At 47.0% G+C, this 72,089-nt stretch overlaps 3 non-coding genes and 1 pseudogene across 3 annotated transcripts; 3 read left to right on the top strand and 1 right to left on the bottom strand.

The window, feature by feature from the left end:
- Positions 1-2,349, top strand: part of LOC147085811 (uncharacterized) — a 3,162-nt pseudogene extending 813 nt beyond the window's left edge.
- A 37,015-nt stretch (positions 2,350-39,364) lies between these two features.
- Positions 39,365-39,448, top strand: trnap-ugg (transfer RNA proline (anticodon UGG)). The gene has a single exon. It is a non-coding gene; the product is annotated as a tRNA-Pro (tRNA).
- An 8,877-nt stretch (positions 39,449-48,325) lies between these two features.
- trnas-uga (transfer RNA serine (anticodon UGA)) lies at positions 48,326-48,407 on the bottom strand. Its single transcript has one exon. It is a non-coding gene; the product is annotated as a tRNA-Ser (tRNA).
- Positions 48,408-51,285: 2,878 nt separating this feature from the next.
- Positions 51,286-51,378, top strand: trnar-ucu (transfer RNA arginine (anticodon UCU)). The gene is made up of 2 exons: positions 51,286-51,322; positions 51,343-51,378. It is a non-coding gene; the product is annotated as a tRNA-Arg (tRNA).
- The last annotated feature ends 20,711 nt before the right edge of the window (positions 51,379-72,089 follow it).

Here is a 72,089-nt window from a genome sequence, read left to right as displayed (position 1 = left end):
AAATCTGCAAACCTGGATCTACAGAATGTTCAATACTCTGGGTTAAGGCTGCACAACCAGAGTCAGCTGTCCAACCTGTGCCACTATCTGGGTCTCAGGACTATGAAGAGCCTGGTCCTGCAGAACAATCAGATCTTATTCCTCCCTGCCCATTCCCTATCCCAGTGCCCACCCATCACCAGCTGGGATTTATCACACAATCTCCTCACATCTGTGGAGTGCTTTGAATTTGCATCGAAAAGAAAGCAAGTTGTTTCTTTCATTATCGAGCACAACAGAATCATTAAGTTACCTTCCTGTTACAAGGATGTGAAGGCAGTCGCGGTGTTTCCCAAGCTGTCGCTCCTAACCTTTCGCTACAACAGGATTTTCACCATTTATAGTCACGCCTTCTCTTATGCTCCCCATCTCCGGACCCTAAAGCAGAACATTAACAACATTGCTGTCATCAACAAGGCTGCCTTTTCTAACCTCACCAACTTGGAGGAGCTCCGACTCGACAACAACCTCATAACTGACATCTATGAACACACCTTCAGCAACGTTGGGAGTCTCAGGAATCTCAATCTCAGAAACAACAGGATCTCAATTGTTTTCAGCAAGGTGTTTGCAAATCTCAATAACCTGAACACATTGGACCTGGGAGGGAACAAAATTCGAACCCTCACCATCCACTCTTTCTGTGGATTACACAACCTGACCAAGCTTTATCTCGAGAGGAACTGTATAACCCGTATCAGCAGGGAGATCTTCGACATCCTCCCATCATTAGGAGTGTTGGACTTGGACAGTAACCGGATCAGATACAACACTGGCCTGATTGCAGCATCTCCTTTTGTTAACCTCACAAAGCTCTACATTCTCAAACTACAAGCCCAGCAACCCTACGGCATCAACATTATTCCTCCAAAGTTTTTCAATGGCCTCATCTCTTTAAGAGACCTGTATATAGGAGAGAATAAAATGTCACTGTCCAAAGATGGAATTGAAGACCTGATCAATTTGAGAATCCTCTCCATGCCCGATGCTTGCAATGGGATCCACAGCCTGAATCCAAGGATCTTCAAGAATCTCCAGAGTCTAGAGAGACTCAACCTTGAAAATGTCGGCCTCCAATCCATGTCTCTTGACGTCTTTGGAAACCTTTCCAACCTCAGGACATTGTTCTTGGGGAAAAACGCCATTGAGATCATCAATAGCACGGTTGTGGAACACCTGCCCTCCCTGACCTACCTGGATCTACGGAAGAACCCGTTCCCCTAGCACGGTGGCATAGTGATTAGCACTGTTGCCTCACAGCACCAAGGACCCGGGTTCAAATCCGGCCTCGGGTGACTGTGTGGAGTTTGCACATTCTCCCTGTGTTTGCGTGGGTTTCCTCCGGGTGCTCCGGATTCCTCCCACAGTCCAAAGATGTGCGGGTTAGGTTGATTGGCTATGATAAATTGACCCTTAGTGTTAGGGGGATTAAATACGTGGGGTTACGGGGATTGGGTGGGATATGTGTCGGTGCAGGCTCGATGGGCCGAAATGGCCTCTATCTGCACTGTGGGGTTTCTGTGATTCTGTGTGACCTGTGACATCAGTTGGTTCCAAAACTGGTCCCTGTCCAACCCCAGGGTGCAGGTTATCTATTTTTACAACCAAACATGTGCAGATCCGCCAACTGAATACTTGTATAAGTTTGATGCTCGCGTTTGTTACTTGGACATTGGGCAGATCATGTTCCATATAACTGTGCCGGTCTTGATCTTGTTCATGTTCATCCCTATATTCTACAGCAAAGGGTACTGGCACATCAAGTATGGGTTTTATATTTTCCGATCATGGTTGAATGACCACAGAGGGAGGTGAGAGAGTCAGCAGTCCTACAGGTATGATGCATTAATCTCCTATAATTCTCAGGACGAAGACTGGGTTCTGCAAGTGTTGGTGCCAAACCTGGAAACGAGAGGACCTCAAAGCTTCAAACTCTGCCTCCACCACAGAGATTTTGAGCTGGGCAAATATATCATCGACAACATCGTGGACAGCATCTACCGGAGCAGGAAGACCATCTGTGTGATGAGCCGCAACTACCTGTACAGCGAGTGGTGCTCCATGGAACTGCAGCTAGCGAGCTACAGGCTCTTCCACGAGATGAAAGATATCATCATCCTGATCTTCTTGGAGAGGATTCCAGATGCTGAACTCTCAACCTACCACAAGATGAGAAAGGTCATGAAAAAGAAGACCTACATCCAGTGGCCATCAGACATCGAAGCTCAAAAATTGTTTTTGGTCAAAGTGAGAGAAGCGATTAAAGGCTCCAACTGGGCCAAGGAGGGGAATCCCGCTGCTGAAAGTTAAGCTTCAAGGCCTAGAAATCCGCAGTCTTACCGCAGGCCCTTAAGGCCTGAGTCGGGGAAACATGGCAGCTGCCGCACTTCCCACGTGTTTTGGAGTTCGCCGCTCAACTTACCGCCCTGTGTTAATTGCGAACAATTCCCCCAGTGGCTGCATAATGGCCCGTGGAAGGCTGCTGACTTTCAGTGGGGGAGACTGCAAATGGCCTTGCAGGACGACCTCGAACAGCTCTAGCCCTAGAATGCCTGGCTGTAGACTGCACCACCTCGGCATGGGCGGCAGCAGCCTAGGCTGGCTGGCAGGCAGCGGCAAGGGCAATAGGTGGAGTGGCAGAGGTGGGAATAGGAGTGCTGTCATCCTGAGAGAGGGCAGCAGGTTCCTGCTCCCCAGATCCACTGCCACTCTCCCCAGGGTGGTGCCTCAACATTCCTAGCAATCTGTTGGTGGCCAGATGGCTGGGCGGCTGTGACACCCTGCAAGCCCCGTTCAACACTGGTAAACCCAGCCATGGTGGCAGCAGTCTGAGCTTGGGTGGCAGCAAACTGAGGCTGCAGGAGAGCTCTCTGATACAGCGTGATCTTACAAGTGGCGCTCCAAATGGAATGACAATGAGGTGCTGCTGCATCAAAGAACCTTCCCTTTAAGTAGTGGAGAAAGCCGAGGCCTAACATGACTTGCAGTCGGACTGCACCCGATATTGGCCCATCTGTTGAGCGGTAAAGCAATGAGCAGCGGGTTTAGTGCTCAGATCAGCACTATAATCATGTAAAAGAGCACTCAGCATGAATTTTGCGTGCTACTTAGACCACTTTGTCCAGACGCAGCTAAGTAACGCTGGGTCATGACTCTGCCCGTTTTCAGGCCATATCCGATTTCTTGGCCCGTGTTCCTCAAAGCCCCTTTGGTTCGAGTGGCAGGGCACCCACTCATCTCGGAACCCGCTGCCACACGCTTCCATCCACCTCAGACACAGTCCCTCCTTATTGTTAATCCTGTCATTGCTGCTATTGACCCAGGATAAGGCAAATGTACAGACACACAATGTAAGCACAGAATAAAGCCTTAACCATCTGGCCCCCTCATGTCGGCTCACTGTCATCTTTTCATCCAACATCTGCTTGAATCTGGGCCAGACTGATGGAGTGAACGACTCCTCGGTCCGTGGTAATCTGACACTGGTGGACATCAATCCACAGCACAAGACTGTCCAAACTGGAGCCCAACAGGAGATCTCACTCACACTCCCAGTGGCCTGAGAATTGGCCGGTGTGAGAAATCCAGCTAACAAACCTTTCATATTATCCACTAATTTTGATAGAATACTGGCTCCCATGACAGGATAGCCCTGGTGCTACCCATTGCAGGTAATTCCAGGATATACCTGCAGTGACGGTTATTACAGGTAATGTCCAGATACCCCTGGTGGGACAGTGATTACAGGAAATGCCCAGATACCCCTGTTGGGACAGTGATTACAGGTAATGCCAAGATACCCCTGGTGGGACAGTGTTTACAAGAAATGCCCAGATACCCCTGGTGGGACAGTAGTTAGAGGCAATGCCCAGATACTCCTGGTAGGATGGTAATTACAGGTAATGCCTGAATATCCCTCATGTGAAGGTGATTACAGGTAATGCCCAGATACCCCTGGTGGGACAGTGAATACATGTAATGCCCAGATACCCCTGGTGGGACAGTGATTACAGGTAATGCCAAAATACCCCTGGTGGGACAGTGATTACAGGAAATGCCCAGATACCTCTGTTGGGACAGTGATTCCCGGTAATGCCCAGATACCCCTGGTGGGACGGAGATTACAGGTAATGTCCGGATACAATTGGTGCGACAGTGATTACAGGAGAAGCCCAGATACCCCTGGTGGGACAGTGATTATAGATAATGCCCAGATACCCCTGGTGTGACGGTGATTACCGGTAATGCCCAGATACCCCTGTTGGGACAGTGATTACAGGTAATGCCCGATACCACTGGTGTGAAGGTGATTACAGGTAATGCCCAGATATCCCCGGTGGGACGGTGATTAGGGGTAATGCCCAGATACCCCTGGTGGGACGGTGATTACAGGTAATGCTCAGATACCCCTGGTGGGATAGTGATTACTGGTAATGCCCGGATACCCCTGGTTTGAAGGAGATTACAGGCAATGCCTGGATACCCCTGGTGGAATAGTGATTACAGGTAATGCCTTGATATTCCTGGAGAGACGGTGATTACAGCTAATGCCCGGATATCGCTGGTGGGATGGTGATTACCGGTAATGTCTGGATACCTCTGCTGGGAGAGTGATTGCAGGTAATGCCCAGGTACCCCTGGTTGGACAGTGATTGCTGGCAATGCCCAGATACCCCTGGTGGGACAGTGATTACAGGTAATGCCCAGATACCCCTGGAGGGACGGTGATTACAGGTAATGCCTAGAAATCCCTGAAGGCACAGTGATTACAGGTAATGCCCAGATACCCCTGGAGGGACGGTGATTATGGGTAATGTACAAATACCACTGGTGGGACGGTGATCACAGGAAATGCCCATATACCATGGTGGGACAGTGATTACAGGTAATGCCAGGATACCCCTGGTGGGACAGTGATTACAGGAAATGCCCAGATACCCCTGGTGGGACGGTGATTAAAGGTAATGCCCGAATACCCCTGGTGGGACGTTGATTACAGGTAATGCCCAGATACCCCTGGTGGGACCGTGATTACAAGTAATGCCCAGATAACCCTGGAGGGACGGTGATTACAGGTAATGCTGGGACATTCATGGTGCGACGGTGATTACAGGTAATGTCTAGATGCCCCTGGTGGGACCGTGATTACAGGTAATGCCCAGATAACCCTGGAGGGACGGTGATTACAGGTAATGCCGGGATACTCATGGTGGGACGGTGATTTCAGGTAATGCCCGGATACCCCTGGTGGGACGGTGATTACAGGTAATGCCCGGATACCCCTGGTGGGACGGTGATTACAGATAATGCCCAGATACCCCTGGTGGGACAGTGATTATAGGTAATGACCAGATACCCCTGGTGGGACGGTGATTACAGGTAATGCCCGGATACCCCGGTTGGGACGGTGATTACAGGTAATGCCCATATACCCCTGGTGGGACCGTGATTATATGTAATACCCAGATAACCCTGGAGGGACGGTGATTTCAGGTAATGCCCGGATACCCCTGGTGGGCCGGTGATTACAGTTAATGCCCAGATAAACCTGGAGGGACGGTGATTACAGGTAATGCCGGGATACTCATGGTGGGACGGTGATTACAGGTAATGTCCAGATACCCCTGGTTGGATGGTGATTACAGTTAATGCCCAGATAACCCTGGAGGGACGGTGATTACAGGTAATGCCGTGATACTCATGGTGGGACGCTGATTACAGGTAATGTCCAGATACCACTGGTGGGACTGTGATTACAGGTAATGCCCAGATAACCCTGGAGGGACGGTGATTACAGGTAATGTCCCGATACCACTGGTGGGAAGTTGATTACAGGTAAGGCCCAGATACATCTGGTGGGACGTTGATTACAGGTAAGGCCCGATACCCCCGGCTCTCTGTGCAATGAAGCACGCTGTCAGCCACAGGGCTTTCCTCAGACGGTTGTGTGCTGTCTTGGGTACAGTCCTGGGCACTCCCTGTTACTAGGGTACGCTCCCTGGGCACTCCCTGTTACTGGGGTAGAGTCCTGGGAACTCTTTGTTGGGGTGTACAGGTGAGGGTTGGGCTGGGGCATACAGGTGAGGGTTGGGCTGGGGTGTACAGGTGAGGGTTGGGCTGGGGTGTACAGGTGAGGGGTGGGCTGGGGTGTACAGGTGATGGGCGGGCTGGGGTGTGCAGGTGAGGGGCGGGCTGGTGTGTACAGGTGAGGGTTGGGCTGCGGGTGTACAGGTGAGTGGTGGGCTGGGTGTACAGGTGAGGGGTGGGCTGTGGCATACAGGTAATGCTTGGGCTGGGGTGTACAGTTGAGGGTTGGGCTGGCGTGCACAGGTGAGGGTTGGGCTGCGGGTGTGCAGCTGAGTGGGGGGCTGGGTTGTACAGGTGAGGGGTGGGCTGGGGTAAACAGGTGAGTGCTGGGCTGGGGTGTACAGGTGAGGGTTGGGCTGGTGTGTACAGGTGAGGGTTGGGCTGCGGGTGTACAGGTGAGTGGTGGGCTGGTGTGTACAGGTGAGGGGTGGGCTGGGGTGTACACGTGAGGCTTGGTCTGGATGTATACTGGTGGGGGTTGGGCTGGGGTGTACAGGTGAGGGTTGGGCTGGGGGTTTACAGGTGAGGGGTGGGCTGGGATGTACAGGTGAGTGTTGGGCTGAGGTGTACAGGTGAGGGGTGGGCTGGGGTGTACAGGTGAGTGTTGGGCTGGGGTGTACAGGTGAGTTGTGGGCTGGGGTGTACAGGTGAGTGTTCGGCTGTGGGTGTACAGTTGAGGGTTGGGCTGGTGTGTACAGGTGAGAGGTGGGCTTGGGTGTACAGGTGAGGGTTGGACTGGGGGTGTGCAGCTGATCGTTGGGCTCGGATGTACAGATGATGGTTGGGCTGGGGGTACAGTTGAGGGGTGGGCTGGGGTTTACAGATGAGGGGTGGGCTGGGGTGTACAGGTGAGTGGTGAGCTGGGGTCTACAGGTGAGGGGTGGGCTGGGGTATACAGGTGAGGGGTGGGATGGGGTTTACAGGTGAGAGGTGGGCTCTGGTATACAGTTGAGGTGTGGGCTGTGGTGTACAGGTGAGGAGTGGGCTGGGGGTGTACTGGTGAGCGTTGGGCTGGGGGTGTACAGGTGAGAGTTGGGCTGGGGTGTACATGTGAGGGTTGGGCTGGGGTATAGAGGTGAGGGTTGGTTTGGGGTGTACAGGTGAGGGTTGTGCTGGGGTGTACAGGTGAGGGGCGGGCTGGGGTGTACAGGTGAGGGACAGGCTGGGGTGTACAGGTGAGTGTTGGGCTGCGGGTGTGCAGTTGAGTGATGGGTTGGGGTGTAAAGGTGAGGGGTGGGCTGGGGTATACAGGTGAGGGTTGTGCTGGGGTGTACAGTTGAGGGTTGGGCTGGGGTGTACATGTAAGAGTTGGGCTGCGGTTGTGCAACTGAGTGGGGGGCTGGGGTGTACAAGTGAGGGGTGGGCTGGGGTATACAGGTGAGGGTTGGGCTGGGGTGTACAGGTCAGGGTTGGTCTGGATATGTACTGGTGGGGGTTGGGCTGGGGTGTACATGTGAGGGTTGGGCTTGGGGTGTAGAGGTGAGGGGTGGGCTGGGGTGTACAGGTGAGGGTTGTGCTGTGGGTGTACAGTTGAGGGGTGGGCTGCTGTGTACAGGTGAGCGTTGGGCTGGAGTGTACAGGTGAGCGGTGGGCTGGGGTGTACAGGTGAGTGTTGGGCTAGGGTGTACAGGTGAGGGGTGGGCTGGGGTGTACAGGTGAGTGTTGGGCTGGGGTTTATTGGTGAGGTGTGGGCTGAGGTGTGCAAGTGAGGTGTGGGCTGGGGTGTAGAGGTGAGGGTTGGGCTGGGGATATACAGGTGATTGTTGGGCTGGGGTTTACAGTTGAGGGTTGGGCTGTGGGTGTACAGGTGAGGGTTGGGCTGGGGTGTACAGGTGAGGGGTGTGCTGGGGTGTACAGGTGAGTGTTGTGCTGATGTGTACAGGTGATCGTTGGGCTGGGGTGTACAGGTGAGAGTTGGGCTGGGGTACAGGTGAGGTGTGGGCTGGAGTGTACAGGTGAGGGGTGGGCTGGGGTGTACAGGTGAGGGGTGGGCTGTGGTATACAGGTGAGGTGTGGGATGGGGTTTTACAGGTGAGGGGTGGGCTGGGGGTGTACAGGTGAGGGTTGGGCTGTGGGTGTACAAGTGAATGTTGGGCTGGGGTGTACAGGTGAGGTTTGGGCTGGGGATGTACAGGTGAGGGTTGGGCTGGGGGTTTACAGGTGAGGGCTGGACTGGGGTGTACATGTGCGTGGTGGGCTGGGGGTGTGCAGGTGAGGGTTGGGCTGCGGGTGTACAGTTGAGGGGCGTACCTAGAATGGATTTTAAAGCTGTTGGGCTGGGGAAGGTCTGGGCGTGGAAACGAATGTTAGCTCACTCCCGCACTCCCCCGCTGGCTCCAGCTCTCACCCGTACTGTTGTCTTGGGCTCAGTCCTCTGGCGTGGACCCTCCTGACTCAAGAGGCGAGGGAGTGAGACCCACTGAGCCACGAATGAACTGAGAGGCTCTGAGTTGCTGCATTATTGGAGGAGTTTGTGAAAGAAGCTGATCACTAGAATCGTCGCATTCTGACAGAGGGAAGGTCATTGAGGAAGAAGCTAAAACTGATGGGCTGAGGTCTTGAACATGTTGTCGCCTTCCATATCCATGCCCATCTTTCCCGCAACTCCTTGTTTGAATCTCTCCAATCAGGTTTCCACTCCTCCGACAGCACTAAAACGGCCCCACAAAGTCACAAATGGCATCCTCTGTGAGTGGGACCGTCGTGCACTGTCCCTCCTTGTCCATCTCAATCGGTCTGCAGCCTTTGACACGGTTGACCACACTAACCTCCTCCAACGTCTCTCCACTGCCTTCCAGCGGGGTGGGACTGCCCTCTCCTGGGTCCAACCTTACCAATCCAAACGTAGCCAGAGAATCTCCTGTAATGGCTTCTCTTCCTGCTCCTGCACCGTCACCTCTGGTGTCCCCCAAGGGTCGATTCTTGGCCCCCTGCTATTTCTCATCTACATGCTGCCCCTCGGAAACATCATCCAAAAACACAGTGTCAGGTTCCACATGTGCGCTGACATCACCACTACCTCTCCCGACCTCTGCACTGCCTATGATTTGTCAAGTTGACATCCAGTTCTGGATGAGCAGAAATTTCAGCCGATTAAATATTGGGAAGGCCGAAGCCACTGTCTTAGGTCCCCATCACAAACTCTGTTCACTAGCTACGGACTCCAGCCCTCCTCCTGGCCACTGTCTGAGGCTGATCCAGACTGTTTGCAACCTCGGCGTCCTAGTCAATTCGAAGGAGAACTTCCAACCCCACCTCTAACATCACCCGACTCCGCCCCTGCCACAGCTTATCTGCTGCTAAAACCCTCATCCATGACTTTGTTACTTCTATACTCGCCTATTCAAATGCTCTCCTGGCCGGCCTCCCATCTTCCTTACCTAAGGAAGGGTTTACTTGCCATAGAGGGAGTACAATGAAGGTTCACGAGATTGATTCCAGGGATGGGAGGACTGTTGTATGAGGGGATGAGGGGATGGGCATATGAGGAGAGGTTGAGTAGATTGGGACTCTACTCATTGGAGTTCAGAAGAATGAGAGGCGATCTTATTGAAACATATAAGATTGTGAAAGGGTTGGATTGGGTGGATGCGTGGAGGATGTTCCCGATGATGGGTGAAACTAGAACTAGTGGGCAAAGTCTTAGAATAAGGGGCTGCTCTTTCAAAACTGAGATGAGGAGGAACTACTTCACTCAGAGGGTGGTAGGTCCATGGAATATGCTGCCGCAAAAAGCTGTAGAAGCTACATCATGACATAAATTTAAAATGGAAATAGACAGTTTCCTAGAAGTAAAGGGAATTAAGGGTTACGGGGAGCAGGCAGGAATTTGGACATGAGTCTAGGATCGGATCGGACATGGCCCTGTGAGTAGTGGAGCGGGCCCAGGGGCCGTGTAGCCTGATCCTTCTCCTATTTTGTGTGTCTAATTCTGTTAGATTCAGGAGATGGTTCTGTGATAGTAGATTGGCGGTTAGGATCAGATCAGCCATGATCTTATTAAATGGCGGAGCTGTCTTGAGGGGCCGATTGGCCTACTCCTGCTCCTATTTCTTATGTTCTTATCTTCCTATGTTCTTATTAAGAGATTGAGTAACCTAGGCCTGTATTCTCTTGAATTCAGAAGAATGAGAGGGGGTCTCATTGAAGCATACCTCATTATTACAGGGCTTGATAGGGTGGATGCTGGGAGAATGTTTCCCTTGGCTGGGGAGCCTAGAACCAGGGCCACAGCCTCAGGATAAAGCATAGGCCATTCAGGACTGAGATGAGAAGAAATTTCTTCACACAGAGGGTGGTGAATCTTTGGAATTCTCTACCCCAGAGGGCTGTAGAGGCTCAGTCATTGGGAATATTCAAAACAGAAGTTGATAGATTTCTGACCAATAAAGGCATCAAGGGATATGGTGATAGGGCCTGTCAATGGAGTTGAGGCAGAAGATCAGCCATGATCTCATTGAATGGCGGAGCAGGCTCAAAGGGCCGAATTGCTGAATCCTGCTCCGATGTCTTATGTTCTTATGTTCCACCCTCTGTAAACCTGAGCTCTACCAACGTTGTCCGCATCCTGACTCACACCAAGTCCCGCTTTTAATGATCAATAACATGTCATTCTATAGTGGACACGAGGTGGATCCGTAGAGCTGTGTAGAGCTGTAAATAGCTGTATGTATAAGACTACACTACCCAGCTGTATGTATATTAAGACTTCATTACCCATGAGGCACTAGGCTACCCACAAGGCAGCAGTCAAGATGGAAGCCTCTACAGATATTGTACCTAGTCCACATGTGCTCAATAAAAGCGTCTAGCAAAAGCTAGCTGTGTTCATAATAAGAATGTCTATTTATTAATGAACATAAGATGGTACCAGGATGGTGAAGATCTGCTGAAAATTGTGAAAACCGACATGGAGAATTTGAAGCCATCAGAGCGTTTGAATCTCACAGGAAACATCGACTACAATTGGCAGACACTTAAACAACAATTCGAACTCTACATTGCAGCCATCGGATTCGGTACGAAGCTAGACGCAAGGAAGGTAGCATTGCTGCTTATGGTTGCAGGCCCACAGGCGATAGAGGTATTTAATACATTTGTATTTAATCCAGAGGAAAACAGAGAAAAATTAGAAGATGTGCTAAAAATATTTGATGCACATTGATCTCCCAAAAAGAATGAGACCTATGAAAGATAAATCTTCTGTTCTCGGACACAGCAGCAAAATGAGACTTTTGATAGCATTATAACTGATCTGAAACTGAAAGCACAGACATGTAATTTCTCTGAGCTCAAAACATCCATGATTCGTAACCAGATTGTGTATGGTATTCATGATAAAAAAAGTCAGGGAATGTCTGTTGAGAGAAACCGAACTAAATTTGGAAAATGCGGTGAAAATATGCCAAGCCAGCGAGCTAGCTCGAAAGCACATGAAGACTTTCAGTGAAATCAATAATGATGCGATTGTAACGAGTGATAATGCTGCTGTCGGTGCTGTGTCCTACAAGGGGAAGAAACGTGGGCAGAACAGAAATGAAAAGCAATCGGAGGATGAAATTTTTAATTGAAAACGCTGTGGTTACAAACACCAGTTAAGACAATGCCCAGCATTTGGAAAAATGTGCACAAAGTGTAATGGAAAGAATCACTTTACCAAACAATGCTTTTCAAAAGTAAAAACTAAGAAAGGGCAACGAGTTAATGTAATTCAGGACACTGATTTAAATGAGACATTTTTTGTACGAATGGTGTCATGTGACAATATCAAAAAGGATACAGAAAATGTGCAGCCCTCAGAAATGGACAATGCTGAACATAAAGTTAATGCAGTTAAAGAGGACAAATGGATGATCCCACTGCAGGTAAATGTAGCATTAGTTACCTTGAAGCTCGACACTGGGGCAAAAGCAAACTTAATCAGTATGAGTGACATTAACAATATGAAAGAAATGCCCAAGATAAAGAAAAAGTCAGTACTACTGAAGGACTATAATGGACAGAAAATAGATTGCTTAGGTGTATGCAGACTTAAAGTGACAGTCAAAGACAAAGTGCATCATCTCATGTTTTCTGTTGTGGCTGAAAGACTTGATTCGATACTAGGTGACAAAGCTTGTGAAGACTTAAAACTGGTCAAGAGAGTCTACCGTATAAACTGTGCCATAAGCAGACCAGCTGACTCAGGTGATGAAGCAGAGAGCCCGTCAAGGATGAAAAGGCGAAAGGGAATCCATGTCTTCAAAAAGCCTAGTTTCTCCAAGAAGAAAGAAAAAGACTTTAAGGTCAAAGAGAAGCCAAAGGAAGAAAAGCACAAAGAGGAAAAACAAAAGGAGAAAAAGCCCAAAGATATAACCGCAGCAGATGTTGTTAAGCAGTGGAAAGAGAAAAAGAAAAAGAAGAAGCCTGCACCAGAGCAGGAAGCAGTTCCGGTGGATACTCCTTCTTCCCTCAGGTCAATCTTTGGTGTTCCATTAGCCGAGGCTGCTGAGAGGACTATGCTGTATGATGGGATCCAGCTGCCAGCAGTTTTTCGAGAGTGCATTGACTACATTGAGAGTTATGGCATGAAGAGTGAAGGAAACACTGAAACCCTCTCCAAGCAAAGATCGCAAGGAGACCTCGATCTATACAAGAGCAGATTGATGACAATGCCGCAACTGCCTCATGTCATTCACCGCCAGAACAATCTCATGAAGACACATCAGACTTACCCGTGTTGAGAAGATCCACACGTGAAGTAAAAAAGCCTGATAGACTTAATCTTTGAGTACAATGTAAAGCTTTGAAAATGCCTTGACTGTTTTGAAAATGTTTATGTTTATAGAGCACTAACAAAAGTGTTACTGATATTATCTTTACTGTTTTCTTGAAAATTGATTGATATTGATTTTGTTAAACCTCAAAGAAAGGGGGATGTAATAATCAATAACATGTCATTCTATAGTGGACACTAGGTGGAGCCATAGAGCTGTGTAGAGCTGTATATAAGACTACACTACCCAGCTGTACATATATTTAGACTACATTACCCATGAGGCACTAGGCTACACACAAGGCAGCAGTCAAGATTGAAGCCTCTACAGATACTGTACCTAGTCCACATGTGCTCAATAAAGTAACTAGCAAAAGCTAGCTGTGTTCATAATAAGAATGTCTATTTATTAATGAACAAAGGACCACCGATTTTTGAAACTCCTCAGCTGCTTCCTCGCAGGTCCGCTCTGGTCGGGCCTCGTTCGCTGAATCAGACGGCACTCCCCAACTGCCGCCGGCTTTTGAAACTCCTCAGCTGATTCCTCGCAGGTCCGCTCTGGTCGGGCCTCGTTCACTGAATCAGCCGCCGCTCCCCAACTGCCGCCGGCATTTGAAACTCCTCAGCTGCTTCCATGCAGGTCCGCTTTGGTCGGGCCTCGTTCGCTGAATATCATATCTGTTTACCTCTATTTGCGCAGCTAATTCATCCAATTTAGTACGAATGCTCCTTGCAGAAAGACACTAAGCCTTCAGGCTTGTTTTTTTTATACTCTTAGTCATTTTAGAATTATTATTCACTGTGGCCATGTTTGATTTAAACCCTTGATTGCTCTGACTGCCACCTTTGCTTCTCTCCTTCCTGTCTTTTGCTTCTATCCTTGTTTCCCTTTCATCCGTCTCCCTGCTCAGGTTCCCAACCCCTGCCAGTTCAGTTTAAACCCTCCCCCAGAGCACTAGCAAACGCTCCCCCTAGGACGTCGGTCCCAGTCCTGCCCAGGAGCAAAGCGTCCAGATTGTACTGGTCCCACCTCCCCCAGAACCGGTTCTAATGTCCCAGGAATTTGAATCCCTGCCCCTTGCACCATTCCTCTAGCCACGTATTCAGCTTAAATATCCTTCTATTTCTACTGTGACTAGCAAGTGGCACTGGTAGCAATCCTGAGATTACTACCTTTGTGGTCCTATATGTTAATTTACCTCCTAAGTCCCTATATTCAGCTTTTAGGACCTCATTCATGCACCATGACAACTGGCCGTCCACCCTCCCCTTCCAAAATGTTCTGCAGCCGCTCTGAGACATTCTTGACCATTGCACCAGGGAGGCAACATACCATCGTGGAGTCACCTTTGTGGTGGCAGAAACGCCTAGCTATTCCCCTTACAATAGAATCCCCTATTGCTATAGCTCTAGCCCTCTGTTTCCTGCCGTCATGTGCAGCAGAACCACCCATGGTACCAGGAGGTTGGCTGATGCGGCCTTCCTCCAATAAATGTAAGATGTCACACAACATCAGGTTATAGTCCAACAGCTTTATTTGAAGTCACAAGCTTTCGGAGCGCTGCTCCTTCGTCAGGCGAAGTGGAGAGATGCATAAAGACACAGCTTATATAGTCAGAGAATAATGTCAGATGTTTACAGGTAATCTTTCTAATCGCCATTTATCACACCTCGGCAGAGAGATAATCACAGCAATCAAAGGTGTGAATGCTGTTCAAACAGGTCAGTCAGGAAAACATTATATCAAAGAACAATGAGGTGGGGTCACAAGGGGTCAAATGATGTAGATGCTGGGGTCTGTGTGAAGACCAAAAAACAGACAAAAAACATTTTTTATGCTGGAAATCACAGCAGGTCCAGCCGCATCTGTGTAGAGAGAAGCAGCCAACAACGACTCGAGTCTGGATGACACTACGTCAGGTGGAGTTACATGTAGCGTGACATGAACCCAAGATCCCGGTTCAGGCTGTCCTCATGGGTGCGGAACTCAGCTATCAGTTTCTGATCGACGATTTTGCGTTGTCGTGTGTCTCAAAGGCCGCCTTGGAGAATGCTTACCCGAAGATCGGAGGCTGAATGTCCTTGACTGCTGAAGTGTTGCCCGATTGGGAGGGAACACTCCTGCCTGGCGATTGCTGTGCGGTGTCCGTTCATCCATTGTCACAGTGTCTGCATGGTCTCGCCAATGTACCATGCTCCGGGGCATCCTTTCCTGCAACGTTTGAGGTAGACAACATTGGCCGAGGGACATGAGTGTGTACCATGTCCCTGGTGGGTGGTGTCCTCATGTTTGATGATGGTATTTGTATTGATGATCTGGCATGTCTTGCAGAGGTTGCTGTGGCAGGGTGGTGTGGTGTCGTGGTCACTGTTCTCCTGAAAGCTGGGTAATTTGCTGCGAACGATGGTCTGTTTGAGGATAGGTGGCTGTTTGAAGGTGAGTAGTGGAGGCTTGGGGATGGCCTTAGCGAAGTGTTCGTCGTCATCGATGACATGTTGAAGGCTGCGAAGAACATGGCATAGTTTCTCTGCTCCGGGGAAGTACTGGACGACGAAGGGTACTCTGAGGACGTCGTGGATAGCACGTGTGATGAGTTGTTCACACCGCAGGTAATGGCTGCACAGGCTGGAAGGGAAAGGGTGACCGCCACCTACAGACGCTGAAAGACGCCCTCGTAAGAACGGGATATGACGCTCGACTCATCGATCGACAGTTCCGATGGGCCACAGAGAAAAATCGAATAGACCTCCTCAGAAGACAAACATGGGACATGACCAACAGAGTGCCCTTCGTCGCCCAGTACTTCCCCCGAGGCAGAGAAACTACGCCATGTTCTTCGCAGCCTTCAACATGTCATCGATGACGACGAACACCTCACTAAGGCCATTCCCAACCCTCCACTGCTCGCCTTCAAACAGCCACCTAACCTCAAACAGACCATCGTTCGCAGCAAATTAACAAGCTTTCAGGAGAACAGCGACTACGACACCACACAACCCTGCCACAGCAACCTCTGCAAGATATGCCACATCATTAGCACAAATACCACCATCACACGTGAGGACGCCACCCACCAGGTACATGGTACATACTCATGTGACTCGGCCAACGTTGTCTACTTCATATGTTGCAGGAAAGGATGCCCCGGAGCATGGTACATCGGCGAGACCATGCAAACACTGCGACAATGGATGAACGGACACCACGCAACAATCGCCAGGCAGGAGTGTTCCCTCCCAGTCGGGGAACACTTCAGCAGTCAAGGACATTCAGCCTCCGATCTTCGAGTAAGCATTCTCCAAGGCGGTCTTCGAGACACACGACAACGCAAAATCGTGCAGCAGAAAATGATAGCCAAGTTCCGCTCCCATGAGGACGGCCTGAACCGGGATCTTGGGTTCATGTCACGCTACATGTAACTCCACCTGACGTAGGGCCATCCAGACTCGAGTCGTTGTTGGCTTGTTCTCTCTATGCAGATGCATCCGGACCTGCTGTGATTTCCAGCAAAAAAAATGTTTTTTTCTGTATTTTTGTTCTTCACACAGACCCCAGCATCTGCAACATTTGACCACTTGTGACCTCACCTCATTGTTCTTTGATATAATGTTTTCCTCACTGACCTGTTCGGACACCATTCACACCTTTGATTGCTGTGATTATCTCTCTGCCGAGGTGTGATAAATGGCAGTTAGAAAGTTTACCTGTAAATATCTGACATTATTCTCTGACTATATAAGCTGTGTCTTTATGCATCTCTCCACTTCACCTGACGAAGGTGCAGCGCTCCGAGCGCTTGTGACTTCAAATAAAGCTGTTGGACTATAGCCTGGTGTTGTGTGACTTCTTACATTTGTCCACCCCAGTCCAACTCCGGCATCTCCACACCATGGTTCCTCTGATAAGCCATCCTCCCCAACAATATCTAAAGTAGTATACCTGCTGAGAGGTGTATGGCCTCAGGGACAACCTGCACTACCTGCCTGCACCTACTACTCTGCCTGGTGGTCACCCATTCCCTCCCGGCCTGTGCTGCCATTACCTGTGGTGTGAACAACTCATTACACGTGCTATCCACGATGTCCTCGTCATCGGGAATGCTCCATTATGTATCCATTCACAGCTTTAGCGCCGCAATGCGGTCTGCCAGTAGCTGCAGCTGGATACACTTCCTGCACACATGGTCGTCAGGGACACAGGAAGTGACTTTCTGTTTTCCCAACCAGTTCTCTATCCAAGACAGTAAATAACACCCCATCCCGTATGCTTTAAATTTGCATGCTAATTACTTATGCGGAACCTTATCGAAAGCCTTCTGAAAATCCAAATACACCACATCCACTGGTTCTCCCTTGTCTACTCTACCAGTTAAATCCTCAAAAAATTCCAGTAGATTAGTCAACCATGATTTACCTTTTGTAAATCCATGTTGAAATTTTCCGATCCTGTCACTGATTTCCAAGTGCTCTACTGTTACATCATTTATAATGGACTCTAGCATTTACCCTACTACTGATGTCAGACTTAACGTTCTATAATTCCCCGTCTTCTCTCTACCACCTATTTTAAATAGTGGGGTTACATTAGCTATCCTCCAAGCCATGGGAAGTGATCCAGAGTCTGTAGTATTTTGGTTGATGACCAGCAATGCATCTAATATTTCTAGGGCCACTTCCTTAAGTACCATAGGAGGTACATTATCAGGCCTTGGGTATTAATCGGCTTTCAATCCCGTCAACTTCCCTAACACCATTTCCTTACAAATACTGATTCCATTCTATTTCTTCTCTCATTAGACCCTATGTTCCCCGACATCTCTGGTGTAGTGTCCGTGTGTTGATAAAGACACTGAAGACAGGAGTTGGTTCATAGGTATTTACTAAGCAAAGTCTGGGGGGGTTCTAACGGATATAAACAATATACAGGCTTATATAGCCCGAGTGGCAAGTACCAGCATTACAGCACACCTGGGGCTCTTAAAGGCACATACACCACAATTCCTCCCCTATTAGCTAACCAGTACATCATATTTAAAGTAATTATTAATTACATGTTATAAGCCAAATAATATATATTGCTGTAGTTAATTAATTATAAGTTAGTCTCTCAGGAGGCTTCCTGACTCGGTCCGGATAACGCCTCGGGGGTGTAGTAGTTTCTGGTGGTGTAGTAGGTTCTTCTGGCAAGGCTGATTCGGCTTGAATGCCAGTGTCGGGTTCATCGGGTTCCAGTATCACCGGATCGGAGGTAGATATGGGTATCTCCACTTCATCATTAGATGTATAGAGTTGATGTGTAGGTTGTCCCTTTTCAGATGACTTTATGATTTGGTCAGCATGGCGCCTTATTATGCTTTCTCCGATGTCCACGGTATACATCAGTGGTCCTAGTCGTGTGCAGATATTTCCAGGCTGCCATTTCTCGGTACGGTAGTCCCGGGACAAAACTTGTTGACCTATCTGGAAGGTTCTAGTTGGCCTTTCATTCATGCCTTGAAACTGCCGGTTCTCCACGTCCCTTCTGATGTTGGGCTTGACCAAATCTAGCCGGCATCTTAGGTTTCTATTGAAGAACATCATGGCGGGAGTTTGGTTGGTAACCATATGTGTTGCATTCCTGTATGCGAATAAGAAGTTATCCACCTTGTGCTGAAGTTATATGTCTTCATTACCCATGGCATTTATGGCCTTCTTGAAGGTCTGGACAAACCTTTCAGCCAAATCCATTGGTGGCGGGATGGTATGGGGCAGACGTGTAGTGCTTAACCCCATTGTTTTTTAAGAACTTTCTGAATTCTTCGGACACAAATTGCGGTCCATTACCAGAACATATCTGTTCCGGCAGCCCATTCCTGGCAAATATGGTCCTTAATACTGTGATGGTTTTTTCCGTGGTGGTGGAGGACATCTTTATTACCTCCAGCCACTTGGAGTGTGCATCAACCGCGATAAAGAACATTGAGTCCATAAATGGACCAGCAAAGTCGATGTGCACCCTTTGCCAGGGAGATGAGGGCGACTCCCATGGATGTAGAGGGGCTTGTGGTGGAGCGTTTTGGACCTTCTGGCATCCTAGGCAGCTCTTGGTCATTTCTTCGATGTCTCCATCGATACCTGGCCACCATACAAAGGCCCTAGCTAGGTTCTTCTTTTTCACACCACCCAGATGCCGCTCGTGAAGCTCCTTTAGCAGTTTATCCTGGAGTTTGGGTGGAATCACCACTCTGGATCCATACATCAAGGTTCGTCGTCACACTGACAGCTGTTCTCTTCTTTGCGAGAATGCTGGCAAAAATAGTTCGCCATGTGCTGGCCATCCCTTCACTGTTAAATCGTAGACCCGTGAGAGAGTCGGGCCATTTCTCGTCTCCGCTTCAATGGCAGAATTTATCACTGGTAGACATTCCACTATGGTAGAGTGGGACATCTCTACTGGGTCTACTGTAGGTGCCTCTTCTACCGTTGGCAACGGTAGGCACGATAAACCGCCAGCATTCCCATGCTGTTTTGACCCTTTGTATTCTATGTTGTATTGGTGTGCCCCTAGAAAAATGAACCAACTCTGTAGCCTTTGCGCTGTCATAATCGGAACACCTTTTTAAGGGTTGAATATGGAGATGAGGGGTTGATGGTCAGTCAACAAGGTAAATTTTTGTCCGTATAGGTAATGGTTGAATTTCTTCACTCCGCATACCAGGCTGAGTGCTTCCCTGTCGATTTGGGCATAGTTACGCTCAGCTGAGTTTAATGAGCGTGACGCAAAAGCTATCGGCCGTTCTGAGCCATCAGGGAATTTATGGGATAATACTGCTCCTATGCTGTAAGGGGATGCATCGCACGCCAGATTGATTGGCAGTGATGGGTTGTAATGTGCCAAAACTTCTTCGGAAAGAGATTAAGTCTTTGCATTTATGGAAGGCACGCTTACATTCTTCGTTCCATTTCCAAATCACTCCTGTTTGTAGAAGTTCATTAAGAGGGTGTAGAAGAGTTGATAAGTTCGGTAAAAATTTATGATAGTAATTTATTAATCCCAGGAACGACCTTAATTGTGAAACACTTTCAGGTGCTGGGGCTTTTATAACCGCTTCAATTTTTTCAGGTGACTTATGCAACCCTTCATTATTAACTATGTGGCCACAATATGATATCTGATTTTGGAAAAATTCGCACTTGGGGCGATTCGCTCGTAGGTCCTGTTATTTCAGCCAAGTGAGCACCTGCTCCAAATTGGCAAGGTGCTCGTTGTCGTTTTCTCCTGTTACAAGGATGTCGTCTAGTTAGCATTGAGTCCCTGGAATCCCTTGCAGGACTTGCTCCATAGCTCTTTGCCAGATAGCTGGAGCTGATGTACTCCAAAAACCAGTCGATTGTACTGGTACAGGCCTTTGTGTGTGTTTATCGTGAGATACTTTTTAGAGGCCTCCTCAACCTCCATCTGTAGATATGCCTGTGCCAAGTCAATTTTGGTGAAACGTTTCCCTCCGGATAGCGAGGCGAAAATATCTTCTATCCTCGGAAGAGGATACTGTACCGTGTGAAGGACCGGGTTTACAGTCACCTTGAAGTCACCACAGATGCGAATTTTTCTCTGTTCTTCAGATTTATCTTTATTCAATGATTTTTTCATGACTGGAACGATGGGTGATGCCAATTCGCTCCAATCTATTTTGGGTAATACGCCTGCTTTTTCCAAATTCTCCAGCTCTGCCTCGACTGCTGGACATATTGCGTATGGCACCGGTCTTGCCTTAAAACATTTGGGAATTGCTATATCTTCCACTTTTATTGAGGCGGTGATGCCTTTCAAGGTTCCTAGTTTCTCTTGAAACACTTCTTTGGCGTTGGCCAAGATGTCTTTTAATCATTCAGGTATGATGTCATCATTGTTTTTTTCCTTATTGGTCACCGTCAGCCTGAATGGAGTGCCAGTCTAAACGTATCTTCCTGATCCATTCACGTCCCAACAACGGTGGACCACCATCTTGTAGAATGTATAAATACAACTTTTGTATTTCTTTGCCGTTGTATACAAGAGGCACACTTACTTTTCCATTGGGGTGTACATTCTGCCCCGTATATGTTTTTAAGATAATGGATGTGTCTTTTAGAGGTATATGCGAAAATAGCCTCTCGTAATCCCGTCGATTCATTACGGTTAGAGCTGATCCTGTATCTAGCTCCATTTTAACTGGGGACCCTGCTATTGTGAGGGTAACCCAAATGGTTTGGTAATCATCTTTGGCAAGTAGATTATGTAATTTGAGACAGCTTAGTCTCTTGTTTTTGAAATCGCTATCACTCTTCTGGTCTTCGGAGCTACTGTCCGTCATCATTTGTACCTTCCTGTACTTTTTTTTATTGATTTTTTTTTTCTGTCAGTGGATTTATTTTGTCCAGATCGGCATACCCGTGCAATGTGTCCAATCTTTCCGCATTGCCTGCATGCTTTGTCCTTGAACCAGCAGTCCCTCTGGTTATGGGTGGATCTGCCGCAGCGATAACATCTTTCGAAACCCTGTGTCATTTCATGGGTGGCGAAGTCCTGTGTCTTTTGTTATATCTCTGCAGCTCATTTTGCTGCTGCTTCGTATGATACAGCCATACTGAAAGCGATGTCCAATGTTAAATCTTTTTCAGAAAGCAGTCTTTTTTGTGTTCCTTCACTTAAGAGACCGCAAACGAATTTGTCTCGAAGATAATCTGATAGTCCTGCCCCGAATTGGCAGTACTTTGATAGCTTTCTTAATTCGGTTAGGTAATCAGCGTTACTTTCATTCTTGTGTTGATTTCTCTTGAAGAACTTGAATCGTTCCGCTATCAGCAGCGGTGTTGGGTTTAAGTGCTCCTGCAGGGTATCAACAATTTCTTTAACATTCTTGTCCTTTGGTTTGGATGGAGTGATTAATTTTGTAGCAGCCCGTATGTCTTTGCGCCCATTAAGTTCAGAAGTACTGAAGCTTTTTTTTCACCTTCTATTCCCTTTGCAGTGCAATATGCCTCCACTCTTTCCATGTATGTGGTCCAATCATCTATTTCGCTATCAAAAGCATCAATATTGCCAGACATATGCATTTCAGAAAAGATATGGCGCTTCCCATGCTTTTATTTCTTTTCTGTATCAAAGATATGGCGCTTCCCGCGCTTTCCCGCCACTGCTGCCGATTACAACGCTGTTTACTGCGGTTTCCGTTCTCTTTTTTTTAATTTACTGTTGGAGACTCGTTCCCGCCAGAGGTTTGAACGCTGACCTGCTTGCCACGCCGGCCGTCTCCTGAGTGCTCCCTCCCAGTCCGTTATTGCTTCCCTCCAATTTCGCTGCTTGTCTCAGCTTTAGAGCCAGCCGCTGGAGCCCCAGCCTGATGCCCAGGAAGGATTAGCGCAGTACCTGCCACCAGCTTGGCCAGCTGGTGAAACCACAGCTTCTCTCACTTCCTTGAGTCTTCTGGACGCCCGAGGAATCGATGTACTTGAGGTGCTGACGAATTGCAGGTAAGTCCGTTTCCACTTCGTCGCCACTGTAGTGTCCGTGTGTTGATAAAGACACTGAAGACAGGAGTTGGTTCATAGGTATTTACTAAGCAAAGTCTGGGGGGGGGTTCTAAAGGATATACACAATATACAGGCTTATATAGCCCAAGTGGCAATTACCGGCATTACAGCACTCCTGGGGCTCTTAAAGGCACATACATCACATCTGGGAGGTTATTTGTGTCCTCCTTTGAGCAGACAGAACAAAAGTATGTATTTAATGAGCCTGCCATTTCCGTGTTCCCTATTATAAAATCCCCTGATTCTGACTGCAAGGGACCTAAGCTTGACTTCACCAATCTTTTTCTCTTCACATATCTATAGAAGCTATTACCGTCAGTTTTTATGTTCTCTGCAAGCTTGCTCTCATAATGTATTTCCCCCTCTTAATAAATCACTTTGTCATGCTTTGCTGAATCCTAAACTGCTCCCAATCCTCAGGTTGGCTGCTTTTTCTTGCCAAATTTGATGTCCTCGCCTTGGATCTTATGCTATCCCTAATTTCCCTTGTTAGCCACGGTTGAGTCAGCTTTTTTGTTTGTTTTGATGCCAAACAGTAATGAACAAATTCTGTATTTCACCCATGCGATCTTTAAATGCTTGCCATTGCCTTTCCACCGTCAACCCTTTAAGTAAAGTTTCCCAATCCACCCTAGCCAACTCGTGCCTCATATCTTCGTAGTTTCCCTTATTTGAATTCAGGACCATAGTCTCTCAGTCAACTACATAATTCTGCATTTTAATGATGAATTCTATCATATGATGATCGCTCCTCCCCAAGGGGCCTTGCACAAGATTGTTAATTTATCCTTTCTCATTACATAATACCCAGTCTAAAATGGCCTGATCTCTGGTTGGTTCCATGACATATTTGCCCAGGAAATCATCCCATATACACTCTAGGAATTCATCCTCCACAGTATTGTTACTAATTTGGTGAGCCCAATCTGTATGTAGATTAAAGTCACCCATGAAGACTGCTGTGCCCTTATTGCATGCGTCTCTAATTTCCCATTTAATGCAATCCCCAAATTCTGCATTACTCTTTGGGGGTCTGCACAAATATCCCACTAACTTTTTCTGCCCCTTGGTATTTCTCAGCTCTGGCGGGAACGAGTCTCCAACAGTAAATTTAAAAAAAGAGAACGGAAACCGCAGTAAACAGCGTTGTAATCGGCAGCAGTGGCGGGAAAGCGCGGGAAGCGCCATGTCTGAAACAAAGTGACCTTGGAGTGCGTGTCCACAGATCCCTGAAGTTAGCAGGCCAGGTAGATAAGCTATTTAAGAAGGCAAACGGAATGCTTGACTTTATTAGTCGTGCCATAGAAAACAAGAGCGAGGGGGTTATGTTTCAATGGTATAAAACACTGGTTGGGCCTCAGCTAGTGTACTGCATGCAGTTCTGGTCACCACATTACAGGAAAGATGTGATTGCACTAGAGAGGTTACAGAGGAGATTTACAAGGGTGTTGCTGATAGAGAATCTTAGCTATGAGGAAAGATTGGGTTTGCTGTCCTTGGAGCAGAGGAGGCTGAGGGGAGATCATATTGACGTGTATAAAATTAAGGGCAGCCTACATAAATTGGATAGAACGGACCTATTTCCTTTAGCTGAGGGGTCAGCAACCAAAGGGCACAGATTTAAAGTAATCAGTGGAAGCATTAGGGAGGATTAGAGGGGAAAGTTCTTCTCCCAGAGGGTTGTGTGGGTCTGGAACTCACCGCCTGAAGCGGTGATAGAGGAAGAAACCCTAGCCACATTTAAAAAGTTCTTGGATGTGCACTTGGGATGCTGTAACCTGCAGGATTACAGAGCAAGAGCTGGGACGTGGGATTAGACTGGATGGTCCTTTGTTGGCCGGCACTGACATGATGGGCCAAAATGGCCTCCTTCCGTGCTGTAACTTTCTATGATTCTATGACATTGCCCTGAGGTACTCCTGCAGCGATGTCCTGGGGCTGTGAGGAGTGCCCTTCAACCACCACAACCATCTTCCATTATGCTAGGTATGACTCCAGCCAGTGGTGCGTTTTCACCCCGATTCCCATTGATTTCAGTTTTACTAGTGCTCCTTGATGCCACACTCGGTCAAATGTTGCCTTGATGTCAAGGGCAGTAACTCTCACGTCATCTCTGGAATTTCCCTCCTTTGCCCATGTTTGGACCAAGACTGTTATGAGGTCAGGAGCTGAGTGGTCTTTGCGGAACCCAAACTGTGCATCAGTGAGCAGGTTACTGGTAAATAAGTACCGCTTGATAGCACTGTCGATGACACCTTGAATCACTTTGCTGATGATTGAGAGTAGACTGATGGTGTGGAAATTGACTGGGTTGGATTGGTCCTGTAAATCGAATTGGCTGAAGACTGGCTTCTGTTTTGTTGGGGACCTCAGGAGCAGGCCTATACGGATCAACCACTGGGCACTCCTGGCTGAAAATGCTTGCAAATGCTTCAGCCTTGCCTTTTGCACTCACGCGCTGGGCTCACCATCATTGAGGATGGGGATATTCATGGGGCCTCCTCCTCTCATTAGTTGTTTAAAGGTCCACCACCATTCACGACTAGATGTGGCAGGACTTCAGAGCTTTGAGCTGATCCGTTGATTGTGCGATTGATTCGCCGTCTATAGAATGCTGATTCCGCTTTTTAGCATGCATGTAATCCTGTGTTGCAGCTTCCCCAGGTTGGCACCTCATTTTTAGTTTTGCCTGATGCTGCTCTCCGCATGCTCTTCCACACTCTACACTTGCCTGGATGTGTGCTGCTCCAACAACACTCCATAAGCTAGACTCCATGCAAGACAAAGCATTTGATTGGCACCCCATCCACCACATTAAACATTAAGTTCCTCCACCACCAGCGTACCGTTGCTGCAGAGTGTACCATCTACAAGAATCAGTGCAGCAACTCGCCAAGGCTTCTTCGGCAGCATCTCCCAAACCAGTGACCTCTTCCACCTAGAAGTGCAAGGGCAGCAGGAACCTGGGAACCCCACCACCTCCAAGTTCCCCTCCAAGTAACACTCCATCCTGACTTGGAAGGAAATCACCGATCCTTCATCGTTGCTGGGTCAAAATCCTGGAACTCCCTTCTTAACAGCACTGTGGGGGTACCTTCACCACTAGGACTGGTGTGGTTCCATAAGGTGGCTCCCCGCCACCTTCTCAAGGCCAATTAGGGATAAGCAATAATAATATTCGAATCCCATATACGAATAAAAAATCTCTCCTAATTGAAAAAGCATTGGTCCCCTTGCTTGATGGTAATGGTAGAGTGAGGGATATGCCGTGCCATGAGGTTACAGATTGTGGTGGAATACAATTCTTCTGCTGCTGATGGCCCACAGCGCCTCATGAATACCCAGTATTGAGTTGGTAGATCTGTTCTGAATCTATCTCATTTAGTTATAGTCCAACAGCTTTATTTGAAATTACAAGCTTTCGGAGCGCTGCTCCTTCTTCAGGTGAAGTGGAGAAATGCATAAAGACACAGCTTATATTGTAAGAGAATCATGTCAGATGTTGACAGGTAACCTATCCAACTGCCATTTATCACATCTCGGCAGAGAGATAATCACAGCAGTCAAAGGTGTGAATGGTGTCCAAACAGGTCAGTCAGGGAAACATTACATCAAAGAACAATGAGGTGGGGTCACAAGGGGTCAAATATTGCAGATGCTGGGGTCTGTATGAAAAACAAAAAAACAGACAAAAAACATTTTTTTTGGCTGGAAATCACAGCAGGTCCGGCCGCATCTGTGTAGAAACCACCCACCAGGTACATGGTACATAGTCATGTGACTCGGCCAACGTTGTGTACCTCATACGTTGCAGGAAAGGATGCCCCGGAGCATGGTACATCGGCGAGACCATGCAGACACTGCGACAACGGATGAACGGACACCGCGCAACAATCACCAGGCAGGAGTGTTCCCTCCCAGTCGGGGAACACTTCAGCAGTCAAGGACATTCAGCCTCCGATCTTCGGGTAAGCATTCTCCAAGGTGGCCTTCGAGACACACGACAACGCAAAATCGTCGAGCAGAAACTGATAGCCAAGTTCCGCACCCATGAGGACGGCCTCAACCGAGATCTTGGGTTCATGTCACGCTACATGTAGCCCCACCTGATGCAGGGTCATCCAGAATCGAGTCGACATTGGCTTGTTCTCTCTACACAGATGCGGCCGGACCTGCTGTGATTTCCAGCCAAAAAAAATGTTTTTTGTCTGTTTTTATGTTTTTTTGTTTTTCATACAGACCCCAGCATCTGCAATATTTGACCCCTTGTGACCCCACCTCATTGTTCTTTGATGTAATGTTTCCCTGACTGACCTGTTTGGACACCATTCACACCTTTGACTGCTGTGATTATCTCTCTGCCGAGGTGTGATAAATGGCAGTTGGAAAGGTTACCTGTAAACATCTGACATGATTCTCTGACTATATAAGCTGTGCCTTTATGCATTTCTCCACTTCACCTGAAGAAGGAGCAGCGCTCCGAAAGCTTGTGATTTCAAATAAAGCTGTTGGACTATAACATGGTGTTGTGTGACTTCTTACATTTGTCCACCCCAGTCCAACTCCGGCATCTCCACACCATATCTCATTTAGCACTGTGTTAGTGCGACACAGCACGATGGATAGTGTCGTCAGTGTGAGGACGGGGCTTCGCCTCCACAATACCTGTGCGGTGGTCACTGCTACCAAAACTGTCATGGAGAGATCCATCTGGAACAGCTAGATTGCTGAGGACAAGGAGCAGTACGTTTTTCGCTCCTGTTGGTTCTCGCACCACCTGTCTCAGGCCCAGACTGGCAGCTATGTCCTTAAGGACTCGACCAGCTCGGTCAGTAGTGGTGCTACCGAACCACTCTTGGTGATGGACATTGAAGTCCCCCACCCAGAGATTATTCTGTGCACTTGCCACTCACAGTGCTTCTTCCAATTGTGTTCAACATGGAGGAGTATTGATTCATCAGCTGAGGAAGGGCGGTAGGTGGTAATCAGCAGGAGGTTTCCTTGCCCATGCTTGATCTGAAGCCCTGAGACCTCATGGGGTCCGAAGTCAATGTTGCGGACACCTAGGGCCTCTCCTAACCTAGAGTACACCATTCTGCCACCAACCCCGGTGGGTCTGCCCTGCTGGTGGGATAGGACATACCCAGCGATGGTGATGGAGGAGTTTGGGACACTGGCTGAAAGCTGAAAAGTATGATTCTGTGAGTATGACTATGTCAGGCTGATGCTTGACTATTCTGTGGGACAGCTCTATCAATTTTGGCAAAAATCCCCAGATTCTTGTGAAGATGAATTTGCAGAGTCGACTGGGCTGTGTGTGACGAGGTTGATGCCGGATGGTCTGTCCGGTTTTATCCTTATTGTTTTCATAGCAGTTTCTTACAACTTGTTAGGCCATTTCATAGGGCAATTAAGAGTGAACCACATTGCTGTGGAGACCATCGTTAGGTCCCCCAATGTAGAGGAGACACATTCTGAGCGGCGAATACAGGATATTAAATTTAAAAAGCTACATGTTATTCACTAAGGAACTGCTGACATGCACGGTGCACATTATAATACCAGGGGCCGCATACAAGCCATCAATCATACTGCTGAACCTCTAACCGGCAATGTGTACATTAAAACACCAGGGGGCATTCATTCACACTTACTTATACTGCAAAACTGCTAACCTCCTTGTTGGGGCAGTAAGCTGTGAGGAGAAGACAAAGAGCCTGCAAAGTGATATAGATAGATTATGTGAGTGGGCAGGTAAGGTGGCAGATGGAGTAATGTAGCGAAATGAGAGTTTATTCACTTTGGTAAGAAGAATAGAGAAAGAGAATACTTTTAAATGGTGAGGAACTTTCAAATGTTGTTGTTCAGAGAGATTTGGAACTCCTCCTGAAAGGAGCACTAAAAGCTAGCTTGCAGGTACAGCAAGCAATAAGGAAGGCAAATGGCATGCTGGCTTTTATTGCAAGGGGGCTGGAGTATAAGTGTATGGACGTCTTGCTACAATTGTGCAGGGCCTTGGCGAGACCACACTTGGGGTATTGTGCACAGTTTCGGTCTACATATCTAGGGAAGGATATACTTGCCTTGGAGGCTTTGCAACGAAGGTTCACTAGATTGATTCCTGGGATGAGAGAGCTGTCCTATGATGAGAGAATGTGTAGAACGGGCCTATACTCTCTGGGGTTTAGAAGAATGAATGTTGTTCTCATTGAATCATACAAGGTTCTGAAGGGGAATGACAGCTTAGAGGCTGAGATTTCGTTTCCCCTGGGCTGGAGTGTCCATAACTAGTTGACATGGTCTCAGGATAAGGGGTCGTCCATTAAGACTGAGATTAGAAGGAATTTCATCAATCTGAGGGTTTTGAATCTTTGGAATTCTCTGCCCCTGAGGCCTGTGGATGCTGAGTCATTGAATATAATCAAGGCTGAGATTGATAGATTTCTGGACTCGAGGGGAATCAAGGAGTAAGGAAATCGGGTGGAAAAGTGGCATTGAGATCGATGATCAGCCATGATCTTATGGACTGGGGCGAAGGGTCGTATATCCAGTCCTGCTCTTATTTCTTATGTTCTTATAATCTGTTACATCTCTAACTTTATCCCATTTTGATGAAAGCACATCGACCTGAAACGTTAACGTTTTTTCTCTCGCCACAGATGTTGCCGGCCTGCTGTGTATTTCCAGCATTTCTGTTCTTATTTCAGATTTCCAGCATCCACAAAATTTTGCTTTCGTATGCGAACAAATTATCAGCAATTGCTAGTGTGCATGTTGCATGTGCATGGTGCATGTTCGCAGGTCAGCAATACAAGTAACAGCAAGTGTGTGCAGCCGCTGCAGGTCAAAGGTGCGCAGTGCAGGTTAACAGTACTGCATTATTAGTAATGGCAAGAGTGCACCCCCAGCTGGTCTATTGCGCACAGTGTACATTAGCTGGTCTGCAGTATAAGTATCGGCAGCGTGTGCCTACTGCTGGTCGAACGTGCATGGTGCATGTTAGCAGGTATGCAGTAAAAGTAACGGCAAGAGAGCGCTTCCTGCTGGTCTAAGGTGCGCGGTGCATGTTAACAGGACTGCAGTATAAGTAACGGTGAGTGTGCGCCCGCTGCTGTTCGAAGGTGCATGGTGCATGTTAGCAGGTCTGCAGTATAGGTAACGGCAAGAGTGCGCCTCCTGCTGATCTAAGGAACACAGTGAATGTTAGCAGGTCTGCAGTATAGGTAATGGAGAGTGCGCGCCCCTGCTGGTCTAATGCACACGGTGCACGTCAGCAGGTCTGCAGTGTAAGTAACGGCGAGTGTTTGCCCCCTGCTGAGCTAAGGTACACGGTGCACGTTAGCTGTTCTTCAGTAAAAGTAACGGCGTGTGTGCGCCCCCTGCTGGTCTAAGGTGCACAGTGCATGTTAGCCGGTCTGCAGTATAAGTGCGAATGCAAGAGCGTCCTCTGGTGATTTAATATAGACAGTGCGATGCCTTCAACAGTTAACGTGCTTGTTTTTGATAGTTATTTATTTATTTTTAAACAAGTGTTTATGAAGACATTAAGTTCCTGACACTGAAATAATTCAACACAGAGGGAAAAAATGAGCAATTCTTACAGCAGATAATTTATTCTATGGGTGGAAGGAATGTCTAAGGGGGTTACCGAGTGATGGTGAAAACATTATTAACTTTTCTGCCATTCAGCAGAATTGTGATGAACTTTGAGGTTTTTCTCAATTTGTAGACTGTATTTTAAAGTGTTTGGTAAAAATGCTCAGTGTTTATGACACTGGAGTTCTGTGTGAGGAGCTGGTGAGTTTAACAGGGTCAGCACCGAATGCTGGAAGTTCACTGACAGTCTCTGTCTCTCTGAATGCTGCAGGTGGTGTGGGCGGGTCAGGGTTGATTGACGGCTGAAGGCTGTTTCTGGTTCAGCAAATGTGGAATGTTCCTTCCAAATGTGTTCTGATTGACAGCTGCAAACGACTTATTTGTCTCAGGTCACATTAAGTGAATCATTCTTTGATCATTCCGTGTCTGCTTTAAAGGGGTTTGCTGTTAGTCAGGGAACATTCTGAGTCTGTTTGACACGGGTTTACTGTCATTCTCGCATTCTCTGTCATCTTAAAATGGGTTAGCTCTCAGTCCCGGATCACCCCATGCCTGTTGACTATTGGTGTGCTGTGAGTCACGGAACACAACCATATAATAAATAGGAGCAGGAGTAGACGATACTCTCCTTGCAGCCTGCACCGCCATTCAATAAGTTCATGGCTGAACTTATACATCAATGCCACTTTCCCGCCCTATCCCCTGTCCCATGTTTCCCTTAGTGCCCTAAGATCTATCGATGTCAGTCTTGAATATACTCATTGACTGAACATCTTCAGCCCTCTGGGTTAGAGAATTCTAACGATTCAAATCCCTCTGGGTCAAAAAATTTCTCTCTATCTCAGTCCCAAATGGCCGACCCCTTATCCTGAGACTCTGCCCCCTAGTTCTTGACTCTCCAATCAGGGCAAACAGCCGCTCAGCATCGACGCTGTCAAGCCCTTTAAGAATTATACACATTTCAATGCGATCATCTCTCATTCTTCTAAATTCCAGTAAAAATAGGCCCATTCTACTCAATTTCTCCTCATCTGGCAGCCCTCCCTTCCCAGAAATCAATCTAGTGAATATTCATTCCACCCCCTCCAAGGCAACTATATCCTTCCTTCGGTAAGGTTAACAAAAAGTGTACATAGTGCTCCAGAGGTGTTCTCAGCAAAGCCCTAAATAATTGCAGCTAGGCATCCTTACTCTCGTACTGCAAAGCCCTTGTTCTAAAGGCCAAAATCCCCTTTACGTTCCTAATTGTAGCTGAATGTTACCGTCCTGTGATTCGTGTAGAAGGACATCCAAATGCCTCTGAATCTGAAAACTCACTACTTTCTCACCATTAAAAAAAATCTTCTGTAATCCCATACTTCCTAGCAAAGTGGATAATATCACATTTCCCCACATTATACTTCACCTGACAACTTCTTGCCCATTCACTTAACCAGTCTATATTCATTTGCAGCCTATTTCCTTTCTCCTCATAGCATCCTTGCCCACTTAACTTGGTACCATCAGCAAACATGAATATATTTCACTCGGCCCCTCATCGATGTCATTGATATAGATTCTAAAAGGCTGAGGGTCAAGCACAGATCTTTCAGGACTCCACCAGTTACAACCTGCCATTGCGAAAGTCACCCATTTATTCCTGCTCTCCGCTTTCTGTCCGTTAACCAATCATCAATCCACGCTACTATAATACCCCCCCAATCCAATGAGCACATGTAACAACCTGTTGAGTGGCACACTATTGAACGCCTTTTGAAAATCCAAATACATTACATCCACTGGTTCCCCCTTGTCTACCCTAAAAGTTACACCCTCAAAAAATTCTGATTGCTGTGTGAAACACGATTTTTCTTTCATAAAACAGTGTTGGCTCCGCCTAATTTTTTCTGATTTTCCAAGTGTCCTCCTACCACGTCCTTAATAATGGATTCCAGCATTTTCCCTGCAAATGATGTCAGGCTAACTGGCCTAATGTTCTCTTTTTTATCTCTCCCTCCTTTCTTGAACAGCGGGGTAACATTTGATACCTTCCAGTCCACGAGGACCCTTCTAGATTCTAGGGGATTCTGGAAGATCAAAGCCAATGCACGCACTCTCTCTGCAGCCACCTGTTTTAAAAACGAAGGATGTAGGCCATCAAGTCCTGGGCATTTGTTGGCTTCTTGTCCCTTTCATTTCTCCAGGTCTTTTACTTTACTAATATTAAATACTTTCAGTTCCTCGATCTAATTAGCCTCTTGGTTCCACATAACTTCAGCTATGTTCTTTGTGTCTTCTACTGCAATGACAGATACAATATGTTTGATCCACGTCATGCAATTTCCATATTCCACGTTATAATTTCTCTTGTCTCTGCCTCTAAGGGACCCGCCTTTAATTTCACTAATCTCTTCCTTTTTACACAATTAAAGCTCTTACAATCTGTTTTTAAATGTCTTGCTAATTTACTCTAATTCTATTTTCTCCCTCTTTATCAATCACTTGGTCAGCTTTTGCTGATTTTCAAAACATTCCGAATCCTCAGGCTTCCGACTATTTTTGTAACATTGTAAACCTCTTTTTTTAATCTAATACAATCACGAACTTCTCCAGTTAGCCATGCTTGTACCACTTTTCCAGTGTCGTTTTTATTCCTCAAGGGAATGTATATTCGTTGAGAATTCAGAATTGTTTCTTTAAATGATTGCCATTGCTTATATACCGTTATATATTTTAATCTTAATTCCACAAACTACCTTAGCCAACTCGCCCCATATAACTCCGTAACTCACTTTGTTTAAATTTAAGCCCCTAGTTTCTGACTTAATGGCATCATTCTCAAATGTAATATGAAATTCTATCATATTATGAGCAATCTTCTCCAGAGGATCCTTTATGATAAGGTTACTAATTAACTCTGTCTTATTGCACAATACAAGATCTAAATGAACCTGTTCCCCAGTTCGTTCCTCGAAATATTGTTGTAGAAAACTGTCTCGAATGAAATGAACTCGTCCGCTATACTACTTCTGTCAATTTTCTTTGTCCAGTCTACATGAACAGTAATGTCTCCTATGATTATTGCCTTACCCTTGTTACATGCTCCTCTAATTTCCTGATGTAAAATCTGTCCAACATCATGATTACTGTTACGGTGGCTTTAAACTGATCCCACAACTGCTTTCTACCATTTGTTATTCCTGAGTACCGCCCATACTGATTCTACCTACTGATTATCTGGGGTTTTCTCACTACTGGCTTTATCTCACCCTTTATTATCTGGCTACCCGCCTCCTTTTCCATTTTGCCTATCGTTTCTAAAAGTCAAGTACCCTGGAATATTTTGCTCCCAACCTTGGTTACCCTAAAACCACATCTCAGTAATGGCTACTGGATAAAAGCCAATTATTTCTATCTGTGCCATTAATTCCTCTGTTGTGGAATGACAATTTTGTGCGACATTAGATATAATTTTTTATTATTTTACCCTAATGTGGTCTTCGGCAGTACTGCCCTACTACAGCATTTAAACTTTCTGTCCCTTCCTGACAGAATCTGCTTGATTTTACCCCAATCGCTAATCTGTTCTACAGCCTGGACTTTTCCCTTTGGATTATAAACTTGCCCTTACCTGAGCCCACCTTCCCTTATTAGGGATTGTTCTTCTTAGAGCAGAGAAGATTAAGAGGTGTTCAAAATCATGACGATTTTGATAGAGTAAATGAGGAGAAACTGCTTGCAGTGGTAGAAGTGTTGGTAACCAGAGGACACAGATTTAAGGTGATTGGCCAAAGAACCAGAGGCGCCATGCGGGAATAAATTTTTAAGAAGCGAGTCGTTATGATCTGGAATGGGTGATGAAAGCAGATTCAATAGTTACTTTCAAAAGGGAATTGGATAAATACTTGACGGGAAAATGTACATGGCTATGGGGAAAGAGAAGGGGAGTATTACTAATTGGATAACTCCACCAAAGAGCCGTCACATGCAAGATGAGCCGAATGGCCTTCCTCTGCACTGTCCCACACTGTGATAGTAGGGTTGAACTTGACATGTAAATTAATCCCATCAATCCCAAATCATGTGGCTTTGCGGCACCATTTCTCCAGCGAACCATGACCAAAATGACGACCCTCTCTCACTCTCTCTCACTCTCTCTCTCTCTCTCTGTCTGACTCTCTCTGTCTTTCTCTGTCTGTCCCTCTCTGTCTCTCTCTCTGTCTATCTCTTTGTTTCTCTCTCTCTCTCTTTCTGTCTCTCTCTGTCTCTCTCTTACTCTCTATCTGTCTCTCTCTGTCTCTCTCTCTCTCTGTCTCTCTCTCTCTCTCTCTCTCTCTCTCTCACTCTCTCTCTGTCCATCTCTGTCTCTCTCTCTCTGTCTCTGTCTCTCTCTCTCGCTCTCTCTCTCTCTCACTGTCTCTCTCTCTCTCTCTGTCTGCCTCTCTCTCTCTGTCTCTCTCTCTCTTGCTCTCTCCCTCTTTCACTCTCTCTCTCTCTCTGTCTCTCGCTCTCTCCCTCTTTCACTCTCTCTCTCTCTCTCTCTCGCTCTCTCCCTCTTTTTATCTCTCCCTCTGCCTCTCTCACTCTCTGTCTCTCTCTCTGTCTGTCTGTCTCTCTCTCTCTCTCTCTCTCTGTCTCTCTCTCTCTGTCTGTCTGTCTCTCTCTCTCTGTCTCTCTCTCTCTTGCTCTCTCCCTCTTTCACTCTCTCTCGCTCTGTCTCTCGCTCTCTCCCTCTTTCACTCTCTCTCTCCCTCTTTTTATCTCTCCCTCTGTCTCTCTCACTCTCTGTCTCTCTCTCTCTGTCTGTCTGTCTGACTGTCTCTCTCTCTCTCTCTGTCTCTCTCTCTCTCTCTCGCTCTCTCCCTCTTTCACTCTCTATCTCACTCGCTCTCTCTCTCTCTCGCTCTCTCCGTCTTTCTCTCTCTCTCTCTCTCTCTCTCTCTCTCTGTCCTAAATTCCGGCAGCAAACAGCACACAGCACGGGTAAACTTGTCCATTCATAAGCAGAGAGGTTATGTAAATTTATATAGAACCATGGTTAGATGGCACTTAGAATACTGTGCACAATTCAGGTCTCCATTTTACAAAAAAATAGAGAACTGGCGAAGGTGCAAAGAAGATTGAGAGGGATGATACCAGAACTGAGAGGGGATAAATAACTGGAAAGTCTGAACAGGCTGGCGTTCTTTTTTATGGAAATGAAGGCTGAGAGGTGACCTTTTAAATTCTTTAAATTATGAAGGGGTTTGATATTTCAAATTAATGAACAGATCTGCTTCAATCAGGGTTCAAACCATCACACCTAAATCACATTGAACATTGAGAACAACGCCGCAATCAATCAGGTATCGCAGCTGAAAATACATCACTTTGAAACAGGCACAGATACAGAATGATCATAGAATCATAGAATGGTTACAGCACAGAAGGAGGCCATTCGGTCCATCAAGCCCGTGCTGGCTCTCTGCACGAGCACTTCAGCTAGTCCCACCCGCACACCTGCCCGTTCCCCATAGCTCTGCAATTTCTGCTCATTCAGGTCCTTATCCAAGTCCGTTTTGAAGGCCACGACTGAATCTGCCTCCGTCACCCTTTCCAGTTACTAACCGCTCGTTGCCTAAAAATGTGTTTCCACATGTCGCCTTTGGATCTTTTGCACATCACATTAAATCTGTGCTCTCCGGCTCTCGACCTTTCTGGCAATCAGAACAGATTCTATCTATCTGCTCAACATAACATAAGAATATAAGAAATACGAGCAGGACTAGATCAGTTGGACCTTCGAGCCTTTATCTGCTCTGACTAGACCGCTCATGGTTTTGAAATGGCCCGGGGCTGACATGATCTGTACGAAGAGTACATCCCATTTAAACAGACACAGAATGACCCGGGACTGACAGCACATCCCTTTTAAACAGACACAGAATGACCTGGGACTGACAGCACATCCCTTTTAAACAGACACAGAATGATCCGGGACTGACAGCACATCCCTTTTAAGCAGACACAGAATGATCCGGGACTGGCAGCATGTCCCTTTTAAACAGACACAGAATGACCCGGGACTGACAGCACATCACTTTTAAACAGGCACAGAATGATCCGTGACTGACAGCATGTCCCTTTTAAACAGACACAGAATGACCCGGGACTGACAGCACATCCCTTTTAAACAGACACAGAATGACCCGGGACTGATGGCACATCTCTTTTAAACAGACACAGAATGATCCGGGACTGACAGCACATCCCTTTTAAACAGAAACAGAACGATCCGGGACTGACAGCACATCCCTCTTAAACAGACACAGAATGACCCGGGACTGACAGCACATCCCTTTTAAACAGACACAGAGTGATCTGGGACTGACAGTACATCCCTTTTAAACAGACACAGAATGACCCGGGACTGACAGCACGTCCCTTTTAAACAGACACAGAATGATCCGGGACTGACGGTACATCCCTTTTAAACAGACACAGATTGATTCGGGACTGACAGTGGATCCCTTTTAAACACACACAGAATTAATCACTTTCGTACTGGGACAAGCAAGTCGTTTGCATCATTCAGTCCAAAAAAGCTGTTGGTTAGGAAATTCCTGAATTGATGAACCACAGGCAGCCTTCAGTTTTTTGTAAAGAAACAAACTTTCTAACATGCACCGTGCAAATTCACCCACCAGGGCGCACACTCGCCTTTACTTACACTGCAGACATGCTTACATGCACCGTGCCTGTTAACCCACCAGGTGGGGCACATTCGCCATAATTTTTAAAGTATACTTATATTAATAGCAATTTTTGTTAAACAAGTCTATTATTTTCCCCTAATACCCTGGTCTAGCAAAAGTCTATCGATCTCAGTTATACAATCATTAAATGATCCAGCAACAACTACCTTTTGTGGGAGGGAGTTCCACACTTCGACCTTTCTTTGTATGAAGAAATGTTTCCTAATTTCTCTCTTGAACGGCCTGGTTCCTATTTTAAGGTTAGGTCCCCTTGACCTAGACTCTACCACCCCACCCCCCCTGCCCCCCATCCCTCACCCCAGTGGAAAACGTTTCCTTCTGTGTACTCTATCAATTACCTTCAATATCCTAAATATCAGAATCTGCCCACATGGCAGACTGATAAGACAGGTAAACGCCCAAAGGATCCAAGCAAAGTGGCAAGTTGGAAGCAAAGGGTAGTGGTCGATGGGAGTTGTGTTACTGGAAGGCTGTTAAGTGGGATTCGGGAGGGTTCATTACTAGGTCCCTTGCTTTTTTGTTACATATCACTGATTTAGATTTCAATGTAGGATTAAGAATTTTGCAGATTTTATATAAACATTGTCCATGTGGTTGTTAGTGAGGAAGAAAGCTCCAGACTGCAGGACGTTATCAATGAATTGGTCAGGTGGGCAGAAAAGTGTCAAATGGAATTCAATTCGTTGAAGTGAGAGGTAATGCATTCGGAGAGGGCTAACAGGACAAAGGAATACACAATAAATGGTAGGATATTGAGGAGCGTAAAAGAACAGAGGGACATTGGAGTGCATGTCCACAGGTTCATGAAGGTCGGAGTGCTGGTAGATAAGGTGTTTAAGGAGGCAATAGCAAAAGACAGCGGATGCTGGAAACTGAAATAAAAACAAAAAGTATTGGAAATATTCAGCAGGTCATTATTTCAGATTGCCTGCTGAATATTTCCAGCATTTTCTGTTTTTATTTCAGATGAGCTGCTGAATATTTCCAGCAGTTTCTGTTTTTATTATTGGTTATAAAGCCCTAGGGAATATTTTCCTTTATTAGGCGGCAGGCGGTTAAGAAGGCAAATGGTATGTTGGCCTTCATAGCGAGAGGGTTTGAGTACAGGAACAAGGATGTATTGCTGCAGTTGTACAGGGCATTGGTGAGACCACATCTTGAGTATTATGTGCAGTTTTGCTCGCCTTATCTGAGGAAGGATGTTCTTGCTTTGGAAGGAGTTCTGCAAAGATTCACCAGGCAGATAGCAGGGATGGCAGGAATGATGTATGACGAGAGATTGGGTGGATTGGGCTTATACTCACTGGAGTTTAGAAGAATGAGAGGGGATCTCATTGAAACTGTATAAAATTCTGACAGAACTGGACAGACTAGATGCAGGAACGATGTTCCCGATGGCCGGTGTATCCAGAGCCAGGGGTCACAGACTAAGGATAAGGGGTAAGCCATTTAGGACAGAGATGAGGAGGAATTTCTTCATCCAGCGAGTGGTGAACCTGTGGAATTCTATACCACGGAAGGCAGTAGAGGCCAATTCATTAAACATATTCAAGAAGGAGTTGGATATATTTCTTAAGGCGAAAGGGATCAACGGTTATGAGGAGAAAGCAGGGACCGGGTACTGAATTTGAATGATCAGCCATGATCGCATTGAATGGCGGAGCAGGCTCGAGGGGCCGAACGGCCTACTCCTGCTCCTATCTTCAATGTTTCTATGTTTCTATTAGCCAAGGCATAGAATTCAAGAACAGGATTTTTATGCTTGAACAGTATAAAACACTAGTTAGGCCACAGCTAGAGTACTGCAGACAGTTTTGGTCACCACAGTACAGGAAAGATGTTATTGCACTAGAGAGGGTACCGAGGAGATTTACTAGGATGTTGCCAGGACTGGAAAATTTTTGCTATAAGTAAAGATTGGATAGGGTTGGGTTGTTATCTTTGGAGCAGAGGAGGTGGTGGGAAGACATAATTGAGGTGCATAAAATTCCTAGGGGCCAAGATACAGTGGATAGGAAGGACCTATTTCCCTTAGCAGAAATGTCAATGATCAGGGGCGTAGATTTAAAGTAACTGGTAAAATGATTAAAGAGGAGTTGACAAGAACCATTTTCACACAGAGAGTGGAGCGGATCTGGAAGTCACTACCGATCACATTAATAGAAAGCACTGTGGATATATACTTGAAGTGCTGTAACCTACAGGGCTACGCACCCAGAGCTGGAATGTGGGATTAGGCAAAACATCTTTTTCGTCCGGCAAAGACACGATCGGCCGAATGGCCTCCTTCTCTGGCGTAAATTTCTGTATTTCTATGATCTCTGCCCTTAATCTTCAATATTCCAGGGTACACAAGCCTAGTTTATGTGATCTCTGCTCATAGCCTAACCATTGGAACCCTGGTAACACACGCGTGAATCTGCACCGCACTCCCTCCAAGGTCAATATATCCTTTCTAAGGTGCAGTGCGCATAACTGTACACAGTGGCCTAACCAGGCCTCTGTACAGCTGTCACACAACTTCCTTCCATTTATATTGTGCGGGGCAGTTGTCTAATAGTTTGCACAGGTCATTTCACTGTTGAAATGATTAATTTGCACAGCTGTGATGGCCGAGTGGTTAAGGTGTTGGACTTGGAATTCTAATGGGGGTTTCCCCACGCAGGTTCAAACCCTGCTCGCAGCGATTCTACAGCAAATTATTTATTTTATTTAATCGGTTCACTGTGGAGATCACTGGCCCCGAAACTGATCAGAATTCCCTCCACTGCACGTTATTACACTGAATAACCCAAAGCTGTTGTTCCAATTGGAAACACTAATTTATTATCAATTAGAAATTGTGGATTTGTTTGAAGCTATTTGCAAAGATCAGTGAGAAATTTGCACATAAGACAACACGTAAAGATTCCATTTAATAAAGAACCCTGCAATGTTTGGAAGGAAAAGAGTGGAAAAGCGGTTTGGTTTTCTGAAGTTGATCAAGAATTAAAAAGTGTGTAAAATAAACACGACAGGACTCGAACCTGCAATCTTCTGATAGCATCAGAATTTACACTGAAGTCAAACACCTTATCCATTAGGCCACGCAGCCACACAAATGTGCACTAAACAAATCCTAATAATGAGTGATTAAACTCCGTCATTGTGTTCATTTCAATAACAACAGAGAATGCTGGAAACACTCAGCAGGTCAGGCAGCATCGAGTGAGGGCGAAACAGAGTTAAACTTTCAGGTCGAACCCTTCGTCAGAACTGGAAAAGGTTAGGGAAGAGGGATTTTTAAGCAGGGGTGGGTGGAGTCGAGATAAGAACAAAGGAAATGTCTGTGATAGAATGGAAGGCAGGAGAGATTGACTTACAAAAGGGATGATTGTGCAAGGCAATAGCAGAGGTAATAGGACAAGCTAACGAATAACAGATGGCTCAAGATGAGGTGTGAATGATTATGGCAGAAACATTAACAACTGTCATGTGAGGAAACATGAGAACCAATTAAGAAAATAAAATAAATACAGGGGCCAATTTATAGTCTGAAATTGTTGAACTCGGTGTTAAGTCCAGAAGGCTGTAAAGTGCCTAACAGAAAGATGAGGTGCTGTTCCTCGAGCTTACATAGAGTTTCATTGTAACAGTGTAACAGGCCAAGGAAGGAGAGATCAGAGAGGGAGTGGAGCAGACAATTATAGTGACAGTTGACCAGAAGCTCTGGGTCACACTTGCCGACTGTTCTGCAAAGCGGTCACCCAATCTCCATTTGGTGTCACAATGTAGATTCAGCGAATACAGTATACTAAATTGTAAGAAGTGCATGTAATCGCTGATTCACCTGGAAGGAATGTTTGCTGCCCTGGGCGATGGGAAGGAAGGAGGTAAAAAGGGCAGGTGTTGAATCTGCTGCACTTGCATGGGGTGGTGCGGGGCAAAGGAGAAGGGGTGTTGGGGTGATAGAGGAGTGGACCAGGCTGTCATGGAGGGAGCGGTCCCTTCGAAATGCTGAAAGGGAGGAGGGGAAGATGTGTTTGGTGGTGGGATCATGCTGGAGGTGGTGGAAATGGCGCAGGATGATTCGTTGAATGTGGAGGCGGGTGGGGTGAAAGGTGAGGACAAGGGGGGAGCCCTATTATGTTTCTGGGAGTGAGCAGAAGGGTGAGAGCAGTAGTGTGGGAAATGGAACAGACTCGGTCGAGTGTCATGTCAACCATGGTAGAGGGTGATCCTCAGTTGAGGAAAATGTAAGACATACCGGAAGCATTGTTATGGAAGGTGGCCTCATCAGAACAGATGCAACAGAGACAGATAAACTGGGAGAATGGAATAGAATGGAATGGATAAATCCCCAGGGACTGATAATCTACATCCTAGTGTACTTAAGGAAGTGGCCCTAGAAATAGTAGATGCATTGCTGGTCATCTTCCAAAATTCGATAGACTCTGGAACAGTTCCCATGGATTGGAGGGTAGCTAATGTTACCCCACTATTCAAAAAAGGTGGTAGAGAGAAAGCGGGGAATTATAGACCGGTAAGCCTGACATCGGTAGTGGGGGAAATGCTATGTGGATGTGGTGTATTTGGACATTCAGAAGGCTTTTGAGAAGGTCCCACACAAGAGATTAGCGTGTAAAGTTAAGGCACATGGGATTGGGGGCAAGGTACTGACTTGGATAGATAACTGGTTGGCAGACAGGAAGCAAAGAGTTGGAATAAACGGGTCTTTTTCCGAGTGGCAGGCAGTGACTAGTGGGGTACCACAGGGATCGGTGCTAGGACCCCAGTTATTCACAATATATATTAATGATCTAGGCGAGGGAACTAGATGTAATATCTCCAAGTTTGCAGATGACACAAAGCTGGCTGGGCATGTGTGCTGTGAGGAGGATGCCGAGAAACTCCAGTATGATTTGGACAGGTTGGGTGATTGGGAAGAAGCATGTCCGATGCAGTATAATGTGGGTAAATGCGAGGTTGTCCACTTTGGTGGCATAAACAGGAAGGCAGATTATTATCTGAACATCAATAGATTGGGAGAAGGGGAAGTGCAACTAGACCTGGGTGTCCTTGTGCACCAGTCGCTGAAGGTAAGCATGCAGGTGCAGCAGGCGGTTAAGAAGGCAAATGGTATGTTGACCATCGTAGCGAGAGGGTTCGAGTACAGGAACAAGGATGTCTTGCTGCATTTGTACAGGGCCTTGGTGAGACCACATCTTGAGCATTGTGTGCAGTTTCGGTCACCTTATCTGAGGAAGGATGCTCTTGCCATGGAGTGAGAGTAGTGAAGATTCACCAGACTGATACCTGGGATGGCAGGAATGACATATGAGGAGAGATTGGGTCGATTGATCTTATACTCGCTGGAGTTTAGAAGAATGAGAGGTGATCTCATTGATACTTATAAAATACTAACAGGACTAGACAGACTAGATGCAGTAAGGATGTTCCCAATGGCTGGGGATTCCAGAACCAGGGGTCACAGCCTAAGGACAAGGGGTAAGCCATTTAGGACAGAGATGAGGAGGAATTACTTCATCCAGAGAGCGGGGAACCTGTGGAATTCTCTACCACAGGAGTCAGTGAAGGCCAATTCATTAAATATATTCAAGAAGGATAAGATATATTTCTTAAGGCTAAAGGGATCAAGGGATATGGAGAGAAGGCAGGGACAGGGTACTGAATTTGGATGATCAGCCATGATCTCATTGAATGGTGGAGCAGGCTCGAGGGGCTGAATGGCCCACTCCTGCTCCTATCGTCTATGTCTCTATGTTTCTATGAGCCCTTACAGCAAGCGTGGTGGGAGGAAGTGTGGTCCAGGTAGCTGTGGGAGTCAGTGGGCTTATAGTGGATGTTGGTCGATAGCCTATCCCCAGAAATGGAGACAGAGAAGTCGAGGAAGGGAAGGGAAGAGTCGGAGATGGACCATGTGAAGGTGAGGGAAGGGTGGAAATTGGAGGCAAAGTGAAAGAAATTATCTGGTTCAGGGCGAGAGCAGGAAACGGCACCAATACAATCAACGATGTACCGGAAAAAGAGGTGAGGAAGGGGACCTGAGTAGGACTTGAACAAAGAATGTTCCACATATCCCACAAAAAGGCAGGCATAGCTAGGGCCCATGCAGGTACCTATAGCAACACCTTTAATTTGGAGGAAGTGAGTGGAATCAAAGGAGAAGTTGTACAATGAGAGAACAAGTGCAGCCAGGCGGACAAAGGCGGTGGTGGATGGGGACTGTTGGGGCCTCTGTTCAAGGAAGAAGTGGAGCCGCTTAAGGCCGTCCTGGTGGTGGATGGAGGTGTAGAGGGAATGGACATCCAGAGTGGAAAGGAGACGTTTGGGGCCAGGAAACTGGAAACTGTTAAAATACGGAGGGTATTGGAAGAGTCGCACATGTAGGTGGGAAGGGACTGGACAAGTCGAGAAAAAATAGAGTGAAGATAGGAAGAAATCAGTTCTGTGGAGCAAGAACAGGCTGCAACAATTGGTCAACCAGGGCAGTCCTGTTTGTGGATCTTGGGAAGGATGTAGAAGTGGGCAATGCAGTGTTGAGGATCTGAGAGATTGGCGGCCATGGGGGGAAGATCTCCAGAGGAGATGAGGTCAGTGACAGTCTTGGAAACAATTGCTTGATGTTCAGTAGTGGGGTCATGGTCCAGGGGGAGCTAAGAGGAGCTGGCAGAGAGTTGCCGTTCAGCCTCCGGATGGTAGAGGTCGGTTCTCCAAACAACAACAGCACCATCTTTTTCAGCAGGTTTAATAACAATGTTAGGGTTGGATTGGAGAGAACGGAGTGGTGCAAGTTCAGAGGGAGATAGGTTGGAGAGGGTGAGGGGAGCAGGGAACTGGAGATGGCCGATGTCATTTCAGTCTCATTCTTTGCACTCCAAACCAACAGAAAGAGTAGACAATGGTAATGCAGTAGGTGTAATTTATCTGGATTTTCAGAAGGCCTTCGATAATGTACCTCATAATAGACTGATGAACAAGGTCATAGAATCCGGAGTCAGGCGAGAAGTAGTGGAATGTATTGCTGGCTGGCTTAAGGAGAGAAGGCAGATAGTCCGACTGCCGGGTAGTTTATTCACAGTGGCAGAAGGTGGGTAGTGGTGTTCCACAAGTATCTGAGCTGGAGCCACTGCTGTTCCCAATTTATATTAACGATTTAGACTTAGTGATCAGAAACACAATTTATAAATTTGCAGATGACACCAAATTGGGGGGGATAGTCAATACTGAGGAGGACTTCAACAAGTTACAGGAGGACATTAATAAACTTGCAGAATGGGCATAGAATAGGCAAATGAATTTGAACACAGATAAGTGTGACGTATTTCATTATGTTAGGAGAATAGGGAGGTCACTTTTTTCTTGGTGGGTGCAAGTCTAGGTGGGGTAGACGAACAAAGGGATCTCGGAGTACAAATGCACAAATCACTGAAAGTTGTTACACAGGTTAACAAGGCCATATATAAAGCAAACCAAGCACTACGGTTTATTTCTAGAGGGATAGAATTGAAAAGTAGGGAAATTATGCTAAACCAGTACCAAACCTTGGTTAGACCAAGGGTACAGTGAAGATTTACAAGGAAGATACCAGAAATGTGAGGGTTTACATTTCAGGAAAGGATTAACAGGCTGGGTCCCTTTTCATTTGAAAAAAGAAGGCTGAGAAGTGAGCTAATAGAGATCTTTAAAATTATGAAAGGTTTTTACAGAGTGAATATAGAGAGAATGTTTCCACTTGTGGAGAAGAGCATAACTAGAGGCCATCAATATAGGTTAGTCAGCAAGAAATCCAATCGGGAATTCAGCAGAAACTTCTTTACCCAGAGAATGGTGAGAATGTGGAGCTCGCTACCACAGGGAGTGGTTGAAGCGAGTAGTTTAGATGCATTTAAGGGGAGGCTAGGTTAGAACATGATGGAAAAGTGAACAGAGGGTTATGCTGATAGATTTAGATGAGGAAAGACGGGAGGAGGATGGAGTGGAACATAAACGGTGGCATGGACTGGTTGGACCGAACGGTCTGTTTCTGGCGGTATGTTAATAATGAGTGATTAAACCCCGGGATTGTATTTATTTCAGTTCTATTCTTTGCACTCCAAACCAATCAGCGGCTGTGAACCGTTCACTGATTGAAATACGAGAAGTCCTGATGGATCTGGAATTGTTCATTTAATGTTGGAAACCTCCGCAGTTCATAACTCAGGATTTCCAGCTTTCCTTCAAAGTATTGCAGGTCCCGTGTGAGTTTCCATCCAAACTTTTCAACAAATAACAAAATCAAGAAACTACCCTCTCTACCAAAAATCAAATGGCCCGTACGGGGATCAAACCCGTGACCTTGGCACCACGCTCTAACCAACTAAGCTAACCAGCTGTCGGGTTTCGTTTATGTGTATAAGCTTATATTTTCGAGACTCTAGCTGACGATTTCCTGCATTAATCTTTCAGCATACAACCTGCAGTTATCAATCATACACTATCCTATCGGCAAATACTGTACATATGTCACTGTGTGCCACACATGACAACAGTCAACACAAGTGCCAGGCAATGGCCAGCTCCAACAAGCAAAAGTCTAACCAGCGCCCCTTCACATTCAACAGCATGACCATCACCGAATCCGCCACCACCATTACCAACAACAACTTGCATTTACATAACACCATTAACGTAGTAAAACGTCCCAAGGCGCTGCACAGGTGTATTTTCAGACAAAACATTTGACACCAATCCATATAAGGAGAAATTAGGGCAGATGACCAAAAGCTTGGTCAAAGAGATAGGTTATAAGGAGCATCTTAAAGGAGGAAAGAGAGATGGACAGGTTGAGGCAGGGAATTCCAAAGCTTAGGGCAACAGGAAGGTTGAGCGATTATAATCAGGGATGCTCAGGAGGGCAGAATTAGAGGAGCGCAGCTTTTTCAGGGAGTTGTGGGGCTAAAGGGCATTACAGAGATAGGGAGGGGCGAGGCCGCGGAGGGAATAGAAAAGCAAAATATTGTTAAAATGGAGAGAGACTACAGAATGCTGCGGTTAAGAGGGATCTGGGTGTCCTCGTACATGAAACACAAACAGTTAGCATGCAGTAATTAAGTAGGCAAATGGAAGGTTGGCCTTTATTGCAAGGGGCTTGGAGTATAAAAGTAGGGAAGTCTTGCTACAACTGTACAGGTGAGGCCACGCCTAGAGTACTGCATACATTTTTGTTCTCCTTATTTAAGGAGGGATATACTTGCAATGGAGACAGTTCAGAGAAGGTTCTCTAGGTTGATTCCTGGGATGAAGGGATTGTCTTAGAGGAAAGGTTGAGCAGGTTGGGCCTATACTCATTGGAGGTTAGAAGAATGAGAGGTGATCTTATTGAAACATATCAGATTCTGAGGGGCCTTGACAGGGTAGATGCTGAGAGGCTGTTTTCCCTCATGGGGGAAACTAGAATCAGGTGGCATAGTTTCAGAATAAGGATTTGTCCATTTAAGACGCAGATGAGGAGGAATTTCTTCTCTCAGAGGGTTGTGAATCTTTGGAATTATCTACCCCAGAGAGCTGTTGAGCCTGAATCATTGATTATATTCAAGGCTGAGATAGACAGATTGTTGAACTATCAGAGAGTCAAGGGTTAAGGGGGAACAGGCAGAAAAGTGGAGTTGAGGCCAAGATCAGATCAGCCATGACCTTATTGAATGGTGGAGCAGGCTCGAGGGGCCAAATGGCCAACTCCTGCTCCTATTTCTTATGTTCTTATGTTCTTATAAGGGCAGCAGGTGCATGGGAACACCATCAACTCCAGGTTCCCCTCCAAGTTACACACCATCCCGACATGAAAATATATCACCATAACTTCATCGTCACTAGGTCAAAATCCTAGAATTGCCTCCCCAACAGTACTATTGGAGTACCTTCACCACATTGACTGCAGTGGGTCAAGAGGGCTTCTCACTACCACCTTCTCAAGGGCAATTAGGGATGGGCAATTAATGCTGGCCTTGCCAGCGATGCCCAAGTCCTAGGAACAAATTACATTAAATTAAAATAGTCACGACTGGATGTGGCCGGATTGCAGAGCTTTGATCTGATCCGTTGGTTGTTGGATCGCTTCGCTCTGTCTACACATGCTGTTTCCATAGCTTAGCATGTGTGTAGTCCTGTGTTGTAGCTGCATCAGGTTGGCACCTCATTTTAGGTATGCCTGGTGCTGCTCCTGAAATGCTCTTCTACACTGCTCATTGAACCAGGGTTGGTCCCCTGTCTTGATGCTAATGGTAGGGTGAGGGATATGCCAGTTCATAAGGATACAGATTGTGGTGGAATACAATTCCAAAACTGAGGCCCCCTCTGCTCTCTCGGGTGGACATAAAAAATCCCATGGCACTATTGGAAGAAGAGCAGGGGGTGGTGAGGTTTACCCCGGTGTCCTGTAGCCAATATTTATCCGCAAATCACCATCACTAAAACAGGTTATCATCGATTATCACATTGTGGGAGCTTGCTGTGCACAAATTGGCTGCTGCTGTTTTTCCTACATTACAACAGCGAGTACAACTTCATTGCCTGTAAAGCGCTTTGAGACGTCCTCAGGTGAAAGGTGCTGTAGAAATCAGAGTCTTTCTTTTACAGCCTTCGAAGTCACAGAATCACAGAAACCCCACAGTGCAGATAGAGGCAATTTCGGCCCATCGAGCCTGCACCGACACATATCCCACCCGATCCCCGTAACCCCTACACCAACACATATCCCACCCTATCCCCGTAACCCCACGTATTTAATCCCCCTAACACTAAGGGTCAATTTATCATAGCCAATCAACCTAACCCGCACATCTTTGGACTGTGGGAGGAAACCGGAGCACTGACAACTGACAAAAACCAAAAATCAACATAAATTGAATTTAACAGCAAAAAGATTTAAAGCAGACCGGTTAGCTCAGTAGGTTAGAGCGTGGTGTTAATAACGCCAAGGTCGCGGGTTTGATCCCCGGATGGGCCATTTACTTTTTGATGGTGTGGGTAGTTTCTTAATATTACTATTTGCTGAAAAGATTGGAGCTGTAATACTTTAAAGCAAAGCGACAAAAACTTAGTTCTGCCGAGAGCTCAAGGAACTGGAAGGTTGACCCTGTGTCTATATGTCCACAGATGGCGCTGATCTATAAATTACTCCTACTGGTCGCGTGGCCTAATGGATAAGGCGTCTGACTTCGATATTAATCCTGAGGCTATCAGAAAGTTACAGTTTCGAGTCCTGCCACGGTCTTTTTACACACTTTTTAATTCGTGTTCAGTTTTATAAAACCAAATCGTGTTCCCACTCAGTAGCTGAAGGTGATTCCCTACCAAACACTGCAGGGCTCTTTATTAATTAGTATTTTTGATGCTGCTTTGCTAGTTCCCAACAAATCCACAATATCTAATTGATGCCGATAAATTATTAGTGTTCCAATTGGAACAACAGCTTTGGGTTAATCAGTGTAATAAAGTGCAGTGGAGGGAATTCTGATCAATTTCGGGGCCAGTGATCGCCACAGGGAGCCGATGAAATAAAATAAAGAATTTGCATCAAAGTCGCTGCGAGCAGGGTTCGAACCTGCTCAGGGAAACCCCATTGGATTTCAAGCCCAACGCCTTAACCACTCGGCCATCGCAACTGCACATTAACAGTTCGAAAATACTTCCTACTGTGAGTGAGTCAGGAACTAGCTCAGAGAAGACAGGTCACAAATACTCACCGATAAATCCAGCAGGGAATTCAGGATTAACATCTTTGGCCAAAGAGTGCTGAGAATGCAGTAGCTGAGGCGATTACTACAGATGCATTTAAGAGGAAGGGAGAAAGGAATAGAAGGATATGCTGAAATGATTTTTTTAATTCGTTAATGGGATGTGGGTGCGCTGGCAAGGCCAGCATTAAATGCCCATCCCTAATTGCCCCTTGAGAAGGTGGTGGTGAGCCGCCTTCTTGAACCGCTGCAGTCCGTGTGGTGAAGGTACTCCCACAGTGCTGTTAGGGAGGGAGTTCCAGGATTTTGACCCAGCGACGATGAAGGATCGGCAATATACTTCTAAGTCAGAATGGTGTGTGACTTGGAGGGGAACTTGGAGGTGGGGGTGTTCCCATGCGCCTGCTGCGCTTGTCCTTCTAGGTGGAAGAGGTTGCGTGTTTGGCAGGTGCTGCTGAAGAAGCCTTGGTGAGTTGCTGCAGTGCATCTTGTAGATGGTATGCACTGCAGCCACGGTGCGCCGGTGGTGGAGGGAGTGAATGTTTAAGGTGGTGGATGGGGTGCCAATCAAGCAGGCTGCATTGTCCTAGATGGTGTCGAACTTCTTGAGTGTTGTTGGAGCTGCACTCATCCAGGCAATTGGAGAGTATTCCATCACACTCCTTACTTGTGCCTTGTAGATGGTAGAAAGGCTTTGGGGAGTCAGGAGGTGAGACACCCGACGCAGAATGCCTAGCCTCTGACCTTCTCTTGTTGTCACAGTATTTATGTTCAATGGTAACCCCCAGGATGTTGGTGGTCAGCTCCTTTGTTCATGTTGGACCAAGGTTTTAAAGAAGTCGGGAGCCGAGTGCTCTTGGCAGAACCCAAACCGGGCATCAATGAGCAGGTTATTGGTCAGTAAGTGCCACTTTACAGCACTGTGGATGAAACCTTCCATCACTTTGCTGATGATTGAGAGTAGAGAGTAGACTGATGGGGTGGTAATTGGCTGGATTGGATTTGTCCTGCTTTTTGTGGACAGGACATACCTGGGCAGTCTTCCACATTGTTGGATAGATGCCAGTGTTGTAGCAGTACGAGAACAGCTTGGCTGGAGCACAAGTCTTCAGAATGACAGCCGGGGTGTTGTCAGGGCCCAGAGACATTGCTGTATCCAGTGTGCTCAGCCTTTTCTTGATATCACGTGGATTGAATCGAATTGGCTGAAGACTGGCTTCTGTGATGGTGGGGACCTCAGGAGGAGGCTGATATGGATCAGGCCAGGTGGTCCGTCCAGCTTCATTTTTATTATTTTGTTTCATAGCGGTTTGTTACAACTGAGTGGCTTGCTAGGCCATTTCAGAGGGCAGTTAAGAATCAACCACATTGCTATGGGACTGGAGTCACACAAAGGCCAGACCAGGTAAGGACGGCAGATTTCTTTCCCTGAAAGACATTAGTGAACCAGATGGGTTTTTACGACAATCCGATAGTTTCATGGTTACCATTACTGATTCTAGTTTTATTTGGGGGGTGAGGAGAAATAGAGAAGGAGGAGCCTCGTGTGGAAACCAGTTCGTGCAAATGGACTGTTTCTGTGGGGCAGACTCTATAATATTATGACACACCCGTTTTAATCAGACACAGAATGATCCGGGACTGACAGCACATCCCTTTTAAACAGACACAGAATGACCAGGGACCTACTGCACATCCCTTTTAAACAGACACAGAATGATCCGGACTGACAGCACATCCCTTTTAAACAGACACAGAATGATCCGGGACTGACAGCACATCCCTTTTAAACAGACACAGAATGACCAGGGACTTACAGAACATCCCTTTTAAACAGACACAGAATGATCCGGGACTGACAGCACATCCCTTTTAAACAGACCCAGAATGACCAGGGACTGACAGCACATCCCTATTAAACAGATACAGAATGACCAGGGACTTACAGCACATCCCTTTTAAACAGACACAGAATGATCCGGGACAGACAGCACATCCCTTTTAAACAGACACAGAATGATCCGGGACTGACAGCACATCCCTTTTAAACAGACCCAGAATGACCAGGGACTGACAGCACATCCCTTTTAAACAGATACAGAATGACCAGGGACTGACAGCACATCCCTTTTAAACAGACACAGAATGATCCAGGACTGACAGCACATCCCTTTTAAACAGACTCAGAATGACCCGGGACTGACAGCACATCCCTTTTAAACAGACACAGAGTGATCCTGGACTGACAGTACATCCCTTTTAAACAGACACAGAATACTCCGGGACTGACAGCACATCCCTTTTAAACAGACACAGAATGATCCGGGGCTGACAGCACATCCCTTTTAAACAGACTCAGAATGACCCGGGACTGACAGCACATCCCTTTTAAACAGACACAGAGTGATCCTGGACTGACAGTACATCCCTTTTAAACAGACACAGAATAATCCGGGACTGACAGCACATCCCTTTTAAACAGACACAGAATAATCCGGGACTGAAAGCATGTCCCTTTTAAACAGACACAGAATGACCCGGGACTGACAGCACACCGCTTTTAAACAGACACAGAATAAACCGGGACTGACAGCATGTCCCTTTTAAACAGACACAGAATGATCCGGGACTGACAGCATGTCCCTATTAAACAGACACAGAATGATCCGGGACTGAAAGTAGACCCCTTTTAAACAGACATGGAATGCTGCCTGACCTGCAGAGTGTTTCCAGCATTTCACCTGTTTATAATTAAGATTTCCAGCATCAACACTATTTTGCTTTTGTAATAAAACTTTATGTAATTGGCTCTGTTGCGCAATGGATAGCGCATTGGACTTCTAGTTGCATGACAGATTAAGGCATTCAAAGGTTGTGGGTTCGAGTCCCACCAGAGTCGGATTTTGGGTCAGGGTTCGGTGGTTCCTCCACTGACGGTACATTTTGCAGTAAATCGGTAATTCAGAGAAGGGAAACTACCGCCCCGGCACTTTCCCTCTGAGTACTCTCAACCCCTGAGTCAGTTACACAGGAGCAGGAGGAGGCCATTCAGTCCCATGGCCGTTTTACATAGGAACAGGAGGAGACCATTCAGTCCCATGACCCTTTTACACAGGAACAGGAGGAGGCCATTCAGCCCCTTTAGCCTGTTATACAGGAAGAGGAGGAGGCCATTCAGCCCCTCGAGCCTGTTGCACAGGGACAAGAGGAGGCCTTTAACGCCTCGAGCCTGTTGCATTGGACAGGAGGAAGCCGTTCAGCGATACAAGATCTGTACAAGAACAGTAGAACTCCATTCAGCCCCTCGAAGCTGTTACATAGGATGAAGAGGAGGCAAAACAGACCCATGATCCAGTTATAAAGGAACAGGAGAAGGCAATTCAGACCAACGAGTCTGTTATAAAGGAACAGGAGGAGGCAATTCAGACCCACGAGTCTGTTTCACAGGAGCAGCAGGAGGCCATTCAGCCCCTCAAACCTGCCACACATGAACAGGAGGAGGACATTCAGTCCCTCAAGCCTGCTACACTGGAACAGGAGGAGGCAATTCAGACACACGAGTCTGTTATACGGGAACAGGAGGAGGCCATTCAGCCCCTCAAGCCTGTTATACATGAACAGGAGGAGGCCATTCAGCCCCTCGAGCCTGTTATACATGCACAGGAGGATGCCATTCAGCCCCTCAAGCCTGTTACACAGTAACAGGAGGAGGCCATTCAGCCCCTCAAGCCTGTTACACAGGAACAAGAGGAGACAATTCAGACACACGAGTCTGTTACACAGGAACAAGAGGAGGCTATTCAGCCTGTCGAGCGTGTTATACAGGAAAAGGAGGAAGCCATTCAGCCCCTCAAGCCTGTTAGACAGGAACAGGAGGAGGCCATTCAGCCCCTCGAGCCGGTTACACAGGAATAGGAGGAGGCCATTCAGCCCCTCAAGCCCGTTATACATGAACAGGAGGAGGCCATTCAGCCCCTCGAGGCTGTTATACATGCACAGGAGGATGCCATTCAGCCCCTTGAGCCTGTTACACAGGAACAGGAGGAGGCCATTCAGTCCCTTGAGTCTGTTATACAGGAACAGGAGGAGGCCATTCAGCCCTTCGAGTCTGTTGTAAAGGAGCAGGAGGAGGCCAATCAGCTCCTCGGGTATGTTACATATAAACAGGAAGAGGCCATTTAGCCCATCGAATCTATCATACAGGAACAGGAGGAGGCCATTCAGCCCCTCGAGCCTATTATGCAGGAACAGGAGGAGGCTATTCAGCCTGTTAAGCCTGTTATGCAGGAAAAGGAGGAAGCCATTCAGCCCCTCAAGCCTGTATCACTGGAACAGGAGGAGGCCATTCAGCCCCTCGAGCCTGTTATGCAGGAACAGGAGGAGGCTATTCAGCCTGTTAAGCCTGTTATGCAGGAAAAGGAGGAAGCCATTCAGCCCCTCAAGCCTGTTACACAGGAACAGGAGGAGGCCATTCAGCCCCTTGAGTCTGTTACACATAAATAGGAAGAGGCCATACAGCCCATCGTGCCTATCATACAGGAACAGGAGGAGGCCATTCAGCCCCTCGAGCCTGTTATGCAGGAACAGGAGGAGGCTATTCAGCCTGTTAAGCCTGTTATGCAGGAAAAGGAGGAAGCCATTCAGCCCCTTAAGCCTGTTACACAGGAACAGGAGGAGGCCATTCAGCCCCTTGAGTCTGTTACACATAAATAGGAAGAGGCCATTCAGCCCATCGAGCCTATCATACAGGAACAGGAGGAGGCCATTCAGCCCCTCGAGCCTGTTATGCAGGAACAGGAGGAGGCTATTCAGCCTGTTAAGCCTGTTATGCAGGAAAAGGAGGAAGCCATTCAGCCCCTCAAGCCTTTTACACAGGAACAGGAGGATGCCATTCAGCCCCTCGAGTCTGTTACACATAAATAGGAAGAGTCCATTCAGCCCCACAAGCCTGTTATACAGGAACTGGAGGAGGCCAATCAGCCCCTCGAGTCTGTATCACTGGAACAGGAGGAGGCCATTCAGCACCTCGAGCCTGTTATGCAGGAACAGGAGGAGGCCATTCAGCCCCTCGAGCCTGTTATGCAGGAACAGGAGGAGGCTATTCAGCCTGTTAAGCCTGTTATGCAGGAAAAGGAGGAAGCCATTCAGCCCCTCAAGCCTGTTACACAGGAACATCATGGGCAAGGAAACCTCCTGCTGATTACCACCAACCACCCTCCCTCAGCTGATGAATCAATACTCCTCCATGTTGAACACCACTTGGAAGAAGCACTGAAGGCAGCAAGGGCACAGAATGTACTCTGGGTGGGGGGCCTCAATGCCCATCACCAAGAGTGGCTCGGTAGCAGCACTACTGACCGAGTTGTTCGAGTCCTGAAGGATATGGCTGCCAGTCTGGGCCTGCGGCAGGTGGTGAGGGAACCAACACGAGGGGAAAACCTACTTGACCTCCTCCTGACCAATCTACCTGTCACAGATGCAAAACAGTTCAAAAAGTATTCATTGGCTGTAAAGCACTTTAGGATGTCCTGAGGTCGTGAAAGCCCTGTAGAAATGCAAGTCCTTCTTTTACAGCCTTCAAAGACAAAGTGACTTAGCTGGCAAAGACCAGAAACAGGGACGGTATTATAGATGAACCTTACAGATGGGCCGGTTAGCTCAGTTGGTTAGAGGGTGGGGCTAATAACGCCAATTGGCGCGGGTTCGATCCCCGTACAGGCCATTTATATTTCGAGGGAAGGTTAGTTTCGTAATTTTTGAGCAGTTTAAAAAGTTTGGAAGGAAACTCACACGGGACCGACAAAGCTGCAAAATCTTAGTTCTACCGAGAGCTCATGGACCTGAAAGGTTAACCCTGTGTTTTTCTGTCCACAGATGTTCCCTGACCTGTGGAGTGTTTCCAACATTTAATGAACAATTTCAGATCCAGCATCTGCTGCATTTCGCTTTTTATTTTACCGCAGTGTCCTCGCTTCTTTTAACAAAAGTCAAAAATAAATTGTAGCTACTGGAAAATGGGTTTTATTGTCACTGTCAGCATTGGTGGTTCAGGGGTAGAATTCTCGCCTGCCACGCGGGAGACCCGGGTCCGATTCCCGGCCAATGCAGGTTAAAATTTTTAACAATTTATTTCAGAGCAAACACATCACATGAAACATTAATAATAAATTAGCTGTTCCTGTGTAACAGGATCAAGGGAATGAATGGCCTCTACCTGTTCCTGTGTAACAGGCTTGAGGGGCTGAATGTCCTCCTGTTCCATTGTAACAGGCTCGAGGGGCTGAATGGCCTCCTGTTCCAGTGTAACAAGCTTGAGGGGCTGAATGGCCTCCTCCTGTTCCTGTGCAACATGCTCGAGGGGCTGAATGGCCTCCTCCTGTTCCTGTGTAACATGCTCGAGGGGCTGAATGGCCTCCTCCTGTGTAACAGGCTCGAGGGGCTGAATGGCCTCCTGTTCCAGTGTAACGGGCTCGAGGGACTGAATGGCCTCCTCCTGTTCCTGTTTGACAGGCTCAAGGGGCTGAATGGCCTCCTCCTGTTCCTGTTTGACTGGCTCGATGGGCTGAATGGCCTCCTCCTGTTCCTGTTCGACAGGCTCGAGGGGCTGAATGGCCTCCTCCTGTTCCGGTTTGACAGGCTCGAGGGGCTGAATGGCCTCCCCCTGTTCCTGTTCGACAGGCTCAAGGGGCTGAATGGTCTCCTCCTGTGCCGGTTTGACAGGCTCGAGGGGCTGAATGGCCTCCTCCTGTCCCGGTTTGACAGGCTCGAGGGGCTGAATGGACTCCTCCTGTTCCGGTTTGACAGGCTAGAGGGACTGAATGGCCTCCTCCTGTTCCGGTTTGACAGGCTCGAGGGGCTGAATGGCCTCCTCCTGTTCCTGTTCGACAGGCTCAAGGGGCTGAATGGCCTCCTCCTGTTCTGGTTTGACAGGCTCGAGGGGCTGAATGGCCTCCTCCTGTTCCTGTTCGACAGGCTCAAGGGGCTGAATGGCCTCCTCCTGTTCCTATTGAACCATGTTTCAGGCACTAATGTGGCTGATGTTCCGATTGTGCCCTCTGCTGTCCCGGCGCAGAAAGAAACACAGTGCCTGTGTATAAAACCCAAAGTCCTTGTACTTTCTTTCTTTCTTTGAATCTTTCTTTCATTTCTTCCTTTTCTGTGCCATATGCTCCTTATTCTATTGTTGCTTAGTGATATATGTGTTCATATTTGCCGGTTTCAGCATGTTCATTGCTTCTGCTGCTTTGAATTGTGTCGAAAAAGTGAACTGAATTTCTCCACCTGTGTGAAGCATCCTCGGGTTCGAAGCTGTTTTGGTTTCAATCAAACAAACGCACAGATTACTCGAACTCGCTGAGACTTTCCTGGCCAGTATTTGTTTCTTGCTTCCTTTGCATTTGGAAAGGCCCAGGCTTCATCCCCGGCCTGTGCTGAGGGAGCTGACCTGAGCCTGGGCAGCGGTTACAATTGGTGTCTGTGGCCCTGTGTTAGGGAGAGGGTGAATGAGCCTGGCTTCTTGTCCACTCGCCCTGCTGGCTGTGGGCAATGGCTGAGCAGAGGACCAGTTGTGATCGGTTTCAGCAGGAGGGGAGAGGTGGAGAAGGGAAATTGTAAAGATAAATAAAGGGGCTCCCAGCTGTTACAGCTGCTGCTGCCCACAGTAGGCAGTTTGGACAGTGGGTTACCACAGCCCGTGACACACACGAGGCAATCCAGCCTCCTCGTGGGCTGCCTTCACTTACACTTCTCCTTTTTAAGATGAAACTGTCATTTCATTCAGGTGATGTCTAAACCACATCCCCTCTGATTGTCATTTCAAAACCATTGCACTTACAGTCTCAGCTCAACATCGGCAAACCCCAGCAGCAAGCAGGTGAGATTTACAATCTCTTAATGATCAATGATCTTTCACAGGAACGTGTCAAATCAGTGCTATGTTGTTAAAGTCAACACAGGATGTCAAGGTCTTAGAGAGGGTGCAGAGGAGATTTACCAGAATGGTACCAGGGATGAGGGACTTCAGTGATGTGGAGAGACAGGAGATGTTTAGAGCAGAGAAGTTTAAGTGGAGATTTGATAGAGATGTTCAAAATCATGAATTGTTTTGATAGCGTAAATAAGAAGAAAGTATTTCCACTGGCAGAAGGTTCGGTAACCAGAGAACACAGACTTATGGTGATTGGCAAAAGAACCAGAGGTGACATGAGGAAACATTTTTTTTAAGCAGCAAGTTGTTGTGATCTGGAATGCGCTGCCTGAAAGGGCGGTGGAAGCAGATTCAATAGTAACTTTCAAAAGGCAGTTGAATAAATACTTGAAGGAAAAACATTACAGGGCTATGGGGAAAGGGCAGGTGAATGAAATTAATTGCAGAGCTCTTTCAAAGTGCCGGCGCAGGGCTATGGGGAGAGAGTGGGGCACTGGGATTTATTTGGGATTGATACAGGTCTATGGGGTGTGAGTGGGGCAGTGTGATTAGTTTGGGATTGATTCACGGCTATGGGGTGAGAGCGGGGCAGTGGGATTAGTTTGTGATTGATACAGGTCTATAGGGTGTGAGCGGGGCAGTGGGATTAGTTTGGGATTGATTCAGGGCTATGGGGTGAGAGCGGGGCAGTGGGATTAGTTTGTGATTGATACAGGTCTATGGGGTGTGAGCGGGGCAGTGGGATTAGTTTGGGATTGATTCAGGGCTATGGGGTGAGAGTGGGGCAGTGGGATTAGTTTGGGGATTGATACAGGGCTATGGGGAGATAGCGGGTCAGTGGGATTAGTTTGGGATTGTTACAGGGCTTTGGGGAGAGAGCGGGACAGTGGGATTAGTTTGGGATTGTTACAGGGCTTTTGGGAGAGAGTGGGGCAGTGGGATTAGTTTGCGATTGATACAGGTCTATGGGGAGATAGTAGGTCAGTGGGTTTAGTTTAGTATTGCTGTGGCAAAGACCCAGAATTAACACAGTGGGCCGAATGGTCTCCTCTGCTCTGTAAATATCTATTGTTGGAGACTCCTCGGCAGCTTTTAACACACCATTTGGTGTACATTTCCTCTCCATATTCTTCTCTAAATGTTCACTGACGGTTCCTTCACAGCTACCCAGGCTCCCTGTTTTTCGTGTTAGCAGCAAATGTCGATACGTCTGCCTCCTGTACCCAAGTCCAGATTGTTGAAATGGCAAGAAGGGCAACGGTCGCAGCAGTGATGCAGGGGGGCCAACTCTTTACATCGTCCAGTCAAAAAAACACCCAATAACTACCGCACTCTGCTTCTGCCTTTTAACCTGCTTCCTGGTTTCTAGAACGGTTTCTAGTTGAGTATTAATTTTATCCCATATAAGGACATAGAAACATAGAAACATAGAAGATAGGAGCAGGAGTAGGCCATTCGGCCCCTCGAGCCTGCTCCGCCATTCAATGCGATCATGGCTGATCATTCAAATTCAGTACCCGGTCCCTGTTTTCTCCCCATTCCCCTTGATCCCTTTAGCCTTAAGAAATATATCCAGCTCCTTCTTGAATATATTTAATGAACTGGCCTCTACTGCCTTCTGTGGTAGAGAATTCCACAGGTTCACCACTCTCTGGGTGAAGAAATTCCTCCTCATCTCAGTCCTAAATGGCTTACCCCATATCCTTAGACTGTGACCCCTGGTTCTGGACTCCCCGGCCATCAAGAACATCCTTCCTGCATCTGGTCTGTCCAGTCCTGTCAGAATTTTATAAGTTTCAATGAGATCCCCTCTCATTCTTCTAAACTCCAGCGAGTATAAGCCCAATCGACCCAATCTCTCCTCATACGTCATTCCTGCCATCCCAGGTATCAGCCTGGTGAATCTTCGCTGAACTCCTTCCATGGCAAGAACATCCTTCCTCAGATAAGGCGACCAAAACTGCACACAATACTCACGATGTGGTCTCACCAAGGCCCTGTACAACTGCAGCAAGACATCCTTGTTCCTGTACTCAAACCCTCTCGCTACGAAGGCCAACATACCATTTGCCTTCTTAACTGCCTGCTGCACCTGCATGCTTACCTTCAGCGACTGCTGTACAAGGACACCCAGGTCTCATTGCACTTCCCCTACTCCCAATCTATTGCTATTCAGATAATAATCTGCCTTTCTGTTTTTGACACCAAAGTGGATAACCTCGCATTTATCCACGTTATATTGCATCTGCCATGCTTTTGCCCAATCACCCAACCTGTCCAAATCATACTGGAGTTTCTCGGCATCCTCCTCACAGCACACACGCCCACCCAGCTTTGTGTCATCTGCAAACTTGGAGATATTACATCTAGTTCCCTTGCCTAGATCATTATTATATATTGTGAATAGCTGGGGTCCAAGGGCCGATCCATGCGGTGCCCCACTAGTTACTGCCTGCCGCTCAGAAAAAGACCCATTTATTCCAACTCTTTGTCAACTGTCTGCCAACCAGTTCTCTATCCAAGTCAATACCTTGCCCACAATCCCATGTGCCTTAACTTTACACGCTAATCTCTTATGCGGGACCTTATCGAAAGCCTTTTGAAAGTCCAAATACACCACATCCACTGGTTCTCGATTATCTATTTTACCAGTTACATCCTCAAAAAATTCCAGTAGATTAGTCAAGCACGATTTACTTTTTGTAAATCCATGTTGACTTTGTCCGATCCTGTCACTGTTTTCCAAGTGCTCTGCTATTACATCTTTTATAATGGACTCCAGCATTTTCCCCACTACCGATGTCAGGTTTACCGGTCTGTAATTCCCATTTTTCTCTCTACCACCTGTTTTGAATAGTGGGGTAACATTAGCTACCCTCCAATCTATGGGTACTGTTCCAGATTCCATTGAATGTTGGAAGATGATCAGCAATGCATCTACTATTTCTAGGACCACTTCCTTAAGTACCCTAGGATGTAGATTATCAGCCCCTGGGGATTTATCGGCCTTCAATCCCGTCAATTTCCCTAACACCATTTCCCTACAAATACTGATTTCTTTCAGTTCCTCCCTTTCATCAGACCCCATAAGACCATAAGAACATAAGAAATAGGAGCAGGAGTAGGCCAATTGGCCCCTCGAGCCTGCTCCGCCATTCAATAAGATCATGGCTGATCTGATCCTAGCCGCCAATCTACTATCACAGAACCATCTCCTGAATCTAACAGAATTAGACACACAAAATCGGAGCAGGATCAGGCTACACAGCCCCTGGGCCCGCTCCGCTACACACAGGGCCATGTCCGATCCGAACCTAGACTCATGTCCAAATTCCTGCCCGCTCCCCGTAACCCTTAATTCCCTTTACTTCGAGGAAACTGTCTATTTCTGTTTTAAATTTATGTAATTATGTAGCTTCTACAGTTTTATGGGCCAGCATATTCCATGGACCTACCACCCTCTGAATGAAGTAGTTCCTCCTCATCTCAGTTTTGAAAGAGCAGCCCCTTATTCTAAGACTATGCCCCCTAGTTCTAGTTTCACCCATCATCGGGAACATCCTCCCCGCATCCACCCGATCAAACCCATTCACAATCTTATATGTTTCAGTAAGATCGCCTCTCATTCTTCTGAACTCCAATGAGTAGAGTCCCAATCTACTCATCCTCTCCTCATATATCCATCCCCTCATCCCCAGGATTAACAGAGTGAACCTTCTTTGTACTGACTCGAGAGCAAGTATGTCTTTTCTTAAGTATGGACACCAAAACTGTATGCAGTATTCCAGGTGCGGTCTCACCCATACCTTGTACAACTGAAGCAATACCTCCCTATTTTTATATTCTATCCCCCTAGCAATGAAAGCCAACATTCCATTGGCCTTCTTAATCACTTGCTGCACCTGCATACTAACCTTTTGAGTTTCATGCACCAGGACCCCCAGATCCCTTTGTACTTCAGTACTTTCCAGTTTCTTGCCATTAAGATAATAACTTGCTCGACGATTTTTCCTGCCAAAGTGCATAACCTCACACTTTCCAGTATTGTATTCCATCTGCCAAATCTCTGCCCACTTACTTAGCCTGTCTATGTCCCTTTGCAGGTTTTTTATGTCCTCCTCACTCACTACTTTCCCTCCCATCTTAGTATCATCTGCAAACTTTGATATGTTACACTCGGTCCCCTCCTCCAAATCGTTAATATAGATTGTAAAGAGTTGGGGACCCAGCACTGACCCCTGCGGAACACCACTAGTTACTGATTGCCAGTCTGAGAATGAACCATTTATCCCAACTCTCTGCCTTCTGTTAGATAGCCAACCCTCTATCCATGCCAGAATATTACCCCCAATCCCGTGATTTTTTATCATAAGCAATAATCTTTTGTGTGGCACCTTGTCAAATGCCTTTTGGAAGTCTAAATACACTACGTCCACTGGTTCCCCTTTATCCACCCTATATGTTACTTCCTCAAAGAATTCCAGCAAATTTGTCAAACATGACTTCCCCTTCATAAAACCATGCTGACTTTGTCCTATTAAATTATGATTATCCAAATGTCCTGTTACTGTCTCCTTAATAATGGACTCCAAAATTTTACCTACCACAAACTTTAGGCTAACCGGTCTATAGTTTCCAGCCTTCTGTCTACTGCTCTTTTTAAATAAGGGTGTTACATTAGCAGTTTTCCAGTCTGCCGGGACCTTTGCTGAGTCCAGGGAGTTTTGGAAAATTATTACCAATGCATCCACAATCCCTACCGCCACTTCCCTCAAGACCCTAGGATGTAAGGCATCAGGTCCAGGTGATTTATCTGGCTTGAGCCCCATTATTTTACCGAGTACCACTTCCTTAATGATTTTGATCGTGTTTTTCTCCTCCCCACCTATAGCCCCCTGTTTGTCCAGTGTTGGGATATTCTTAGTGTCCTCTACTGTAAAGACTGATACAAAATATTCATTCAGTGTTTTTGCCATCTCCATATTTCCCACCATTAATTTCCTGGTCTCATCCTCTAAGGGACCAACATTTACTTTAGCCACCCTTTTTCTTTTTATATAACTATAAAAACTCTTACTATCTGTTTTTATATTTTTTGCTAATTTACTTTCATAATCTCTCTTCCCTTTCTTAATCAATTTTTTTGTTATTTTTTGCTGTCTTTTAAAGTTTTCCCAATCCTCTATCCTCCCACTAGATTTGGCTACCTTATATGCCCTTGTTTTTAGTCGAATACTATCCTTAATTTCTTTACTTAGCCACGGATGGCTGTCTTTTCTTTTACACCCTTTTCTTCTCAGTGGAATATATATTTTTTGGAAGTTGTAAAATAACTCCTTAAATGTACACCACTGATCATGTATCGTCTTACCCTTTAATCTATTTTCCCAATCCACTCCACTCAATTCCGCTCTCATACCTTCATAGTCTCCTTTATTCAAGCTTAGCACGCTTGTTTGAGATCCAACCTTCTCACCCTCTAATTGAATATGGAATTCAACCATGTTATGGTCACTCATTCCAATGGGATCCTTTACTAGGACATTTTTAATTAATCCTGTCTCGTTACACAGGACCAGATCTAAGGTTGCTTGCCCCCTGGTCGGTTCAGTTACATACTGCTCAAGAAACCCATCCCTAATACATTCAATGAACTCATCCTCAAGGCAGCCCTGCCCAATTTGATTTGTCCAATTAATATGATAGTTAAAATCCACCATAATTATAGATGTTCCCTTATTACATGCCTCAACTATTTCCTGATTGATACTCCGTCCAACAAAGTTGCAACTGTTCGGAGGCCTATAGACTACGCCCACTAGTGTTTTTTTCCCCTTATTATTCCTTACCTCCACCCAAACTGTTTCATTATCCTGATCTTTTGACCCAATATCATTTCTCTGTATTACAGTGGTTCCTTCCTTTATTAACATAGCCACCCCACCTCCCCTTCCTTCCTGCCTGTCCTTCCTGATCGTTAAATAACCTGGTATGTTTAATTCCCAGGCATTGTCACCCTGCAGCCATGTTTCTGTAATGGCCACAAGATCATACCCATATGTAGTTATTTGTGCCATTAACTCATCTATTTTGTTACGAATGCTACGTGCATTCAGATAGAGAACTTTCAAATATGTTTTGTGACACTTAGTTCCTGTTTTTGCCCAACATTATTCCTCCAAAGTTTTTCAACGGCCTCATCTCTTTAAGAAGCCTGTATATAGGAGAGAATAAAATGTCACTGTCCAAAGACGGATTTGAAGACCTGATCAATTTGAGAATCCTCTCCATGCCCATGCTTGCAACGAGACCCACAGTCTGAATCCAGGGATCTTCAAGAATCTCCAGAGTTTAAAGAGACTCAACCTTGAAAATGTCGGCCTCCAATCCATGTCTCTTGATATCTTTGGAAACCTTTCCAACCTGAGGACATTGTTCTTGGGGGAAAACGCCATTCAGATCATCAATAGCACGGTTGTGGAACACCTGCCCTCCCTGGCCTACCTGGATCTACGGAAGAACCTGTTCCCCTGCACCTGTGACATCAGTTGGTTCCAAAACTGGCCCCTGTCCAACCCCAGGGTGCAGGTTATCTATTTTTACAACCAAACCTGCGCAGATCAGCCAACTGAATACTTGTACAAGTTTGATGCTCGCGTTTGTTCCTTGGACATTGGGCAGATCATGTTCCATATAACTGTGCCGGTCTTGATCTTGTTCATGTTCATCCCTATATTCTACAGCAAAGGGTACTGGCACATCAAGTATGGGTTTTATATTTTCTGATCGTGGTTGAATGACCACAGATGGAGAGGAGTGAGTCAGCATTCCTACAGGTATGATGCATTTATCTCCTATAATTCTCAGGACGAAGACTGGGTTCTGCAAGAGTTGGTGCCAAACCTAAAAACGAGAGGACATCAATGCTTCAAATTCTGCCTCCACCACACTGATTTTGAGCTGGGCAAATATATCATCGACAACATCGTGGACAGCATCTACCAGAGCAGGGAGACCATCTGTGTGATGATCCGCAACTACCTGTACAGCGAGTGGTGCTCCATGGAACTGCAGCTAGCGAGCTACAGGCTCTTCCACGAGCTGAAAGATATCATCATCCTGATCTTCTTGGAGACGATTCAAGAAGCTGAACTCTCAACCTACCACAAGACGAGAAATGTCATGAAAAAGAAGACTTATATCCAGTGGCCATCAGACATCGAAGCTCAAAAATTGTTTTGGGTCAAAGTGAGAGAAGCGATTATTGGCTCCAACTGGGCCAAGGAGGCGAATCCCGCTGCTGAAAGTTAAGCTTCAAGGCCTAGAAATCCGCAGTCTTACCGCAGGCCCTTAAGGCCCGATTCGGGGAGACATGGTGGCTGCCGCACTTCCCATGTGTTTTGGAGTGCGCCGCTCAACTAACCGCGCTGTGTTAATTGTGAACAACTCCCCCAGTAGCTGCAGAATGGCCGGTGGAACGCTGCTGACTTTCACTGGGGGAGACTGCAAATGGTCTTGCAGGACGACCTCGAACAGCTCTGGCCCTAGAAGGCCTGGCTGTAGACTGCACCACCTCGGCATGGGTGGCAGCAGCCTAGGCTGGCTGACAGGCAGCGGAAAGGGCAATGGTGGAGTGGCAGAGGTGGGAGTAGGAATGCTGTCATCCTGAGAGAGGGCAGCACGTTCCTGCTCCCCAGACCCACTGCCACTCCCCCCGGGACGGTGCCTCAACATTCCTAGCAATCTGTTGGTGGCCAGATGGTGGGGCAGCTGTGACACCCTGCAAGCCCCATTCAACACTGGTAAACCGAGCCATGGTGGCAGTATTCTGAGCTTGGCTGGCAGCAAGCTGAGGCTGCAGGAGAGCACTCTGATACAGCGTGATCGTCCAAGTGGCGCTCCAAATGGAATGACATTGAGGAACTACTTCATCAAAGAACCTCCCCTTTAAGTAGTGGATAAAGCCGAGGCCTAACATGACTTGCAGTTAGACTGCACCCGATATTGGCCCATCTGTTGAGCTGTAAACCAATGAGCAGCGGGTTTAGTGCTCAGATCAGCACTGTAATCATGTAAAAGAGCACTCAGCATGAATTTTGCGTGCTACTTAGACCACTTTGCCCAGACGCAGCTAAGTAACGCTGGGCCATGACGCCGTCCGTTTTCAGGCCATATCCGATTTCTTGGCACGTGTTCCTCAAAGCCCCTTTGGTTCTGGTGGCAGGATACCCACTCATCTCGGAACCCGCTGCCACACGCTTCCATCCACCACCGACACAGTCCCTCCTTATTGTTAATCCTGTCATTGCTGCTATTGACCCAGGATATGACAAAGGTACAGACAGACAATGTAATCACAGAATAAAGCCTTAAACTTCTCGCCCCCGCATGTCGGCTCACTCTCGTCTTTACATCCAACACCTGTTCGAATCTGGGACAGACTGATGGAGTGAACGACTCCTCGATCCATGGTAATCTGACACTGGTGGACATCAATCCACTGCACAAGACTGTCCACACTGGAGCACAACAGGAGTTCTCAGTCTCACTCCCAGTGGCCTGAGGATTGGCCAGTGTGAGAAAACCAGCTAATTAACCTTTCATATTCGCTAATTTTCATACAATACTGGCTCCCATGGCAGGATAGCCCTGGTGCTACCCATTGCAGGTAATTCCAGGGTATACCTGCAGGGACGGCGATTACAGGTAATGCCCAGATATCCCTGGTGGGACAGTGATTACAGGTAATGCCCAGATACCCCTGGTGGGTCAGTGATTACAGGTAATGCCCAGATACCCCTGGTGGGACAGTGATTAAAGGTAATGCCCAGATAGCCCTGGTGGGGCAGTGATTACAGGTAATACCCAGATACCCCTGGTGGGACCATGATTACAGGTAATGCCCAGATACCCCTGGTGGGACAGTGATTACCACCTTTCACCACCTCAGGACGTCCCAAAACACTTTACAGCATAAAGAAGTGCTTTTTGAAGTGCAGTCACTCTTGCAATGTAGGAAACGCAGCAGCCAATTTGCACACAGCAAGCTCCCACAAACAGCAATGTGAAATGGCCAGATAATCTGTTTTTTAGTCATTTTGATTGAGGGATAAATATTGGCCCAGGACACCAGAGAGGATGACCCTGCTCTCCTTCGAATATTGGCCGTGGGCTCATTTACATCAACCTGAGGGAGCAGTTTAACGTCTGATCCGAAGGACAGCACCTCCTACAGTGCGACACTCCCTCCCTCCCGACAGTGGGGCGCTCCCTCAGTACTTCCTCTCTGATAGTGCAGCACTCCCTCAGTACTGATACTCCGATAGTGCAGCACTCCCTCAGTACTGCCTGTCTGACAGAAACATAGAAACACGGAAGATAGGATCAGGAGTAGGCCATTCGGCTCCTCGAGCCTGCTCCGCCATTCAATGCGATCATGGCTGATCATTCAAATTCATTACCCTTTCCCTGCTTTCTCCCCATATCCCTTGATCCCTTTAGCCTTAAGAAATATATCCAACTCCTTCATGAATATATTTAATGAATTGGCATCTATTGCCTTCTGTGGTAGAGAATTCCACAGGTTCACCATTCTCTGGTCAATAAATTCCTCTTCTTTTCTGTCCTAAATGGCCTACACCCTAACCTTAGACTGTCACCCCTCGTTCTGGCCTCCCCGACCATCGGAATCATCGTTCCTGCATCTAGTCTGTCCAGTCCTGTTACAATTTTATAAGATTATGGGATCCCCTCTTATTCTACTAAACTCCAGCGAGTACAAGCCCAATCGACCCAATCTCTCCTCATACATCATTCCTGCCATCCCAGGTATCAGCCTGGTGAATATTCGCTGAACTCCTTCCATGGCAGGAACATCCTTCCTCAGATAAGGCGACCAGAACTGCATGCAATACTCACGATGTGGTCTCACCAAGGCCCTGTACAACTCGAGCAAGACATCCTTGTTCCTGTACTCCAGCCCTCTCGCTACGAAGGCCAACATACCACTTTCCTTCTTAACCGCCTGCTGCACCTGCATGCTTACCTTCAGCGACTGCTGCACAAGGACACTCGGGTCTCGTTGCACTTCCCCTTCTCCCAATCTATTGCCTTTCAGATAATAATCTGCCTTCCTGTTTTTGCCACCAAAGTGGGTAACCTCACATTTATCCACGTTATATTGCATCTGCCATGCTTCTGCCCAATCACCCAACCTGTCAAAATCACCCTGTAATTTCTCGGCATCCTCCTCACAGCACACACGCCCACCCAGCTTTGTGTCGACTGCAAATTTGGAGATATTACATCTAGTTCCCTTGTCTAGATCATTAATATATATTGTGAATAGCTGGAGTCCAAGGGCCGATCCCTGCGGTGCCCCACTAGTCACTGCCTGCCACTCGGAAAAAGATCCGTTTATTGCAACTCTTTGCTTTTTGTCTGCCAACCAGTTCTGTATCCAAATAAATACATTGCCACAATCCCATGTGCCTTAAATTTGCAGTGCGGCACTCCCTCAGTACTGTCCCTCCAACAGTGCAGCGCTCCCTCAGTATTTCACCTCCGACAGTGCAGCGCTCCCTCAGTATTTCCCCTCCGACAGTGCAGCGCTCTCTCAGTATTGCCCCCCGACAGTGCAGCGCTCACTTAGTACTGCCCCTCCGACTGTGCAGCGTTCCATCAGTACTGCCCATTTGAATGTGCAGCACTCCCTCAGTACTGATCCGCCAATAGTGCAGCGTTCCCTCAGTACTGCCTATCCGAAAGTGCAGTGCTCCCTCCGTACTGCCCCTCCGACAGTGCAGCGCTCCCTCAATACTGCCCCTCCATCAGTGCGGTGCTCCCTCAGTACCGCCGCTCCGACAGTGCAGCGCTCCCTCACGGCTGCCCCTCCGACAGTTCAGCCCTCCCTCCGTACTGCCCCTCCGACAGTGCGCTGCTCCCTCAGTACTACCCTACCGACACTGCGGCGCTCCCTCAGTACTGCCCCTCTGACAGTGCGGCGCTCCCTCAGTACTGCCCCTCCGACAGTGCAGCACTCCCTCAGTACCACCCTCTGGCAGTGCGGCTCTCCCTCAGAACAGCCCTTCCGACAGTGCCGCACTCCCTCACTATCACCCTCTGACAGTGCAGTGCTCCCTCAATACCGCCCTTCCGACAGTGCAGCACTCCCTCAGTACCACCCTCTGACAGTGCAGTGCTCCCTCAATACCACCCCTCCAACCGTGCAGTGCTCCCTCTGTATTGCCCCTCCGATATTGCAGCATTCCCTCAGTACTGCACTGGGAGTGTCAGCCTGGATTTTTTTGTTCAAGTTTCTGGAGTAGGACTATGAAACCACTACCTACTGACTCAGAAGCAAGATGCCGACCCACTGAGCCACAACTGACTCAATCCAGAGCATCCTATACAACATGAGTAATAAACTTTTGGCAATAATTAAACATGTTCCCATCATTACTGTCAGGTGGATCACGGAGTCAAGTTTGGAAGTCCCACCCTGCTGGTCTCTCCATCCAATCCCCCTCAGTGTCTCTGGACTTTCTGCTGGAGTGACTGCAGGAGACCAGCGAAGATCCCATGGGATCTCGGGAATTGAGTGGGACAGCGCGGCTCATGCACTGCTCGAAATCACAAGAGACCCTGCCTCATAATTTATAAAATATTTCAGTGTTTGGATTGCGCCGTATTCACTTTCGAAGCGCTCGACAGGAGGACGGGCAGTACAAGACTTCAGACTGCAGGAATATGTCAATGGACTGGTCAGGTGGGCAGATCAGAGGCAAATGGAATTCAATCCGGAGAAGTGTGAAGTAATGCATTTGGGGAGGGCTAACAAGGCAAGGAATGCACATTAAATGGTAGGACACTGAGAAGTACAGAACATCAGAGGGACCTTGGAGTGCAGGTCCACAGATCCCTGAAGGTAGCAGGACAGGTAGATAAAGTGGTTAAGAAGGCATACGGGATACATTCCTTTATTAGCTGAGGCATAGAATATAAGAGCAGGGAGGTTATGCTTGAACTGTATAAAACACTAGTTAGGCTGCAGCTGGAATACTGTGTGCAGTTCTGGTCACCACATTACAGGAAGGATGTGATTGCACTGTAAAGGGTGCGAAGAGATTTACGAGGATGTTGCAAGGCTGGGGAAATTTAGATATGCGGAAAGATTGGATAGGCTGAGGTTGTTTTCTCTGGAACAGAGAAGGCTGAAGGGAGATCTAATTCAGCTGGATATAATTATGAGGGGCCTAGATAGATTGGATAGGAACGACTTATTTCCCTTAACAGAAGGGTCAGTAACCAGGGGGCATAGATCTCAAGTAATTGGTCGGAGGTTGATAGGGGATTTGAGGAGAAATATTTTCACCCAGGGGGTGGTAGGGTCCGGCGCTCATTGCCTGAAAGGGTGGTAGAGGCAGAAGCCCGCATCACATTTAAAAAGGACTTGGATATGCACTTGAACTGCCGTAACCTACAGGGCTACGGACCAAGAGCTGGAATGTGGGATTAGGGTGGATTGCTCTTTGTCGGCCGGCACGGACACGATGGGCAGAATGGCCTCCTTCTGTGCTGTAAATTTCGATGATTCTATGATAAGGACACATGGGTGCGTTATATCCAGACTAGTCATTTGTGCTTCATCCGTTGTAGAATAAATTCACTCAAGTGTCTTCCGTGGCTCAGTGGGCAGCACTCTTGCCTCTGCATCAGAAGGGCGGGGGTTCAAGTCCCCACTTCAGAGAGTTGAGCCCATAATCCAGGCTGACACTCCCAGTACTGGCATTTACCCCACAACGTGGCTGATTGCCCAGGTATGTCCAATCCACAGAAAATGGATAAATCACTCTCCCATCATTCCCCTCCCAATCTTCAGTGAAGTGTTGGAAGGAGTCATCAATAGTGGCATCAATCATAACCCGCTCACCATTCATCTGATTAATAATACCAGCCCTCACTTAGAGATCCGCCCAGAATCACCACGGCTCCCTAATAAGAACTTACATTTCTGTAACGGCTTTGAACACAGCGAAACGACCCCAAGCAGTTAACAGGTAAAAAAGACCAGAGCCCAATCGAAGAAGATATGATGAGGGGTGACAAAAGGCTGGGTTCAAAGCGATGGGTTTTAGAGGAGGATCGGGTGATGGAGAGGAGTTGGGAATTAGGGAGGGGATCCCAGAGTGTGAGCCCTAGGCGGCTGAAGGCACGGCCGCCAATAGTGGGATGAAGGGAGGCCTGGTATGGGGGCGGGTCGGGCGAAATTAGAGGTAGGTCGGAAGTTCCCCTTCGGATTAAATAGGATGCCGAGGTTGCAAACAGTCTGGATCAGCCTCAGTCAGTGGCCAGGGGGAGGGCTGGAGTCCGTAGCTAGTGAACAGAGTTAGTGGCGGGGTCCGAAGACAATCGCCCAGAAATTCGCGTCCCAACGCGTGAGTACGCACGGGGTACTCACGCGTAGACCCAATGAAAGTGTCGGTTTCGTGCATGCACTGTGCATGCGCGGGAAACCGGCACTTCCGTTCCCCTGAATGAAGGGGTTAAGTGCTGGAAGGCGTGCGCGGGAGAGGCAGCGTGTGCGCTTTGTACTTTCCATTTTTTTCCAGGTTTCTCCGGGAAGGTAAGTCTCCAGAAGGTAGACATGTAAAAAGCAGTCGCAAGGCCTGCTTTTAAAATGGTAAGTGGTGAATTAATTACAATTAAAACATTTTTTCCACAGGTTTATTATATTTAAATAATTTAATGAAAGGTAAGTTTATTTTTTAGCCCCATTAGAAAATGTAATACATTTTTTCAAAAATTTAAATTGTTATAAAGCCATAGAGTCATAGAGATATACAGCACAGAAAGAGGCCATTCGGCCCATCGCGTCTGCGCCAGCCATCAAGCCCTGTCTAATCTAATCCCATTTTCCAGCATTTGGCCGGAGCCTTGTATGTTATGGCATTTCAAGTGCTCATCCAAATGCTTCTTGAATGTTGTGAGTGTTCCTGCCTCTACCACCCTTTCAGGCAGTGAGTTCCAGATTCCAACCACTCTCTCGGTGAAAAAGTTTTTCCTCAAATCCGCTCTAAACCTCCTGCCCCTTACCTTGAATCTATGCCCCCTTATTATTGACCGCTCTACTAAGGGAAAAGTTCATTTCTATCTACCCTATCTATGCCACTCATAATTTTGTACACATCAATCAGGTCCCCCCTCATCCTTCGATGCTCCAAGGAAAACAACCCCAGCCTGTCCAATCTTTCTTCATAGCTGAAGCGCTCCAACCCTGGTAACATCCTGGTGCATCTCCCCTGCACCCTCACCAAAGCAATCACATCCTTCCTATAGTGTGGCGACCAGAACTGCACACAGTATTCCAGCTGTGGCCTAACCACCGTTTTGTACAGCTCCATCATAACTTCCCTGCTCTTATATTCTATACCTCGGCTAATGAAGGCAAGTATCTCTTATGAATTTTTAACCACCTTATCCACCTGTTCTGCTGCCTTCAGGGATCTATGTATATACACACCAAGGTCCCTCTGATCCTCTGTCTTCCCTAGGGTCTTACCATTCATTGTGTATTCCCTTGCCTTGTTAGTCCCTCAAAAATGCATCACCTCACACTTTTGCCACTGTTCCGCCCATCTGACCAACCCATCTATATCGTCCTCAGGCTGAGGCTACCCTCTTCGCTATTTACCACCCTACCAATTTTCTTATCATCTGTGAACTTACTGATCATACCTTTTGCATTCACATCCAAATAATGAATGTAGACCACAAACAGCAAGGGACCCAGCACCGATGCCTGCGGTACCCCACTGGACACAAGCTTCCAGTCACAAAAACAACCTTCGACCATCACCCTCTGCCTTCTGCCACTAAGCCAGTTTTGGATCCAATGTGCCAAGGCACCCTGGACCCCATGGTGTCTTACCTTCTTGACCAGTCTCCTGTGCGGGAATTTATCGAAAGCCTTACCAAAATCCCTGTATACCACATCCACTGCACTACCCTCATCCACACACCTAGTCACCCCCTCGAAAAATTCAATCAAATTGGTCAGACATGATCTTCCCTTGAGAAAGCCATGCTGACTATCGCTGATTAATCCTTGCCTCTCCAAGTGGAGACTAACTCTGTCCCTCAGAATTTTTCCAATAACTTCCCTACCACTGATGTTAGGCTCACTGGCCTGTAACTCCCTGGTTTATCCCTATTGCCCTTCCTGAATAATGGTACTACGTTAGCTGTTCTCCAGTCCTCTGGAACATCCCATGTGGCCAGACAGGTTTTAAAAATTTGTGTCATAGCCCCTGCAATCTCCTCCTTTGCCTCACACAGCAGCCTGGGATACATTTCGACCGGGCCTGGGGATTTATCCACTTTTATGCCTGCTAAAACCGCTATTACCTCCTCCCTCAAGAGGCTAATATATTCAAGTATATCACAGTCCCCCTGCCCGATTACTATGTTTACATTGTCCTTCTCCATAGTGAACACACAGGCAAAAAAATCATTTAAAGCCCCACCTTCAACTTCTGGCTCCACACAAAGATTTCCACTTTGATCCTTAATGGTCCCTACACTTTCCCTAGTTATTCTCTTGCCCTTAATATATTTATAAAACACCCTAGGATTTTCCTTTATTTTGCTCACCAGTGTTATTTCATGGACCCTCCCCGCTCTCC

This window comes from Somniosus microcephalus, unplaced genomic scaffold (genome assembly GCF_052327205.1).
Source record: "Somniosus microcephalus isolate GS21.2 unplaced genomic scaffold, FLI_Smic_1.0 unresolved_chr8, whole genome shotgun sequence".
NCBI lineage: Eukaryota > Metazoa > Chordata > Chondrichthyes > Squaliformes > Somniosidae > Somniosus > Somniosus microcephalus.
The sequence above is the reverse complement of the archived record's forward strand: the minus strand, read 5'-3'. Positions and strand labels throughout refer to the sequence as shown.